This window comes from Scaptodrosophila lebanonensis, unplaced genomic scaffold (genome assembly GCF_003285725.1).
Source record: "Scaptodrosophila lebanonensis strain 11010-0011.00,11010-0021.00 unplaced genomic scaffold, SlebRS2 tig00000061-arrow-pilon, whole genome shotgun sequence".
Lineage (NCBI taxonomy): Eukaryota > Metazoa > Arthropoda > Insecta > Diptera > Drosophilidae > Scaptodrosophila > Scaptodrosophila lebanonensis.
In genome coordinates, this window is record NW_022060554.1 from 4,906,489 (window position 1) to 4,978,577 (window position 72,089).

The 72,089-nt window shown below is 40.7% G+C and overlaps 2 protein-coding genes across 5 annotated transcripts in view; both read left to right on the forward strand.

The window, feature by feature from the left end:
* Positions 1–2,609: 2,609 nt before the first annotated feature.
* Positions 2,610–46,227, forward strand: LOC115624950 (Krueppel-like factor luna). Its single transcript, XM_030519801.1, has 5 exons — positions 2,610–2,621; positions 2,955–2,990; positions 8,214–8,271; positions 43,634–44,554; positions 46,055–46,227. The coding sequence occupies exons 1-5, from the start codon at positions 2,610–2,612 to the stop codon at positions 46,225–46,227; spliced, it is 1,200 nt and encodes a 399-aa protein (XP_030375661.1).
* Positions 46,228–67,853: 21,626 nt separating this feature from the next.
* LOC115624680 overlaps positions 67,854–72,089 on the forward strand; it is a 7,059-nt gene continuing 2,823 nt past the window's right edge. Inside the window, exons 1-5 of one of the 4 annotated variants that reach the window (XM_030519483.1) lie at positions 67,854–67,947; positions 70,611–70,821; positions 71,439–71,598; positions 71,749–71,891; positions 71,958–72,089. The exon at positions 71,958–72,089 is cut by the window's right edge and continues 28 nt beyond it. In XM_030519483.1, coding sequence (XP_030375343.1) covers positions 70,746–70,821; positions 71,439–71,598; positions 71,749–71,891; positions 71,958–72,089 — 511 coding nt within the window. In that variant the 5' untranslated portion in view covers positions 67,854–67,947; positions 70,611–70,745. Of the gene's footprint in view, positions 68,001–70,117; positions 70,822–71,438; positions 71,599–71,748; positions 71,892–71,957 lie in introns of those variants that run through there. The other 3 variants (XM_030519481.1, XM_030519482.1, XM_030519479.1) reach the window with 3 other exon arrangements.

The following is a 72,089-nucleotide window of genomic DNA, read 5'->3' on the forward strand; positions in this document are numbered from 1 at the left end:
GTGCATTGACCATAAATGCCAAAATTACGCTAGTTTTTAAGTCCAGGGCTAAAAAAATACATATTTCATAAATATTATAAAACCAAATCCCAAAATAACAGGAATACATGAAACCCCTTTTTTCCAAAAATTGTTTACTGACTTCTTGGGACCAATAAAAACAAAATCAACTCTCCAATACGCTATATTAGTGTTTTCAGTTGTGCCACTTCATGGGCACGGTTTGCTCGTCTTAACAAATTCAAATGTTGGTAAATTTTTAAAGGCCGTGATGTTCTGTGTTATCATAAAATTAGTAATTGTCCAGCCTAGGACAGATCTTAAATAAAGATAAATATGAAAAGAATAAAAATTAAAATATTTTCTTTTTATAATGTTTAAAACGAAACAAGTCAATCTAAATCAAAAATATATTTCATTGTGTAGATAAGGACTATGTGCAGTAGAGTTGCGGTAGAGAATTGAATCAAAGCAGTTACAATAACCGTGGGTGCTGGTGGACTTTCCCTGAGTTAGGAGAAGCTGCATACTAAGTTTGGCGATTTAAGACTTCATGAGATCCGTGCGTTCAAGCGGGCATGGCTATATCAATTATCTTGTCGTTCTGATCAAGATTATCTTTTAAGTAGTTTTTAGTTACTTTGCTACAAATTGGATATACTTATAGTATGTATGAAGACTCACTTTAGTTATTACCCGACTTCAAAAAAAGAGGAGGTTATCAATTTGTCTGTATTTTTATTATTTTATCAGAGCTTTCGACGGGGTGAACCAATTCATTTAGTCCAAATACAAATAGCTAAAAATTCGATTCCTGAACAGAATGCCGTTACTTCAAAATCATCCCCGAAACATTAAGTCACTTTAAATGAGAAAAAAAGCATTTAAGGCACTAGACCTGACCTTTGTTAAAATTTGAGTTGTTACTTGTTATTAACCTATGTGAACCGACCCTAAAGCTCAACACACGCAAACTTCGTTGGTCTCGGTGTCTTGTGTTGACTCTCAGTGCTAGTTCGAAGCGCGGCCGACGCGGACGTGCGTTTTAACTCGCTCCTCTGGATCAGAAATCAGCTTTGTATCGTTCTGTTTACGCTATTTACGTTTTGTTGAGTCGACGCTGCCGGCTTTTTGTGCTTCGTTTGCGCGTGCGTGCGTTTTTTCTTCAATGGGTGCATTGTGTGCGTGCGTTGGCTTTGATTTAAATGGCGTTTTAAGTGAAATTAAAATGACGGATGTGCTGTAATTTGCACACACACACACACACACACATGCACATAAATACACTATATCAGATAGACAGACGCACTCACTGAACGTTCAGTTGCGAGTGTCAATAAATAACGCGCGACGGCCACCGCCGCAACCGCCATCAGTTCTCAGTTGTTGTGTCTGTTGCATGGGGCGTAACATGTGCCTAGCCTTTTGATTATATAATATAGTATATATGTACGTGTATATGTACTCTGTGTGATTACAACGCCCTAGCAGCTACATCAGCAGAAGCTGAAGCATTTTGATCAAATTAAGCATACACGTGTGTACTTTGAAGTGATTGTCTGTGTGCGTGAGCGATTTGTGCGTTGGTGCCTTGCGGGCAAGTGGCAAGTGGCCGGATATGCAGCAAAGTGTAACACCCCCGCCCAGGAAGCTGCAGCAATAAGTGCGGGCCGGATGTATGCATTTGACGCCCAAGTCCAAGTTCCAGTCCCAGTACCAGTACCAGTTTCAGGCCCAGTCAGAGCCAGCAAAAGCTGATTGCAATTAAGCGCAATTGCTGGCCGGCCACAACAATAACAATAACAACAACAACAACAGCAAGAAGAGTAAGAACAGCAACAATCAAAGTCAAAGTGCGTTGTACTTGGTCATGCCCTGCCACCTGTACCTTCTGTGCCTTCTGTGCCTGTGCTTGCACTTGCTGTGCACCCCACTTTAAGCCTAATAAAATATTTGCCTATGGGCCATTGCTGAAGTTGAAGAAGTCGAAAAGAGGAACCACTGCCTTTGACTCTGCCAGTGAGTGAGTGCAGTGCGCACGTCACGCACGGCAACTTTGCTGCCAAGTTGGCCAAAACGCAGCTGAGCGAAGTCATTTGCCGTTGCACAATGCGGCTGTCGCTGCCCTGGTGGCCAAAGCCGCTGCCTTGGCTGCGCACTTTTGGCAGACGCCACAGACGCCACTGAGCGCCCAACGGAACCAAGTCGCCGCACATGAACTGCTCCAATCTTCTCCAACTAACTGCATCTGAATTCGAGTACTTGTACTATTCGCACAAGTAGTCGTATTTGTGTTCGTATTCCGCATTCGCATTCGCATACGCCTTCGCGTTCGTATTCGTATTCAAAATCGTGTCCGTGTGCGCATGTGTTGTTGTCATTGATTCAGCGGGGAGCGGGGAGCATGCGGCTGAGGCAAAAGGTAACAGCTGTTGCGACAAAAGAGACTAACTACAATAGTTGCAGTGTTTATATCAAGCACTGCCATAGCCACCGCCGGGGCTGTCGTTGTTATTGGTGTTGTTGCTGCTCGCCTCTTCTCCCTCTTGCCGGGACGTAGCCAGAACGTTGCCGGGCAATTATTATTTTGTAAGACGTTTTACAATTTAATGGTTTTCATGGTAAGTACTCTCGCACTCAAATTCGCACTCTCCACCACCACCACCGCCAACGCTATCCAACGCTACACAACGCTACCCAACGCTGGCCAACATAGGCCATATGCTGCTCCAAGTCTATCACTGGCACTGCACTGGGCTTGGGATTGCGTTTGGGACAGCATGGCTTGACAGCAGCAGCGCCTACAACAAAGTTTGTTTTATAGTGCAACAATTTGTGGGCCTGCCAGCCAAATGGCAGACAGTTGGCACTTTTATAGCGATGCTTTGGCGTAATTAAGTAATGTTCCATCTTGGCTTATGTTTATTTATACCTGCCCCAATCTCCCATTGCAGAATGGACTTGGATCCGACCCTCTGTCAGCAAAGGAGGTGAGTTTCGTTGGCCATCAACCCACTAGCATACTCTAACTTACATTCCCCGCGGTTGTAGGAGTGTGAACTGAATACACTCAAGAGGTCTAATAGATTTATTTGAAACATTTTGTAAGATACTAACTACTAATGGACTCGCTTAATACTACTACTATACTACTACAAGTATTGTGTACAAATATGCCTCGAAACCATAGCTATAACTTTAAAATTTTATTTTTGCATTTTAATCTATTTCATCGCCTTTAAAGTAATCTGTTTCCTTTAAGAAATTCACAAAATCACTTTTTGGCCTTTAATCCCTTTGCCGATTTTGTGGAACGATAAGTGTGAAATGATCACGATGGACGAAATGCCAAGAACAATAACTCTAATTGCCAAGTGACCAATTCTTTGATTTGCTTAACGTGTTGTTCATGGGTTAACACTCTTGGCCGTCTTAGATTTGGTTCGTGTTCAACGCCTTTTTCGGCTCTCTTTGAATAGTACGTTTCTTCCTATAACTGTTTATCGGAAGACACTTGCAGCATTTTTAAATTTAACCGAACTTTCCTCTTGAATAGTTTTTGACTTTGTAGATGTCCACAAAACACAAGCTCACATAAGAAATACAGATAATAACGCCAATTTAACACTATCAGGGACAGTGTTGTCAACAAAATAATAAAATAAGGTCTTGAGAACATTTTTGGGTTCCGATTTCGGGTATAGTTAAATCCTATACATGTATTAGATAACTTCAATGTGCAGTCAACGTTATAAGCAAATCTGTTTAATGCAATAGGATCAAGTACGTATGTATGTATAACATCACAGACACGTAAGCCCGACTCTTGTATAACTTGTACTTGTCGTCTCTTCCACGTGCGTAACATTTTTGGTAGTGTTTATATAGAGCACCGATTTTGAAACCTTCAGAACATAGGAATGCATAATTTGTTATCTTTCGTAAAAATATCATAATTTACAAAAAAAATGTTAGAGTAAAATTTGTACCGATCCTTCTAAGCAGCATAAAAGATTATGTTTTGATTAAAATACAATGCATGTACAAGTAAAAATATTCTATTAAATTCTTCTTGGAATTCCTCGACAATTTTTTATTAAACTCGTATGCTGTCATAAAACAATCATCCACTTTTTATTGGACGTCTGCGGAACATTTTAAATATTTTCCCTCTTTGCATTAAACATATGTAGAAGAAATACACATTCCTTTTAAATTGCAAATTAATTGAATGTCATGAGAAAGAGTTATCGATATCAGTTATATTTTAAAGATATGGAACCGGGTCTAAATACATCTTTGTCTATGACAGCAATCAGCTGATGGAGTGATCTGATATTTTCTGAGTCCGCCTCTGTGAAAATTTTAATCGCGATATCTCCAAAGCCGTGGGACTAGTTCTGATATACTGATTATAAATACGGACTGACTAAGATATTTGAATTCGTCATGTCATGCTGTTCATATTCTATACGTACAGTGGCTTACAGCTTATTTAAAAGGCATAATTATTTTTGTAGTTGTAGTTGATTTAAATATACAGTAAATTTATTACATTTTTGAATGTTATTTTTAAATGTAAAGTAAAGACAAAAATGTTTTCATTTTATTTCTCGCTTTAACATCAACATTCATCTGTACTATACATATTGGAAAATAACGATATCCTTATATTAATAAAAAAGTTTGGAAAATGGATTTCTAATAAGTTTGTGTATACATATTTTTTATAATATGCATATTCAAAATACCCCTTGAAACAAATAATAAACACAGTTAAGATAATAAAAAAAGATGGAAAATTCTATTTATAATTAACAAAAGAAACATCAATTAAAGGCCACGTCCACACTTGTTATTAAATAACTTTTCACTTTGAATTCACTGCTTTTAGTATATTAAATCTTCGAAATTTGGGTGTGCATATTTTATTTTTATTTTAAAACACACTGTGGTGGGAAATCTTAAATTTGACCTAGTTTTGTAAAATGGGTTTGTCCTACTGATTCACAAAACATGAAATTTTCCGACTTGAAGTCGGTAGTGTTGATTTTTTAGGCCAATGACCGGCTTCTTTCCAGACCATATTTAAACTCGTGCTCTCATGTAGTTCACGGCGCATATTGTCAGATCTAATCCAATATTGAAGCGTATTATTTCAGATCATCCAAGTCCATGTTAAATTGTTTTGGGACCACCCAATATCGCGAAAATTAGGAACTAGATGAAATAAGCTCTGCCCTCCTTCTTGGGTGCAATTCCGTTTTGTTAATAGAGCAATGCTAGAAATTCCTAAAACATTTATGTACATTTAAATTAATTAATTAATAAATACTCGTATGTAACTACAATTCAATTCCAAAAATTCCGAATGCGTACCAGATCCCACAGATTATTACGGTTCATGGCAGCTTGTTTCAACAGCAGGTTTAATGCATACCATTTCTTCTTTGATCTACAAAATAAGCTACAGTAGTCGTCTTGAGTGTTTGATATTTTGTGTAAATACTGCAGATTATTTATAGATATCTCAGAATTTGGCAAAAACAAAGGTAACGCAAAATTTGTCTACTTTGTTCAGGCAATTCGCTATTAAGTTATCTGAATCAGCGTACGAGCTTACTATTTCGCTTTTTTTTCTGAAGTTTAAATACAGCAGTTGTAACGAAATTTTATAAAGCTCTAAATTATTTCATTATGAAATACGCCTAATAAAATATAAGGTTGCAAGAAGACAAGTAAGAGTAAACGAGATGTGGCAGATGCGATTGAGCAATTAGTATTGAATATTATGTTTATAGGATTACCAAAAATGAAATGATTCCAATGTGATTCTTGAATGTATTTGAAGACAGAATATGTTATTCGAATATGGCACCAAAATACTCTATATCCAAAGTTGGTTCCTGTCTATACATACAAGTCTGATCGGAAAGTATAAAAGCTGGAATGACCAAACTTGAACCCAAATGATTCAATATACTATATACACGTATATACCTGAGAGCTTTAGATATTTAAATGTGATGCTATCCAATTTATTTAGTCAAGCTCATTTTTCAGAGTAACTTTGTCTTCAGAATAATAAGAATAGCTTCAACAATCTCAAACCATAATTCGACAAAATTAAATTGAAAGCTACAGTCAGATCAGATCAGGGATTGCTTGTATGAGTAATATGAAGTTTTTGCAAGATCACCGCATCATCAAATTAACAAAGAGTGCCATTAGTCTTGCACTATTTATGCGAATAATATTTACAATATCAGAACCGATCCCGCTTGGCCAATTGCGCGCTGATAATGCTCGTTAAAAGCCACAAATGAAATCGCTGGTAACCTTGCGCGCGTCGGCAGCTCTTTGCTAACCCAAAAATTCCATAGACATGCCACCAAGAAATATCGAGGCAATCCATAAAACTTGCCAATAACTTGGCTCAGAGACGGCAGAGAAGGCAGCAGCGGCAGACAGCACCAATGTATTCGAACAAGTATGTACTATATGTGGCATCAGAGCAGCATCGGAGATCTTGTCCATCTTCTGAGTAGGCGCCGCTGGCGACTGATGTCCGTGTTGGCCGCCATGAGACACTTGCGAGCACATTGCGCAAAAATTTCCGCACGTCTCACACAAATTAGCAGCGGCGGCTGCATGTCGACCATAACAATATCATGGAAGTGCCATAAAAAACTAAGCGAGCTGACAATAAATCAGCGTGCACTTAAATGCGGCAATTAGAAATGGCCGACAAGTTGCGGCGTTAGATGGGGCGGGGTGGGCTAGGAGGGGGGGGGTGAGGGGGGGTAAGGTGGTATTGGTTCGATGCACGAGCTGGCTGTCCATTGAAATGCAATGTAAAAGTAATGAAGTTGTTGTCAACTACAGTCTTCGGTTGAAGTATGTATGTACGAGTATATAGCTGTCAGTGCCCAGTTCGAAAAGATAACCCCAGCCAAGCCAAAAGTCAAACATGCAATGCCTTTGGCCCCCACAGGCGGACAAACGGAGCGGCGAGGCGGGAGTTCCCAGACAATCGAAGACAAACTATCTAATCTAGTGTTGTTTTTAAAAGCAATAAGCATTTGTTTGTATAAATAAGCAGACAATGCCAAGAAAGACACATATCGCGTGGCTGTAAATCCGCAGATCGCCAGGCCAGCTCTAGAAGTTGGCCAAGTTGTAATTCGCCCACTCTTGCTCGCTCGCTGCTTGGCCGCTGACATTTTTTCATAATTTGCGCTACAAGCTTGACAATTGTCGTTTCTCGATGTTGCCCACTGGGCGAGTTGCAGCTGCCGTTGTTGTTGGCAGCGTGTTGTGGCCGCTGCTGCATCCGTTTAGCCAAATGTTCAAGTGTTGTCGTTATTGTTGTTGCAGTTGCTGTTGCCCCTGGTTGTCGGTTGTTGTCGGTTGTTGTTGCTTGTTGTCGCTTTCGCACCTCGCTCGCAGATCGCATGCAGCCTTTGATATGCATATGCACCACCAAATTAAAATTTATCCATTTTATTGCCGGGCCAGGGCCATAACTGTTGATTTTATGGCCGTTATTTTATTGGCTGGCCTGCAAAGATTTCGTAACCGCATAATGCGCAACAATTGCGGTATTGATATTAGCAGTAGTGGGCATTATAGATACACGTACACACATTGTTGTAGATGTTTTTTTGTTTTTTTTATTTTTTTGGCAGTCTCATCGGTGGTTATGGTGGTGATGGTGGTGCTAGTGATGGTGATGGTGATGACGGTGTCGGTGTCGGCGGCGGCGTAACGGCGGAAGTCATTTGCGGTTCCATACGACTGAATTCAATAAACTGCGGCAGGCAAAGAGCCAGAAAGCACGCATGGGCGCCGGCTGGCCGGCTTGCCGCAAGTCGATCTCATAGATAAAAGAAGATCGGCGACGACGATTTAAACATAAATTTCTTTACGGCATTCATACGAGTATATACCCGTATACCAGAATAAGTATTATAGTATACACGTACATATGTAGTATGTGTGCATATTTTTTGTATTTGTATTTGTTTTGGAATAGAAACAAAGCATCGGCTCAGGCATTTTGTCAAGCTTGATTAGTTTAAGCGTAGCTTATGGCCACTTTGGCGCTTACTTAGTTTCCATGCATAATTAATAAGAAGCAGTCGGCGCAGCAAAAGTTTCATCATCATCATCATCATTATTTACAACTCTTTTCTCTCTTTATCTTCTTGCAGGCAGAGGGCCCTCCGGTTCAAGTTGAACCAGTTGATTTGAGTTTGCGCTCGCCGCGTGGTAAGTTGCTAATTATAGTGGAAATCCAAATTCTTGCATGCGATGGTCGGTGAAAAACACTTACCGTTTAGATTTGTTGCTGTTGCTGTTGCTATCGATATTGGTTTTTGTTTTTGTTTTTGGTGTGTGTTTGTGTTTGTGTTTTCGCCAACGATTAACATAACGCGTCTCAGCTTCGCTGTAATTAATCAATGGCACCCATCCAACGTTTAGCTGGATGAGTTGGATGAGTTCAGAAACAAAAAACAACAATATTCGAACCAATTTGCATTTAGAGTGAAAAGAAATTGAGGAGCCCGAAGAATGCGCGAGGTTAAGCTCCAACTAAAAGGGTTGTAGGTGTTTGGAGAATGAGTTGGACCGATTCGATTATGCTTGACGTGCTCTAATTTCATGCTAAACCGATTTACATTCATTATTGCATAGATATGTATGTACATATACGAGTTGTAGATAGGCATGACTGTAGCTTTTAGGTCTCGGTTTTACGATTCGTTTTATGGCCAACTTAATCATTATTAACGTGGCGAAGAGCAATGGCTTTCAGCTTCTGTTTGTAAAACACCCGTATCTCGGACATTTTAGCCTCGCACAGCTCCGAATAGCTAGTGGTCTAGTTGCATAATATTTAAATATCTATCTCATGAGCTTTAATACCTGCTTTTGTAATTGAAATCCACAGTTTGTGGTTAGTTTTCGCTTAGTTAGCTCGGCTAGCAGCGCGAAAATAATAATAAGCCCCTTTGCCCATTTCAAACGATGGAAATTTATATTTTTAAAAGCCATGTATATACTAATCATTAAATTCCATAATTATAACGTGTTACTAAAACTCTTTGGAAACACACGCAAATTTTAAACCATTACCGTTGCGAGGGGATTTTCGTTTTGACTATTGAAAAATATCAGAAAAGTATATTGTCCATACAAGGGCGTAGGCATCTTTTGAACAATTTTTTTCGCAATCTAAAGTCGACCACTCATGCATTACTATGACGCACTACTTAGCGTTAAAATAGAACTGAGTTTGATTTTTATACCCTGTACCCAAAGGTAAAAGGGTATATTAGTTTTGTGCGAGTGTGACTACCAAATTTTAGTTCAAAATTCCAAGAATTTCGGGAGTTATAGAAAATCACGAATAGGGAGGAAGTGGGGGGTGCATAAAAAAAATGAACAAACTCGTCCTTTCTCGGGCTCAGGAGAATCTGGATACCAAGTTTGGTTATTCTAGCTCTTGTACCTTCTGCGATCCTTGCGTTCATACAGACAGACAAACGGACATGGCTATATCGACTCGGCTTGTCATCCTGATCAAGAATATATATACTATGAGGGGTCTGCCACGCCTCCTTCTGTGTGTTACATGTACACTCGCCCGAAACTAGCATACCCTTTGGGTACAACGTATAAAAAAGACGAGTCGATCTATGTCTGTCTGTCCGTCTCTCCGTTCGTATGAAGACCTGGATCTCAGACTCTATAAGAGCTAGGAATTTCAAACTCAAATTTTGCAAATACCCCCAGTTAGTGATGTGTCCGTATGATAGACCGATTTAACAGGAAGTTATAGCCATAAATATAATTGCTGCCCAAGCGCTGCCCACAGCTGTTGTTGATGTTGGTGCTTTGGTTGACTGCAAACATGTTCACACAGACACGAATAGACGCGCATAGACATGCATACACTCACATAGACGCAACTGCTTTGTAAATGTGCAATTATACACCATTTACGTGAGTTCGAATCCGGAGCGAAGTAACATTGATCCAAATTTTTTTTAAATTTTCTTAATATTTTTAATTTCTATAATTATTCTAAGCATATGTACAGAGTATTTCAAAGTCGGTACCCCGACTTTAGCTTCTCCACTTGTTTTATTTTTTTTTTCCCCGCCACTTCCCCCCTATATGGGATTATCCGATTTTCCATTCGTATAATCACCTACATACTTGTATGTATATCTCAGAGACTATAAGACATAAGGGCACCTAATTTTATTTCAAGATGCCTTATGTGAATATGCAGAAAATATGTATTTTGGAATTTTCCTTTCTCCACCTTTCCACCCGTATTTCTTGGAATTTTTCATTGTTGCTTTGCACAGGCACACTAGACATACACACAAACACATACACACACACACAAACACGCAAAGACACGCATAATTATTCTACACATATGTACAGAGTATTTGAAAGTCAAGACACCCGACTTTAGCTTCTCCACTTGTTTTTCGATACACTCTGGTAGTTCTTGGAACTAACTCAAATCGCCACTTACATCCGGTTAGTGCTTGTGTAGGGCACACATGTTAAGATTCTTCATTATATGTCAAATTTAAAGGAAGTTATAGCCATAAATGTTGTTGTTGCTGCAGCTTTGGCTTAAAGTAAATATCAACTGAAAAATATTCAATTGGTGGAGATATATTTTATCTATACTTATATTATAAAGAGGAAACATTTGATTGTTTGTTTGTTTGTTTGTTTGTTTGTTTGCATTGAAAAGGCTCCGAATCTACTGGACCGATTTAATGGATTCTATCATTGTTAGGAAGCTACACTATCGACGGTTAACATTGGCTATATTATATCTGCAAAAAAGAATGGAATCCTTACTAAAACGCCAATAATGTACCTTAAAATACTCCTGAATAGCATGCTGTCAGTTCATATTCATCCTCGAAACATTGTCACTTTAAATATTAAGGCAATATTATTCAAAAGCCCCCAGCCAAATAAAAAATTACAAATCGATCGACACCGTGACTAATATTGAAGACATTTAAATTCACTAAGACCTTCTGGACTGCTGCCACATGAATTGACGGTAAAAATCGGAATTGCAACGATGCTTTTGAGAATAAAGCCTTCCAAGCATGTGCAATGGGACGATGCGGCTTATTAAGGAATTGCAGGACAATTTAAGTGTAGCAACTATTATCAACGGCCCAGCAACTGATCAACTAGCTCATATAACGAGGATACCAAGGATACCGATGATCCCATTTGATCATTTATATGGCTTCAATTTCCGGTAGTCCCAAGGCCAAGCCTTCAAATTAGTAGGGAACGACATACGAAAGCAATGTTTTACGGTATGTTGACCTATCACGGGTCGGAGCTCTTGGAAATCAATTTATTTTGCTACCACAAAATAAAACATCAAATATCTTTTACAGAGAACCTCTGACCTAATAAAGAATAACAAAAAAATCTAAAAACGAACATAAAATCATTAAAATAATAATATCCAAAATAAATTTCACTCCTTCTTAGTAACTCATAGCAAAAAGAAGGCTGTATTTGTGTTAATTTGTAAAATGTTTGTAAAAATAACCGTGCGAAGCAGGGGCAGGACGCTAGTTGTTTCATAAACAAACAAATGCTCCCATTTAAAAGGAAATTCGATTTATAACAAACAAATATGTATACGAAAACAGTTATTCATTTTTTTCTTTCATAAAAAGGAATTGATGAAGCATGTCAAAATTGAGAAAAAATCTGAAAAACACAACTTCCAGCAAAATCATGCGAAAGCTCGTCGTCAGAGAATTTCTCTTGTCAATTTGCTTGTGAACAGACTAATGATATTTTCCCCTGAGACATCCAATATTGATATAAGCACATTAGAAACTGTGTTATTCTGCAGATATTCAAACGCAAGGTTGGGTCCAATTTACAAAATATGCTAAAAAGCCTATAGTTTTCTCGGGCATCCTCGTTAAGCTAATCATGAGCTGAAAACCACAGCTCTCTTGCTTTATTACAAGCCATGCACAGAACCCCACTGTCAAGTTGTGGCGTAATGCCCATAAACTTCATTCATATCATCATCAAATCACTTGTAGTTTGTTGCCTGCTGCCTGCTGCCACCACAGCGACTCGCGTCACTTACTCGTAAAACCCTGCTGGCTCCACGGCATGGCGCTTCATTTCGAACGCAACGACGACACAGTGCTCCAACTACCCACTGAGCCAGAACCTTTCCAATAGCATGATGGGTGAGGTGGCAGTATACTCGTACACTCGCATAGGCAGGGAAGCATACGAGTACTGGCGCATGTGAAGAGACAAATTCTATTTGTGGCGCAACTAACAAGGCATGGAGAACGTGTGTCGTTGTTGCTGGCTCTTGGCTTTTGCCTCTTGGCTGTTGGCTCTTAGCTGTTAGCTGCTGGCTGCTGGCTGTTGTTGTGGTTCTGTTACCCACTTGACCGACCACCAGCTGTTGGCCATTTGACCTTTTTGAGGCCTTTCTCTTCCAAATTTGTGTGAAGCAAACAGCAACGCCCAGGCCGAGCAGAGCAGAGCAGAGCAGAGCAGGGCAGTGTAGAGTGAAGCGGCGAGCTCTCATCATCAGCAGCGACATCATGGAGCTGCTCGGGTGCCGCAGGGTGCCCAGCGGTAAACATAATTTAATTAAGAAGCCGAACTTTACCTGGTATTTCAAATGGCTGTACAGTAAGATTAACAGCTAAGAGGCGAACGGTGTGTTCATTAGATGAGTCGACCGCAGCATTTAATAATAACACACCATGTCTGCAAGTATGCGAGTGTGTCGTGCCCCACACTAATGGGTGTATGTGTATGTATGTATGTGTGTGTGCGAGTTGCGCATATTAATCAATTAGGCATGATATTAGTGAGGGCATCATTAATTTTTGTCAATACTTTTACGAAAGCTTCTTGAAAGTTTTGTTTCACATTCATACTACAATTTTGTTTTTTTGTTGTTTTTTTTTTTTGCTTGTTTATGGGAAGCGCAGAGAGCTGCGATCGTTTGGCATGCTAATGGTTTATGGCTACCAGGGCGCGTGTGTGTGTGAGTGTGGCGAATGTGTTAAATAGCGTTAAAATTTTAAAAACAAACGGCACATAATGGCCGCTTTGTTGCGGCTTAATTTCAAGTTTAACGGTCATCAGTGGCCAACTACGTAAATACAAGCATATACAAGTATACTATATACACTTGTCTGCATTTTGGGGCTACACATAAATTATGGGCTTTAAATAATTATGCAATTAACCAAAACGTTGGCTATCAGCTCAGTCTTTGGAGCTGCTCATGGCGCCCAATAGCCTCAAATTACATGAAAAAGTGATGCAGCACGACGACGGCTGGTGGACGTTGAATGAAAATGCGCCATGAATGAAGGCGAGTGTGCCCAAAAGTGAGTGCGAATTCCCACCAAGTCTAATTGCAGCCAAAGAGTAAGCGCTGGGAAGCGCTGCAGCGACTCCACCAACTCCAGCTCTAACTTCAACAACAACTTGATTTATTTAAGCTACCCAAACAGCCCATAAATAAAGCTGTTCAACATAGCCTTAGCCTAGCTAGCTGCGGCTGAGGCAGAGGCTGAGGCAGAGTCTGAGGCGGAGGCTAAGGCTGGGGAAAAGTTAGGTAGAGCCTTACCCATCGCGAGGCAGCCACACCAACCAGCAATCGTCGGAGCAACTAAAGCTACACTCTAGGGGCACAGGCTTTCAGGTTAAGTAGATGCGGCGACACGCGGGTCGCCAGCGAGAGAGCGAACGACCTTAAGCGACCAGGCGAAGACAACAACGACGCTGCCACCTCGGTATGATATGCAACATTTAGCACCGCTAAGAGGCTAAGACGCGACGGTCCAGCCGTGCTGCCTTCGAAGCCAACCAACATAGCAACGTTCGATGATCAGCGATCAACCATCGATGCTCAATGCATTGACTTTAAGGATGCAACTGATTTTGTATCTGCAACATACATACAACATACAACATTCGGCAACTGGCGAGCACGTTTTGTCAAGGCACTCATAACCGCAGGCAGTTGCTTTGAATTTGGCACCACCAGCACCACAGCACCATTGCAGCACCTCACCACAGAATAGCTGAGTTGTTGAGTGGCAGTGGCCTCACCCAGTTGCCTGGTCGGGGCAACATGGCATTCAAATTGTTTTTTAATTATGCATCAACGTCTTGGGCTGCATATTTTGACACCGACTCTTATACGAGTAGTGGCCAGGACTGGGAGACTTAAAAGGTGCGTGCCACAACAACAGCTAGTAGTATAGAGGCACAACGAGAACAGCAACAACAAGATTGCAGCTGCCGTGCGTCTCGTATGAAGCTGCGCTTGTCGGCTTTGACTTGACTGAGTGACTGCCTTTTTCGGGGTTATGTGAAAGGTCAAGTTCGTGATCGCATTCAAACATTTTTGCCAACCACTCATCTTGATGCTTAGATCGTCGACGGCAACGGTGGCGGCAGAGGCAGTGGTGCAGTTAGGAACACGAGTGTGAGTGTGCCGCACAAAAAAAAAACAAAACAAAAAAAAACCCAAACCCAAATCCAAACTCAAACCCAAAGCCCAAGCCAAACCCGAGCCCAAATCGTTGTAGGAAAAATTGAAGATGAGCGTGCCACCACCACGCCACGATTCTGCCATTGCTGCGTCGCTGCTGCGGCAAAGTCGACACTGGCGTCGACGCCGACGCCAGGCGTGCGCTGCCGTTGCTGTTACTGCTGCTGCTGCGCCTGCGCTTAAGTGAGTGAATGTAAACTGTGGTTTACTTGTTTCCAGCGTTGTCATAGTAATTTTTGTGCACTATAACAACGCCAAGGCTCGCGTCTGTCCCCAGCCTCAGCCCCAGTCACAGTCCCAATCCCAGTCTCTGTCACCCACCTCCGCCTGTCCAGTTGTCCTTCTAATCTTGGTTGTGCCAAAGTACATGTGCCAGCGACACAGTCTCAGTCACAGCCCCGGCCGACGACGCGACGGTGGCAGCAGTCAGCCGAAAACACAGAAAAATGGAGATGCTGATGACACTGGAGACACGTTGTCTCTGGCAATCGTGAAACTGACACACCAAGACGACAACACAACAACAAAAATACTACTTGTAGCATATGCCACGAAAAAATTACACTAGACAACAGGGTGCGGCCACAACTATGTTCATAACTTTAGAGTAGCTCCAGGGTGGGCCGCCTCCTCCGATCAAAGGCTGTGCTCTTGTGGTAGCAAGAGGAATGCATTCATAACTGAGAGCAAGCTTACCACCTTTATTATTCTATCTTTCAGAACTGTCTGCGTCTTTGGTGTTATATTTGGACCACAGTGGTTGGTACTACTCAGTTCTAACGAGCACAAACACGTTATCTTATCAAAAACACGGTTTCTCCATGAGCGTTGTCCTCGAACTGCAACTGTGCCTGAACAGTCTAATCTGTCATTAGTAGATTTTTAAAAAGGAAACAAGAATATCATACAAAAATTAGATCATATTGTTTCTATGATAGCTATATGGTCGGCTTCGACATAATATCAATGACCAGCAAAAGCACCTTGATTCGATGATTTCTTTAATAATTTAACTAAATTTATTAATCTTTGCGTAAAAGCAGAAATTGAAAAAACTGTTTTCATGCACAATCCGAATCAGTTCCTAGCTTTAAGAAATGTTTACTTTAATTTGTTGTTTATTCCGTGACTTTGAGCCAAAGTAGTAACTATTTAGCACCATCGAGTGTCTAGAGCTAAAATATATATAAAGAATGTATGTGTCTCCATTTTCTTGATTTTTAGTCCGGCAAATAGCCGAATTGTACTTCCTGTACTTGCATGTGTCATCCACTTTGATCCTGTTTTATTGAACTTCTCAAATGTAACGTATCATTGTTATTTTCCTATTATGCAAGTGTTCTGTTCCAAAGATGTCTGCAAGCTTTTGTCGGTCGAGAAGTCTAATTTGTTTTTAACCGACTTCAAAAAAGCAGGAGGTTATCAATTCGATTTTGATAATTCTCCATTTCATTTGAAATCTGGTGCTTCCACCGAATGGTCCCATTTAAATTTGGTCCAGTTCTGACAATGGCATCAATGAGAAAACTACATTAAACATATCTCATTTAGTCCGAATAGCTGAACATTCTATTCCTGAACAGGATGCTGTTACTTCAAAATCAGCCTCGAAACATTAAGTCACTTTAAATGACAAAAAAAGAAGACAATTCACTGCATTAGAGCTGAAGTCGGTTTTTTTGTTAACATTTTTACGTTACATTTTATTATTTAATGTTTTTGAATAGTATAACGAGAAACAATAGACATTAATTTTTGATTTAATTCATTAATCCCTCTGATCAGTTCACGTAGAAAAGAAATTAAAATAACCTCCAGAGAATTTGTTTTGATAAGCAAACTTTTATATTTTAACATTTTGCTGTAAAAATACATACTTTTTACAATTAATAGACATACAAATACATATTTAATATATTAATAACTGAATAAATAAATAAATATGCAAATTAATAAATAATTAAACAAGCATACAATGGCAATGACCTGTGGGAATGTACATACAGATCCAAGTAAAAAAAGTAACTTGAAAACCAAAAGTTATTTATTCATTGCCAGCAACTATCGAGGATGTCAATATGATTTACAAGGTTTTCTATTGGTGTTCTTCTCTTTTGGCGCAACTAAGGTGAGAAGACATCATATTGCTCTCCGAAAATGTTGATTGCAAGACTCTAAGTCCACGCCTATGGCTCTGCAGATTTCCAGTTGGACTCCTTGCTGCACAGTGTTTTCCGCAAACAGGGGCGCATCTTCCTGACCAAAAAAAATAAAGAAATTGGGTAAAAAAAAAGCAAAAGCCACGCCGCGCGTTGCCTGTGTAGACGCAGCCACAGCCACAGCCGTAGTCGCAGCCGCAGCCGCAGCGACAGCAATGCAGACACACCAAAGTAGATCCACGCTTTCGTGAGCAAACAATTCGAAAGCTGAGAAAAGTGCTGTGCAATAACATGTTAACGACGATCTCCAGTTTTTCTTTCATTTTTTGTTTTTTATTTAGTTTCTGTTGGTGTTGTGCTTGTGTTTGTGTTTGTGTCTGTGTCCGTGGTTGCCAGCTATCGATCTAAGCTGAGAAGGCAGGCCGGCAACCCACACACGAACCATCATACTCGTAAGTGAAGCAGACGTTGTCTTCGGCATCATGGGATGCTTATCAGGCATCAACAGTTGAGATAACCAAATCACGTATACGTATCGTGTGCTGCTTGCTGCATCTGGATCGGAGACTAAATCTGAATAGGCAGCTCATTAGCCAGTGCACTAATTTCGCAAGTCACACAATGTTGCATATTTATTGCTCATAAGTGCAACAACAACGACAACAACAACCACCACAGCAACAACAACAACAATGAAATGAAAAAGAATTGCTCGAAAATTTGTCTCGAAGAGCAAATGTACAAAGCTGAAAAGTGCTTGCATATTAACAATTTGCATTGTTTCCAAGTTAACAAAATGCTATTCGAAGGCACATGTGCTGTAAAATTGCCTCCGGACTGGCCAACTGTCCGATTGCTTGCCTGCCTGCTGCACTGGTTTTTGGCCTTTCAAATATGTGCGCGCCTTATATAAAAGGCAGCAACAATAGCATAAGAGCACACGAGCAGCTTGTACAGAGCTGTGAAAGAATTCTCTGGCTGACTCGATCGGAGTAAAGCAGAGTAGAGCGAACCCGATCAGGTCGTGCAGACAGCACCCGCGCACATAAATGGCTTTCGTGTTTGCACTGCATAAAGCTAAGAAATTTGACTCATGACTCCCAGTCTGACTCTCTGTCCCGCTGTCCGTGTGTGTGCATCCTTTTGTGGCTCGACTTGCCTGCCTGGCTAGCTGGCTGGCTGGCGGCCTGCCTGCCTGTCTGCCTGCTACACTTTTAGTTTTGCTCAAAAATTAGTCAGCCGAATATTTGTAGCTTGTTGTTGTTTCTACAAATTAACGCCAATTTCGTATCACGTTATTAATAGTAACCATTAAATTGCGGCCCAGGCCGCCAGGCAGCAAGCAGCCAGCAGCCAACCGCTCTGATCATTATCTGGCGGCTAACAAGACAACAACAAAGCCACTGGCCAAAAGCCAAACGGCTGGTGGCCGCTCTTGGCCGCTGGTGGGTGAACGCGTCGCTTACCACTGTGATTCCTGCTGGCCAATTTGGTAGCCAGCTGCCGCTGCCGATTCCACTTCCACTGCCTCCTCACTGGCAATTGCAGTTGCAACGTCTTGCCTTAATTATCTGCCAACGGCATGAGGGGCAACATTTTAGGAACAGCTGCCGAGCTCGCCGTGGTCGCCGCGGTCGCGTCACCTTTGTTTGCCGTATAGAGCGATAAGCTTGTTAACTGTTAACCAAATCTGTAGGTTACTGAAGCAGTCGGATAGCTGCAAAAAACGGCAATATCCAGCACGTACGCCCACATGTGCAATATTTGAGCAGTCGAGCATTTGACCATTCGGACCATTCGGGCCATTCAGGCTATTCGGGCTCGCCTGCACTAATTTCCAGGCTAATCAATGCCGCTCAATTGGGCTGTTCACTAATTAAAATAACTGTTTGCGTCCATGCCGTAGCATTTACAACTACTTAGGCGATAAACAAATGCGGATAATGTCATGTAGCATGTCATATGTTAGCCATGGCCAAAAAAGCCAAACTGGAGCACTAACTCAACACAAAAATGAGAAAAAGAAGCAAGAAACAAACAACAACATCCACAGCCAGAGCCAGAGCCCCAGCAGCCAGCGCAAGAAAAAACCGATGGCAAAATCATTCTTATCGATTACACCTGAGACCTCAATCAATAAATTGATTGTTAGCGATCAGTTAAAGGCAGCCAGGCAGGCCAGGCTAGGCCAAGACAGGCCATGGAGCTGTCGGCCAGTTTGGTTGGCCAATGCCAGGCGGCGCATGTGCCATGCATACAAAAGAGCTGAGTTGCTGCTGATGTTGTTGCTGTTTTTGCTGCGCTTGTTGCGGCTCTTAAGATAAGCCGCAATGTCTACGGACTCTGACCGCAACTGCCGTGTACTCTGCCTAGTGGTCCAAAGGCACTTTGATCGAATTCAGCAATGCGATAGGCAGTGGCGTTGTTAGGAAGTCGTCGCCGGCGTCTCTTGTTGGTTGTTTGCCGCTCTTGTTGTTGCTGCTGCTGTTGTTGTTGTTTTTGTTGAGGCATAAAGCAAGATTTGTGTATATGTCAGGTGGTAATAGTGACACTGTGCGCCACTTGATTGGTTTCAAACTTTTGGCTAACAGGAAAACAACGCCGCGACTGAGTTGTGCCAATTTTTGTCGATGACGATTTTTTTCTTATTGCAAGGTTGTCGCTGCTCTTGCTCTTGCTTTTATTGTTACTGTTCTTGCTACCTGCATTTCTTTAATTGGCTCATTTTCGCAGCAAATGCTAAGAAGCAAAAACAAAAATATTGTACTCTTGACAATTGGCGAACTGAATTCGATTTAAAGTGCAAAAGAATTCGTTGCATGCATGTACAAGACAATCGCGCAGGAGCAATCAATTAGACATGTAAATAAATTTTACTAAAATATTGCATGCACCCGTAGTAAACGTATGCTTGGTAGTTGCTTAGCGGCGTATGAGTAGTGCCCCGAATTGGCAGTTTGTCAAATAAAGGCAAGAAATGTGCGGCATTTTGGCAAAGTAATGTAGCTGGAGCCCGCCGAATACAAACTTGGCTAATACCTCGATTCAATTATTTGTCTTGGTGCTTGTTCATAAATAGTTCTGGCCAAGTGTCTCAATTGTAAGGAGAACTTTGGTATTGGGAAAAGTTTGCTTATAGTCGAAAAGTCTACACTCGAAGCAAAGCATTGTCCAATACAATCTACTTAAGAAATAGAAGTAGAAGAGTATAATTTATCTACTTTCAATATCGTAAGAAGTTTTGAATTGAAGACTTAATTGGGCAAATTATTGTCCAGTGTTAGCAAAAACTTGTTTAATAACAGCTGATCCAATCATCAGTCAATCGACCATTTAAATCACGATGTGCTGATCGTAATACAAGTATGTGAATTCATAAAAAAAATTGTGCAAAAATCTAACTTGGTACAAAAATCTAGTTTTAAATTTGGTATCTACTCGTATCGGTGCTTCTTGAAAATATCAAATAGCTGCCATAGTGCCACAGTAATGTAGTACCTTCCCGTAATATGTGAGCTACATATAGTGACAACATTCGTCTGTCTGTCTGGATTAACGCAAGGATCTCAGAAAATATAAAAGCTGGAACAACCAAAGTTGGTATCCAGATTCTCCTATTTTTTGGAATATTCTCCCCTTTTCCCCGCTACAGAATTTCGTCAATACCGTCCACATTTCAAAAGCTACATTAACCAAACTTTGCACACATAATTTATACATAACAGTCTACTTTTGTTTCATCTAAATCGGTTAATTCTAAGAAAAGTTATTAGCGAAACAAATTCTCTCCAGTACAACCTCCCCAAACTGCAGCAATAAGTTCGCTCTTCTTCCTCTTTTTGCTTTTGCTATGGGCGCATATTCCTCAAGTTTACCTGGTTACAGGGTATTTCACTGTCGGGCTTGCTCTACTGTAGCGTTCTCTCTTGTTAATTGCTTGTAATGCCATATTAGACATTCTTGCACCAGATACGACAAATTCTTTGGGTCGTTGTCTTGTTAAAATTGCTAACTACGTCCATTTAACCATAGTTTGCCCACTCTGAGGAACACATTTTTGTCCATTTTCCCTACAATAAAGAATAAGTTCCCGACTCCAGATGCCGCTATGTACCCCCACACCATGAAATGTTCGCCACCGTGCCTAACAATTTTAATGGTATTCTATTCTTGAAGCTCTTTTTTAGTTTTTCGCCTAATTTTCTGTGCGGAATCATACTGGAATAGTGTGATATTCAGTTACGAATCAAAGTTTAACTTATTTGGTTCAGATGGTATATCATATATAGTATGTAGCTACAATAGGAACGGTCGTTGCAAACACCAGTTTATATTAAGTACTAAAAACTCTTCTTCTGTTTATTTCAAAATTATTACCTAAATTGGTATTTATAGAATTTTAAATTGATTAATGAGTACATACGTGAAGTTTTATGAAGGTCGAAACACTATATCATGCAGTTATTATAGGAACGATTGGTATAACAACGTTTCTTCAGTTGAATGGTTGTAGCGGTATCAAGTTATAGAAATTGCATCGTACTCTCTGCAACTAACACAGCAGATAGTACATATATACATACATGCTTCCATATATTTACATATATGTAAATACATATGCATACATATATGTAATTGCATATAATTTGGACGAATGAGAAACAACTCGAACTTTTCCTGCCTGGGGGAATAGAATACGAACGTCGGTTCTTCTACCCCTTATACTTTCGCACAGTTCACGAATATGCAATGGAGAAAATGGAGAAAAATATCTTGAAATATTGAAGTCCAATTTGATTGAAAGTGCCGAGAAACTGGGCACAAGGGACGTCTTCAGATTTTACCAAAGCATACTGCGGCCATTGTTCATACATATCTGGCTGATATGGAAAATCATCTTATGAAACCGGCAGCCCTGTCACCTGAAATAAATGTCATTGAAAATTTGTGTTCAATTTTGAATTCAAACATCCGAAAATGCAAAATTTCAAATAAATCCGATCTCAAAAATGCATTGCTTGACGAATGGGCAAAAATTACGCCCCAAGTGAACCAACAGTTGGTCGAATCCATGCCAGAAAGGCTCAAAATGGTGGTTGATCAAAAAGTTGGTATTAGTTTTAGTTGATTGATCAATAACTTAGTCATAATAATATAATACATTAAGTGGTTGAAATAAGCTGTTTAGATGTTATAGAGCCTAAAATTGTGTTTAAGGTACAGGTTGAAATAAGCTGTGAGCCATTGTATACTTTATATATTTACATACATACTTGTATGTATGTGTACATATATATATTTATATGAACCTTGTGGGGTACGCCTCCTTTGGGGTGTTATATACAACACTCGCCAGGGGGCAATACAAACATTTTCTTATCTTTATAGACCGGGGAATCCCTACCCTACGGTTTTTTTATACACATGATTGAGCTCTTTAGAGTTTTCGCTTGAGCTTATAAGATTATGTCATCACGTATCCACGAAATAGCAATCAAATTGGTGTTTATTAGAAAAGAAAACATGTTATAAATAAAAAAAAGTCCCCCAAAAACCGAATCAATGGCAATTGCTTCAGTGGAGGAAAGGCGAATAATAGCTGAAGCAATAAGATCGTTCTTGGGCTGCATATCAACAACAACAACATCAACTACAATTCAGTACCAAAAACAAGAAGAATAGCAAGAGCAGAAGCAGAAGCAAAGCAACGGCGGCAGCAAGAGCAACAGCAGTAAAGAAATAGAACGTGAGAAATATTGTTCGATGAAGCGCCAAAGTAAACGCTTGAAAAGTTGTTAGTTTTTTCTGCTTCTTCTACTTTTTGATTTTCAGCTGTAGTTGTTCATGTTGCTGTTGTTGCCTTCTCGCTACTCGAAATAAGAAAAAAAAATTAAATAGGAGAAAAACCTTTTGAAGGTTGATTGTGAAAGTCACGATTAAGTCCGATGGATGCCAAAGGCGGCTGCAAGCCGGTGTCGATCTCGCTGTCGATGTCATTTTGTTTTGATCTGGTGTGATATTTTTCAGAATCATTATAGGCGGCGTCGGTGTTGCCACATCACATACAAACGCGCACACACACATGCATACATACATAAATGCATACATTCATGTATTAGGCGGATGCATAGATCAAAGCGACAAATTGGCAATTTGTTTATGTATATGTGCGAGTCGTTTGCACATATGTATGTGTTTGTGCGCGTGCGTGTGTGAGGTGGTGCGATGATTACGTGAGCATGCTTATGCGTGTCATTAAACCAGCACCGCCGACGTTTGAAATGCACCGATTGAGTGACTGAATGACTGGCTGAACGACTGACTGACTGACTGCGCTTGTAAGATCGAGAGGAACACACCTTGGCTTGGTAACGCATTGCGAAATTGTCGCTGGTGCTGACACACCCGCCAAAAGGCAGAGACACAATCCGATGCTCAGTCGTACATACATATGTACATACAGACATACATATGTACATACATATGTATGTATACAGACAGAGGCAGGGATATCTCCACAGTCTTGTATGCTTTGGCGCTTTTATTATTATTTTTTAAAATCACTTGGAGCTTCCAATAGCAAACAGATCGACTCGTCGTCCCTCTATCACTGCCTCCCTGCCGCTCTGTCTGAAGACTATCTGTGACTTGCCGCATTCTACACCTCCACACTGCTTCAGGCTCTCCCACACATCTTGTTGTAGTTGTTTCTGTCGTTCTACAGTCGTAGCCCGGTCATATCAGTTACCAAACGCAGATCCACACCCAAAACGGCGACACGACAAGACTTCCGTAAGCGAAGAGTCGCAGTCGCAGTCACAGTCACAGTCGCAGCCCCAGTCGTAGTTTAATGACTTTGATGACGCAGCCGCAGCATTTACTTTCAATTTACAACGAAAGCGCGAAGTCTGCGCGGACTGTGCTGTTGGGCGTGAGGGTTTCGCCCCAACGATGTGTGAAGCTTTTTTGTACTTTGCGTGTTTACAGTTGCCAGTTGAAGCTAATAAAGGGAGGACAAGGAAGACCAATGGGTAAATGAGACCAAAAAAGGCAGCCTACAAAAGCTGGTTTTGATTACGTGTCAATAAAAGTGGGCTTAATTAGACAACTTTTCAGTCCACATCAATTACTCTAATTGGTGGTGCGAATACATACATACAAACATGTACATGCGTACATGTTATATTAATGAAGAAATTGTTAAAGTCAACTTATGCCCAAAAGTACTTTGTTATGACTATGGCCAGAAAGACGAAAATATTGTCAGATATGACAAGTGAATAAATTGTTGAAATGTCAATCAAATGCAAACAAATTACCCTACAAAGTTGATGATTTCGGTTAACCATTTTTGCGATTTATCCGTATTTATTTTTATCAAAATAACATAATTTAAGGAAATAAAATTTAATCTAATGTGAAAAATCCAAAAATTTTAAATTGTTATTCCGTTGTTTTCGTATGTTGTTGAAACGTCTTTAGTATTTCAATCCGGTATTCCCTGAACCAGCCATTCCTCTGCCACAGTCTCTCAACTACCGACCGTTCGATTGTGTGCTACATACTCGTAAGTAGTACATACACAAATCGAAAATCAAATCTCGGTGCCAATGAAATTGTATTTTGTTGAGTTTTCAAAAGTCGTCTGTTGCCAGGAGTTTCGATTAAAAACCCTAAAAAAGATATTTTTCCTCGTTAAAAAAATTATTATAATATAAGCCTTATAGTTTTTCTAAACAATCTGCAACAAATATATTTTGCATATACTATCCCTAGCCGAAATGTCTAGAGTTTTCTATGGCACCCCTGCATATGTGTGTAATAAAAAAAAAATAAAATAAACTCGTCCTTTCTCGGACATAGGAGAATCTTGATACCAACTTTGGTTATTCTAGCTTTTATAGTTTATGAAATCTTAGCGTTCATCCAGACAGACGGACGGACATGTCTAGATCGATTTCTCTCGTTATGCTGATTCAGAATATATATACTTTATGGGGTCGGAGATGCTTCTTTCTGCATGTTGTTTTACCCTACGGGTACAAGGTATAAAAATATATTTGGTTCAAAGACTGATTTTTACACCGATCGGTTCTATGGGGGCTACATACATATGTATGTAAAATAAAGATTATGTATATGGTTTGTAATAAACTTGTTTTGGTTTTTTTTTGTCGAGTCATAAAAAAGGACAGCTGGACTTTTCTATACCAATTCGTAGTAATTATGCCTATACAGAAATCATGAGTCAGTCTGCCTGTACATACACGTAGATAACGTACATAACGATTACCCTGTCGGGCAGAGATTACATTTATGGCAATAACTTCTTCATAATTGACCTATCATGATGAAACTTTGTATACGGACACATAAACACCAACAGGATGTAATTACCAAAAAACTATGGAAAATCATTTATAGCGGAGGAGCGGGGAGTGCATGGAACAAAAACTCAAACTAGCACTTTCTCAGATTTAGGAGAATTCGGATACCAACTTGGGTTATTCTAGCTCTTTCTGGGATCCTTGCCTTCATACGGACATGGCTATATGGACTCGTCTTGTCACCCTGATAAAGAATATATGTATATACTTTGTGGGGTCTGCCACGCCTCCTTCTGTGTGTTACATAATAGTAATACCCTTATACCCTTTGGGTTAATAAAAATAATATATGTTCATACATATTTAAAATAATAATATTCTATGACAATTGAAATCAGTTTTATTTTTTACTGCGAAGAGCAGTCAGACGCCCTAAATATTGCATATTTGCAAAAACCAATATTGAAAGTATTGGGAGTAGCCAGACGGTCGTTTTAATTATTATTCAACTGTGAGAGCTTTTCTCAAATCGCTATTAAAGAAACCTATCATCATTTGTGTGTCGGGTTGTTTGCTTTGGTGTTCCCGTGCATTCATCCATTAAGGCATCCATTTCAATTAAGCTCTAAAGCTAAATACCCAACATAACTTAAGACCAATTTGAGCGGGGAACAATGTGCGCATGCAATTGTCTTCAGCGACCAATGACCGGCCACTGGCTAAAACTAAAAGCTTTGCATGTTCAAAATCATAAAAAATGTTAAATGACAAGCGTGCGCATGTTCGCGTTAGCGTCTATCTTTTGTGTGTGTTGTTGCTGTTCCTGGCGTTGTTGTTGTTCGAATTGTCAAATTGCGATCAAAAACGCAACAAACGAAACATGCCAAACAAAGCTGAGAGAGCAGGCAGGTAGACAGATAGACAGAGAGACGGACGGATGGAGGTACAAGCAGGGAGCCCAGGCAGCTAGTCAACCAGCAGCATAATGAATCAAGCCAGCAGCAACAGCTACAACAAGCTCTGCAACAACAGCAAGAGCAACAGCATCAACAACAACAACAACAACAACAACAACAGAAACAACAACGACAACACGCTCAATGCGTTTTAACGGCTACTTGTCTTTGGCTGTTTATGCGCGCGCGCTTGGAAGGATTTTCAACACTCACACAGATTGAAACCGTCAGTCAACAAGTCTGACCATCAGCGAGTCATGCATTCAATCATTTAATTCAATTTGAAACTGTTCAACAAGTCGCACATTTGCACCTGCGTGCGCGCTCCTCGCTCTTCATTCTCCGCTCTCTGAGCCCCACACTCTGCGTTGGTGATGCCACCTCCACGTACGCTCAGTCACTCACCCGCTTTCCGCTCTCTCACTAGCATGTGAGTGCTATTTGATTATAAAAAGCAGCAATGCTGTGAAGGCAGCAGCAGCAACGTCGCGGCGTTTACGTCTGCTTTGGTTACAAGCTACAAAAAGCTAAATCGATAAAAAATAATTGGTTGACTGAGCGCCTGCGACTGTGACTGCGACTGCGAATTCGACTGCAATTGCAACTGCGACTCGCTCGAGTTCTGTTGAATTTTCAGTTTGAGTTTGACATGAATTTCTGATGATCTCCGGCGGGGGCAGAGGGGCGACCACTGCTTTTCCCACGTTCGTGAAAATAGTTTTGCCAATAATTTGAGCATAAAAAAACGAAATTGAGCGTATTTTCGCTAACATTGTGATTACTGTGTGCGCGCTTTACTCGTACATTGATCGCCGTGTTCAGCGATTATCAAATAGTCTTACAATGGACTGTGGGCTTTGTCGGTAATGTTGACTAAACTTTATGATGCTGATCAAATGCTTACAAAAATATCAAAACTTTTAGTCTGGTTTTGTCACATAAATTACTTATATTCACGCCATACACGTTATGTGAAAGGATTAAATCTTGAAGTATTCTTTCGCAATCTCACTTTTCCGTGCAAGTTTGACCTCCTTATTATTTTCAGTGCCTAAACACCTAGTAGAAATTATCTTTCAACTTATTTGAAATGTGTGTTTATTACGTAAAGCAAAAAAAGAAGGAAAACAAATCTTTGTAAATTTATTCATCTAAAGCACTTGCTGACAGTTGTCACTTTGCTCTGCACAACACTTTAAAAATTAATTGCTGAGATTTATGAGCCAGTTAGTGGCTGCATCGTTTACTCCAGCGTCTCGGCGCGTCCGACGTTTGTGAGTGCGTGCGCAGTCCGTTACGCAGGCCTTATAAGGTTGCGCAGTCGTGGCCACATTTATGCATAAACTGTGAACCACATTGCAAGCACTTCACACTTTTGCGCAAAACGAAAAAAATACATTATCAGTTTAAAATATGAAGCAGCAAACTATGGGAAAATCTTTTTATAGAGCAAGCCGCGGGCGCTGAAAGAAAAAAAAAAACGCCGACAGTCAATTGTGCGGACAACTGCGACTTCTTGCTGCCTTCTTTCGATGCGCTCGCAGATTTGTGTGCGCTGATAAAGCTCTCTGAATATGCCTAAGTGCCTGTGTGTGTGTGAGTTGCTCCCAGCATGGGTGCCACGTTGACTGCCTCTGGATCCTATGCAGGGACCGATTTGCAACTGCAATAGCTTTAAGATCGCCTCAGTTTTGACTTCAGCTCCAATAACAACTCCAACTTCACGCTATAATTAGACAATAAACAAAGCCAAACACGACGATGATGGTAATGGTGATGATGAAGACGAAGGCGAAGACGAAGACAAAGACAAAGCCTCGTGTATGGGGCGTTGCCTAGTGTGCTAACAAGTAGACCAATCCAAAAGCAAATAGCCAGTTGGCCAACGGCGAGCGAACGGCAATCAAAACTTACGACAAATTGTGCATTTTGTGGTCACAAATTGAGTTAACGCTGCCAAATTAGCGGCATAAATTTATCGCTCGCTGCAGTCCAGCCAGTAACAACAACCACAGCAGCAGCAGCAGCAACAACAACAACGAAAACGATAGTCGCGGCTGAGTCCAAAGCACTTAATTAAGTCTTTACGAGCACGGGCAGCGGCCACAACGTCGACTTCGACTAAGCTGCACACACAACTGCCCAGTCGACCGATCGCTTAAATAAATCTGCGGCAGCTCTCTCTTGCAAAAAAAAAAAAAATAAAAAACGGAAAACAACAACAACAGAATTGGCAGCGAAAACCGAAACTGAAACTGTGGCCAACAATTGGCGCTGTACGACCAATAAAAGATCGCAGCTCGCTGATTTGACAGGTGAAACAATTTGGGTTGGGCAGTCGACGACTAGCCACACAAACAACAACAGCAGCAAAAACAACAACAACTACATAAACAAACAACAGCAACCGCAACCCGTTGGCTGGCCAAAACGGTATGTGTCGCTGCCTTTGCCTTTGCGTCTGCCTCTGCTTCTGTTGCTGCTGCGGTGGCGACAGCGCCGGCATCTTGTTGCCACCCACCTCGATGGCAAGCACTTGGGCATATATTTGTTTATTTGCCTTACATTGCGAGATTTTTTCAACAATAACAGCAACAGCCACAACAATTACAACAACAACAACAACTGGGAAGTGACAACAAATTAATTTAAACGGTTTCGAGATCTGTAGTCTCGTTTTTGCATTGCAGCAGTAGAGAGGCAAAGGGGGAAGAAAGACTTTGGATCAGATAAAAAGAATTTTTTAATCATTCGCTTCGGGAATTCATTTCGCCAACAAATGGGCTGAGGCTATAAATGACTCAATAAAGCTAAGAAGAAAGTTAAGTTAGAATGGAATGGGGAATATTTAGCATACATTATATGATATCATTATGAATATAATGATTATTCGTATTTTATACAAAAGCCAGTTTCGCTTTTTTCCTCAGACCTGGTAGACAATTAGTAAAACAATCAATAAAATTTCTGCTACGTATAGGAATGGCTTCATCATGTGAAATGTGAACATCGATATCCATATTAATGAGCTCGTAAGAGCTCTCTCCTCCTCCCATTAGAATTTGATTATGTATGTATTAGTTGCAAGGTCTTTCGATAATACCACTACAGTTATGGCATTTAAAATGACAGTACTTCTGTGTCATCGGAAGAAAAAGAGTAGAAATTAAGTTTTTTTTTTTTTTTTTTTTAAGCTTGGAAGAAGGTTTTACAAAACATTTTAACGTTGCATGAGTGTATTATTTGAATTATCACGAATGTGTTGACCATCAAAGTTAACATATGCTGTGATTTTAATTGAAATTTAATTAAATTTAATTAAATATATCCGCGCATGTTGGCTGACAACAAAAAATTGGGATGATCGGTTGAAGCTCTCTTTTGACAATAAATTCCATTTTAACGATCAAGTGAAGTTGCAAGATAAGCCTGATTTGGCATCGTGCGACGATGAATGCTTGTACAGATATCCTGAAAGCCATTGCAGCCAACTATCTAAAACAGCCGTTCGATGTCCTCTTAGACTGTGCAAATCACTATATGGCGTAGGGGATTACTTTGAATAAAATAAATTCATTCAGCCAACATTATTGTTTATTTTCTTTTGTTTGTCAGGCTCTTTATCAAACTTTTTTCCATAAATGCAAAACACGTGTAACTAAAAAGTCCGTAAAAAAGTAATCGATGAATAAGTTTGTTATTCAGTATGATAGCTTTTAAACGTTATCTGCATATGATGGAAATGAAAACGTCTCTGTAACTCGTCTGAGTGTAAGGTTTATCTCTAAATGAAAAAGTTTACCCTGTTATTCCACCTCCACCTCAGTATTCTAATTTCACGAGTCAACGATTCACACTAATCTAGCTTCAATCTATTTTCATGCTATGGGCGAATCATATCAAAACTCCTAAAATCTTCAATGTTTAAATCTATTTGAAAATCTGCATCTGTACCCATTTCGGTATTCCCATTACCACATTGTGCCACACCAAACTGGTTTTAATATTTAATTGAATTAATAAACTTTAAACTTTTTCTACCACTTCCTTAACTTCTCTACCAAATTTGAATTTTGTATAATAATGAACAAATATTATATAAACGGTTTGCAAAAGCACCCATCGATTTTTAATGGGCTCCACGGAAGCTTGTGTCATTATAAGTGTAGATAATAAGTGGATTTGGAACGTGCCGGTAACTGTCCTTCCACCGATTTGTAAGACAGTAATTGAAGTTCTTGCAGTATTAGGCTGCTCGGTCGATTACAGCATAGAGAAGCGTCTGTATAATTTCTTATTAAACTATAATATTGAGTTTGGTAATCCGATTTAGCAGCATTTTCAACAAGATATTTTGAAGTGAATAAAATTGCAATGCAATTATCATTTAAAACCTGATCCTACTCACAGTGTGCTACTGCTCAGCTATTAGTCTATCATTAATTTTTTTTTAGAAAGAAACCACCACCAGCCATTTACTCCCGCAACAATCAGCGTTTGGCTGCTGTTCAGGGATCTAGTTTTTTAGTTAATCAACTTCAGGGTATTTACAGAGCTTACGTGAAAGCTCATAGATGGCGCTTAGCAAAGCGTACAAATGCAGTATTATTATCAAATTTTTCGAAACTAACCATGAACCCGAGAAAGGTCGAGTGTATGTTTATTATACCCTGTACCCAAAGGGTGAAAGAGTATACTAGTTTTGTGCGAATGTATGTAACAGGTAGAAGGAGGCGTGGCAGACCCCACAAAGTATATATTCTTGATCAGGATGAGAAGACGAGTCGATATAGCCATGTCCGTCTGTCAGTCCGTCTGTATGAACGCAAGGATCTCAGAAAGTATAAGAGCTAGAATAACCAAACTTGGTATCCAGGTTCTCCTAAGTCTGAGAAAGGACGAGTTTGTTCATTTTTTCTGATCCACCCCTCCACTCCCCCCTATTCACTGATTTTCTGTAACTCCCGTAATTCTTGGAATTTTGAACTTAATCACATTAGGTTAGTGATTATATATCCGTATACCAAGTTTCATTATGATAGAATGATCGGAAAGAAAGTTATAGCCATATAACCAGGCCCAATGCACACATACATACATATGTACAAGTACACAAACACGCATAGACACGATTTTGATGTAAATGTAAATGTATGTATGCATATATGGAATATTTTATATTTAATTTAGTTAATTAATTAAATTAAATTAATTAATTAATTAAATTAATTTATTTTTTTGTGGGGTGGTACAGGGTATTTAAGAGTTGAGCCTGCTCGACTTTAGCATTCCTTTCTTGTTATATATGTATATTATTACAATCAACTGTACCGAAGTCGCTGGGAACCGCATTTTATTTTATGCCCCAACTTTTGATAATCCGGCGAGTGTGCAAGGGTGTAGGAACAGAAGTCCCTCCAAAAAGTGAACATTTTTGGTAGACTTAAAGTCTGCATACTTTCTCCATGAAATTGCTGGTTTGTTCAATATGCATATACATACATATATGTACATATATACGTATTTATGTAGTAAAGCAGCCAAGTATGCACTTCTTAGATGGCACAGCTATAGTATGGTGGAGTGGCTTGTCAAATACTTCTCAGTGCAGTTGTACTCTCCTCCACCAGTCCGCCCTTGCATGGCACTGCATTGCGCACCACGCTTGATTACTTCATTTGCTCACCGCTCTACTCTACTCCACTCCACTCCAATACACTATACTCGAACCGACCCGGCCAGACTCAACGCGGTGCGACGCGACTCAATTCAAAGACACACAAATATGCAAATCGCGCGGCACAAAATTGATTGCACACTTCAATGGCAAAGGCGCATGACTGATGCGATCGTCGTTGCCATCAAGACAAGCACAAATAAATATCAGAACTTGGAGCCATAAATAAAAATGTGCCGAAAAAAGATTTTGCAAGGTCAAACGGAACCTATGCGCGATGTTCACTGCTGATCCCTGGTAGGCTGGTAGCCTGAATGGCTGGCTGGCTGGCTGGTTCGATAGCTCGATGGTTTGATGGCTAGATGGTTGGCTGGTTGGCTGGCCCTTAAACTTTTCAAAAGTCAACAGCAGTTTAAACTCGTTTGCAAAGCACTAACGGCCTGCCAGACCCCCATCGGGCCCCTGCTCCACAAATTTGTTTTGCCAGCGGCATTGAGAATTGGAGTGTCAAACTTTCAGCTTTCAGTGCACGCCAGGATGCCCAGCAGGCAGGCGTATACGTGTAGGAAGGCAGGCAGGGAGTCAGCAGAGCAGGGAGATGAACCAGCGTACCAAGAGCTGCTGTGCTGTGGTGCTGTGGTAGTGTCTGTGTGGTTGTTGTAGTTGTCGTTGTCGTTGCCACAGAGCCTCCTTGCTGTTTTTGTATTGACATTAAATGAAATAATCTGCGATGATTGTGCATTAGTTGCAGTCGAATGATGGTGAGCTGGGAATGAGGGGTAAGGGTACCCGGGCACGGGTACGGGTACTGGCACGGGCACGGGGAAGGGTGAATGCCACGTCCATAGCAGGCAATCGGCTGGGTAATAGTTCTAGACTGCTGTTTTTGGGCTGTGCGCGACGTCGGTTTGTCCATGGGTCCATTTGTCCATCTGTCCGCCTGTCCGATGGCTCGTCTCTCCGTTTGTCCATGGAGCGGCGTGGTTCCCATGGCATGATTTTGCATGAAATAATGTGGCGCACGAGTGGGCGGTGCGGAGCGGTGGTGCGGCGCGGCGCGACGCGACGCGGCGAGGAGGAGCACGGGCTTGCGGGGGGCCACTTGTCGTGGTGTGGAGCGGCGCGGTGCTAGTCGTAGTGGTAGTTATTGCCATAGCTATGGAAGCTTCATTCAGCTTGTCTTTCGGAGTCTTTTTTCTTCTTTATGTTGTTTCTGCTGCTGCTGCTGCTGTTGTTGTTATTGTTGTTGTGGCTCTAGCCGTTGTCTGCTCAGCCAAATTTGCGACGAAACAGGAACCGTTAACTGCGGCAATTTGTGCTGCCAACGTTGTGCTGCCATTTTGTTGTTGTTGTTGCTGTTCTTGTATTTGTTGCCTGTTGTGGTTTCCCACGTTATAATTCGTTAGATTTTTGGTGGGCCGACGACGACTGCCTTTAGTTTAGTTTATCGGCCAAGTTGACTCTCGACTCTCGATTCGGGCCACTGTTGCTACAGTTTTATGCTGATTGATTTCCTTAATTCGATATTCTGAGCGCGGTTGACAATCGTCAGGCGTTGCGTGACCACTTGGAGGTCGAAGAGGCTGCCGAGGATGTGCTCAGGATGGTGATAGTGATGGTGATGTGGATGGTGACTGGGGCTGGGCCTTTCTCTTTTCATACTCTTCCCGCCATGGTCGCATGTGTGCGTGTGTCTCTCTGTGCGTGTCTGTGTATGTGTGTGTGTGTGTGTGCGCGCATCACGTGCAAGCAATTATTTTATCAATCATTTAGGCGCGTTCGCTTGCCGCGTCTTGTAGTTGCTGCTGTTGTTGTGGTGTTGTTTCTCTTCGCTTAACTACCTGGCTCTAAACATGTATATACGTTAGTACTTATGTATGGGTGTGTGTGTGTGTGTGTGTGTGTGTGTATTGTGCTTGTGCTTAAACAGCGAAAACGCATTTAATGTCTGCTTAGTGTGATTACGACGCATTAATGCTGCTCGTCTCTAGACGCTCGATACTAAACCGCCGGTCTGTTGGTCTTCTGGACCCACCTGGTCCCACCCGTTGTCCCGCCCGGTCTTAGTCTTGAGTTGCATCTCCACCTTGTATTTTGTTTTTACTGTTTTACAGTCACTGCCGGGCCTCTGTTGTTGCTGTTGCAGTTGTTATATGTGTTTTAACTTTCAAATAAATTAAACATGAAGCTGGGATCATTTATTTCACTCGGTCCACCTAACGCGCGTTAGCGTTCGTCGCTCGCTCGACGCTCGTCGTTTGCCGTTTTGCCATGGCCAGGCAGCGACGTCATCGTCGAAGTCGGCAGAGACTGAGACTGAAACACAGAGACAGAGATTGGGGTTGGTGGCTAGGCCGGCAGCTATGCGCAATGTTTCTTCATTTTCACATTAAATGTGCAATCCCCGACATTTGTTTGAATTAACACGCTGCAATTACCGCTCACCGACCAGAAACGCCAAGGCAGACAGCCTTCCAGACCGCCAGACCTCCATTCAACCAATTGCATTCAAACGTGGGCATATTAGGCAGAAGATTGTCAGCGAGGTTCGCTCGAATGTTCAATGCACGGCTGCCAAATGGCAGATTTAGTTTTTTATTTAGAGAAGGCCAATAATTGCCATAGAATCCTATAAATAATAGGAATTAAACTTAATGCAATATAAATAATAAAGTCTATTTCTCTTCAGTAATTCGCCCACAAAAACATGTTGCTTATAAAAATGTTGAGCCAAATTAAATATTGAGGATTTTGTTGGTCGATAGTCGTCCGCGGATAACCAAACAAATTCTTGGAATACATTTTGTTGTTGTAAGGCACAGTTACGAATTTATTATCTGGCATAGATGAAGAAACCTTCAAAGCTCGTTTTTTATTAACTCCAGCAACTGTTAAATTTATTTAGAAACGCGTTATATGTATCTGTTTTGCATCTCTTTTAAGAGAAAAGTATCTGAAAGCCATTTATAATGCTCTGGAGAGCTGCTTTATTAAGTAATTCTCAAGATGTGTGCGGAGCCTGTCATCCACTTAGTCAAGAAGTCTAAAACAAGTGTTCCCAACGACACACTCAGCGCTTGAGAAGACGCACAAACGTAAACTGTTGGAACTGCTCCCTCCTGGCATTCCCATCTATCTGCACAAACAAAGAAATGCATAAATTATCTCGCACTGGCATTTTAAAACGCCTGTTTGGCAACTTTCCGCCAATGCTGCCTACTTACTGCCCATTTAGAAAGCCGAAGCCGAAGCCTTCTGCTGCTTCTTTTCCTTCTGCTTCTGCTTCTTCTTCTGCTACTTGTCGGCCAGTGTGTCCACGCTTTTGTCCATATTTGTACACAATTAGCAATGACACAAAAAACGAAAACGAATAGCCAGCGAGCGAACGGCGAGACGGAAGGAGAGGCACAAACTCTTCACACACCATAAATCGATTATCATTGTGAAAATACAAACACACATGCACGCATTAAATCAAATTGTGCATTTTACGCCTCTCTCGTTGTGCATAAATTTACGAGCGTGCTATCGACATGTCCATCGATGGTAGGCCAGCACTGCCGCAGCACCTACCGCCTCCTTATCGCACATACATCGAGCTGGCATTACGTATACGACATGTTGTGTATGCATAAAATGTATAACAAAATTGTCATTAGCGTAAAGCATTTGTTAAGCGTTCAGATCAGACCGATAAGATAGCCGTTAGCTCAGCAACGCCTGGCTATCCATCAAGGTGGCTGTCAGGTAGGCAGTGGCTCGGTGGCTCAACGGCTCCGTTGCTGCCTTAACCGCATCAATCGACGCGAAGCTGAAACACGCGCTGACAATCAAAGACGACAAGCTCGGCTGTGACCAACAGACCGGGCCAGGGCAGGCAAGACCAGACCAGGCCTGCCTCGCATTACTTTTCACACCTTCGCCATCGACTGTGGCATGTCTTTTTGGCCAGCTAAGGTAACGTGGCTAACTGGCTAACTGGCTGATGGTTGCTGGCCGCTGGCTGCTGGCCGCTAACTGCCTGTCTTGAGAGCCTGCTGGTGTAAAATGGTTGCATGATTGGCATAGCTTTTGTGCTTGCCGGCGGCTACTTATTGACAATGCGTCAGGCGTTGCGGTGGTCGCTGCCACATCAGATGCCCCTTTGATGCCACGGCTCAGTGCACAGAGAAAAAGAATGAAAAAAGCTTTTGAAAACTAGTTAGCTGTGGCCAACGCCAAACGTTGACATACCAATTAACTTGACAAATACATAATTGGTAGCAAACAATTAAATGTTTTTGCTAAAAACATGAGCATGGACAGCATCGGCTTAATGCATTTTCCCAGTAGTCAGCAGTCGGTCGAAATGAGACTGCAAGAAGTTATGAACACAAAATTAATTTAAATTTATCTAGTTGTCAATTCTGAGCTTTAGATATTTGCACAATTTGCTCGTAAAAAACAAATAACAGAAAAAAGCAGGCACACTGAAAAAATGGGAAAACGTTGGCGTTGTCAGCCACTAGAAACTCTAAGCTCCGAACTCCATTGGCGGACGCTAACGAAGCGCCGCCAACAGCCGATTGCCATAGTAGTAGTAGTTGTTGTTGCTGCTGTTGTTGTCATTGGTGTTGTCAGTGTGGGCAGGCGCTTGTTGTTTGTTGTTGCTGTTTGTTTGTGCGCACACTTGGCAGGTGCAGTTTGCATTTGCTTGCTGCTGTTCTTGTTGTTGTTGTGGTGGTGGTGGTTGAGGTGGTTGTGGTGGTTGTTGTTGCTCATTAGTTTTTTGTTGCTGCTGCCACAAAGTCTCCGACTTGCAACTGCGATTGCAACTTCGCTCGCTGGCTGTTACCATTTTGGGCTGCTTGGCCGTCTTTTATTTCTTTGGCTTTGGCTCTTGCTGTTGCCTTTGCCTTTGCCTCTGCCTCTTTCGATTTCTTTCTGGGAAGCAGCGGCAACAGCAGCTTCGTCCATTGGATTAGCCAAATTCAAACGTGTGGGAAACTTTGTTTCAAGGTTCAAAACGCCCGCAGCGCGCATTGGCCAGAGAAGCCAAGTGTGAAAAATGGCTAACTTTTGCGGCAGCCCCCACGGCGTATGCGCAATGCCATAAATTCACAATCCACAATGTACCATAAGTGTTGCCCAAAACTATGCCTGATATACCGTTTATATGCACTAATGGAAAATGGCTCAAGTATATATTTTAGCAGCACCATTCTGCAAAAGTTGTTCAATATGTATAATAAATGCTCTTTTTCATTTCTATAAATACAAAATATAAGGTAAAAGTATTTTGATCAAGGCAGTAACTATGTACATCATGGCTTCATATTTCTAATATACACTAACTTAAAATTACGAAATAAGTAAGTAAGTAAAGACAAATATTAGTTCTACAAAAATGCTTTATTAAATGAGTCTTAGCTTAAAGCCAAAAAATAACAGAGATGAAACGGTTGGAGCTAACTAGCACTACAACATTCTTATGCCCTCAAAGCATAAAGTAACTACACATCTCTAAAGCAGGCCATCCATCGAATGTGGAGGTGTACGCGACATATTGTAATATTCGACGTTTTGTTTCTATCTTGCGCGTGTTCTTGCTTGGACTAATGGAAGTGGATTGCTCGAACATCATCTATCAAAAATATTTTGCGACTAAGGACTTTTTGCTCGAATGAATTGAATGCCTCCAAATAAGTCAGCATTGAGGATGAAAAGAAAATTCGATAAAGAAAATAACAAGGAGCGAAAAGTCCAGCACATGGTATTTCGAGGTATTTCTACAAGATCAGGGATAATTCTGATGATGAGGCAAACTTGTTTTGCAATCAAGGCCACGAACTGTATTACTTTTCGCATCCGCATCCGCAGCATAAATATATTATTCATTGTAGCGTTTTTCAGGCAGTATCATCTAGCTCGAAAATTGTGCAGATCTCTTCACGAGATGGCAGCACAGTTCTCAGTCTACCGCGTATGAGTCCCGGGCCATAGGATATAGAGGGAAACTGAAAGGCCGATAAGCTGACAAGACACGGTACTATTGTCCCTATCCTTCCGGATAAGAACAGTATCGTTATACCAATGGCCAGCTGCAAACTTCAATGCCAGAACCACTTCGAAGCGGTTGCGAATCGAAATTCACGTCCATAAAATCACACGTTTAACGTGGCCTACCCGCGACAGAAAACGGTCAGCGGAGCTCTGCAAGCGTAGTAGAAGCCACTGCTCAGCAGCAATCAGACCCATCACCGGGCACTGGTAGGCGTCCACGCCGCCAGACTATGGCTCAAATACAACGACTTTGTCGCAGCGGTAAGGACGAGGAAGGGGAGGAAACAGAGACCCACCTCTTTTGCAAATGTTCGGCCTTACTAAGAACAAGGCAGCGATTCTTAGCCAATTTCCTCTTTATCGGCATTGTTCAGAAGAATGCTGTGGAAATAAAATATTATTTGCTTCAAAAAAATTACACAATTCCAAATTTGCATTTTTTCTTGGTTTGTCTTAAATTAATACGCTTGTATTGGAATTATAAATGAACATGCATTCTCTTCAGTAAAACCTCCTTTCCTACCATTGCAATGACTAGATTCTACAACAAACAATGCTAAAGGATGGTTGCCCATAGAATTTTTAAAAGAGTTAAATTAGTCTGGTCTGCAATGGCCTTCCCAGGGTCCAGACCTAAATATCATTGAAAATGTTTGGGCATTCATAAAACAGCAAAGGACTATCGCCAAGAATCGAAATCGCAATGATACCATACATGGAATAATTAAAATTTGGCTCAAAGTGACTGTTGAAATGACCAGAAACTTGGTTGAATTTATTCCAGCTAGGTTGCAGGCAGTTATTGATGTGAAGCGCGGTGTTACTAAGTAGTAGTTTTAGTAATGAAGTTTACTTAAGCAAATGAATAAACAAGAAAGGAATGCTAGAGTCGAGCGAGCTCAACTCTTAAATACCCTGCACCCACTCACGCAAAAAAAGAAAAAATTAAAAAGTAATATTTAAAAAATTAATTTTAAAAACTTAATTCATTAAATTAATGAATTAAAGTAAATAAAAAGTATTCATTACATACATACATAAGTGGAGACATATGTTTATGTACAGTTACAACAGCACACATTTACATCAGAATCGTGTCTATGCGTGTTTGTACGCATGTATCTTTGCACTCCAGAATTAATTCGGGCTAAGGAGAATCTGTATACCAAGTTTCGCTATTCTAGCTCGTATACTTTCCGAGATCCTTGCGTTCATACAGGTTAAATCTTAGGAATAATTGTGTAAAATTGCAATTAGGTATCACAAGTAGTAATAACACGTCAATAATAACACGTGTATGAATATTCACTTCGGTACTCTGCCCACAAAGTGCAGCATCAAGTTCGCTCTTCTTCTTCTTTTTGCTCCTGCTATAGGTGTATATAACACAGTGCCGCAAGTTTGTTATTGCACTGGTCGGGCTTGCTCGACTGTAGCGTTCTTTCTTGTATTATTATACCCGGTATATGAAATGTAGAAGAGTATATTAGGTTTGCGGGAGGTGAAAAATGTAAGAAGGAGAAGGAGGCGCGGTAGACCCCAAAAAGCATTCAGCATTATAAGACGAGCCGATCTATGTATGTCCGTCTGTCCGTAGCTCTACACCAGATTTTGCAAATTTTCATCCCCACAACCCCAATAATGGGGATTTTCCACGATCCCTTATATGAATACGCAGAAAATGTGTATTTCGGAATTTCCTTTCCTTCCCCTCTTTCCCTCCCCCCTCTTTCCGGCAATTAGTGATTTTCCATAAATTCCGTAATTCATAGAATTTTTGACCCAAATTCGGCAAATACCTTCAATTAGAATATGTGTATGTGAAGTTATAGCCACATACATATGTGCTCTCTGGCCAAACACTGCCCGCAGCTGTTCTTGTTGTTGCTGCTTTGTACAGGCACACGAGATACACACATACTGACACAGAAACGCAAAGACTCACATAGATACAATTCTTATGTAAATATGCAGTTATACAAGTACATCCCTTACGTGAGTTTGAATACCCAAGAAGGTATAATCGATCAAAAAAATGCACTTTGCAACGTATTTCGATAAATTTTGATTTCAGTTTCAACTTCAACCTTCCAATCTCCACTAACTATAGCAAGAGTTAGGGAATTCTTCGAATTATTAAACTTAAATTTAAAAGTAAATTACAGTGTAATTCTATACTTGAAAATTATTCAATGCATTCGGTTTTTTCGTTACTCATGATTTATGCACGAGTATTAGCTTAATTTTAATAATTAATAATACCAATTTAAAGAAATATTTTGAAAACATTTTGCTCAAATTTCTGCCTTTAAAATTTGAGTTTGTGAATAGAATTTCTCTTGCATTTTCTGACGAGATTCATAGTGAGGGGAATCCAAATACGAATAACAGACATGCACAAAAGTATGCTGATTAGAGTGCTTGTGGTGCTCTGGGGAGGAACTTAGTATTAATGGGTACGTGTAGCATGTGTGAACACTTCTCGTTGCGCATACGCCATGTTGTTTCATAATTATAAGTTAAATACGACAGTTTTATATAAAAATCTACTAGTAAATCAAAGTGCGCGCGCGCCTGGCAATTAAGTGCAAAGAAACGTAACAGCGGTGGTCGTTGGACGCTGCTCGGTGGTGCAATGTGGTGCTGGTGCTGGTGCGGTGCAGCGTTGTGTAGTGCGGTGCAGTGCGGTGGTGCAGTCAGCCAAGCACGTCGCGCCAGCCAAGCGAACTGTCAATTATAACCAATCGCACACCAAGTGCACATTAAACCCTATCAACTGTTTTTGTAATTTATTGTTTGGTTTTTCTACAAGTCGCATTTGGTGCGAGATCCGCATAGCAGCATGCTGGGCGACGTTGGCTTCAGCGTCGGCGTCAGCGTCAGCATCGACGTCGTCGTCATCGTCGGCGGCGACGGCGACGGCTACTGCGACTTCTCTGCAGTGGAGAGTGAAGCAAAGACTTTAAGCTTAACTTGGCCGCTTTGGCCTCATCATAATTATCGGCTGCACGTTCGCAGCGATGCGTTCAACGAGGCAAGCTGCAAGGCTGGCAACAAGGCAACAAGGCAACAAGGCAACTAGGCAACTAGGCAGGCACACATGCAACAGTAACTGCAACAAAAACACCAACAACTCCAACTCTGGCAGACAGAGTCAAATGAGCAGTTTATGGCCGCAACGACCATTTGAAGACGCGCTGCGTTTGTTAAGAGGAAGGAGAGAAGTTGAAGTTGGCAAGCATCGGTGTGCGTCTTTGCTGGCATCGGCATCAGCATCAGCATCGGTCGCCAGTGTGCCACTCGGGGCAACATTCACTTTTTTTATTGCACCACTTTGGCAATACCACAAGTGTGATTTCAAATCTCTGGGTCGGCCAGCCACTAAATTGGTAGAAATATGAAGTCAGCGTGCATTTCGGTAAAAGCGGTGATTATTTTTCGCAGGAGAATGGCCGTTTTAGACAAAAAAAATATCTACATACATACTCGTACGTGCATACATACATACATATGTACATATATGACAGATACCCGTGCAGACAGACAGATTGGACGCGCTCGTCTGCAGACAGAAGGACTGGCGGACCTGTCTGCAACAACAACAACGGCAGCAGCAGCAACATGAAGAAAAACAGCTGCAGACCACGTAGTGCACATTAGCATATGGCACTTGGTCCCTTCTAAGCGCAATTGCAAATGGGGCAACAGCTACAGTAACAACAACAACAACAAGAACAACACTGTGGGCTGACGTTGATGGCCAGTTCAATTAAATGCCATCAATTTTAATAACGCGCCGGTAACGGCACACGATTGAGTGCTTGGCCCGTGCCCAACCCGTCCCGCTTCGGTCCACTCTATTGCTACCTTGGGCGCTGCAAACAAAACGTCGGCTTCGAAATTACAAATGCATCAGTGGGGCAGCGACTGGAGACTGCTCATGCGCATGCGCAAGCGCATGTGTAGACAGCGACTGTCCAACGCACTTGAAGCACTTGAGGCTAAAACAAGCGAGTGAGCGAGCTGGAGACCAAGTCCAAGTCTTTTCACAGCTCAGCTGAGCAGTTGACGGTCAGTTGGGATTGTAGGTTGGTCGATATGTTGGTCGGTTAGTTGCATGCCCTCGGACATATAGTTGCGGGTTGGTTCAGACACACAGCACTTAAGCATGGGTCACTAGTACAGTTTAGGAAGCACCATAAAGGAGCTGAACAACAAATTGATTTCATAGCAAAAATGGGACAACTCGTGTTGCTTCCTCATATTTGTAGCACACACATAACAGCCCCGTCTAGTTGCTCCTCCCTAACTAAGTCCGCAGAATATACATAGTCTCTTCAAAATTTGAAGCATAAATTATTCTGATATCTAGTCGCACATATGCTATGTATTATATTATATTTCAAGATGCGAAGTCATCGGATCTTCTAGTCTGTCACTAAGGCCGAGGCTAGATGTAGAAAGAGAAATTCCTTTATTTTTATTTCAGAAAACTGAAACAGTATTCAAAAACAATTTTCTGAAACAGCAACTTTTACGTAAATGCAGTTTAGCTTATAAGTATTTTATAGGTAATCAGATGTATCTGTTCTCATATCGCTTCCATGTTTTAACCCGGAATCAAGAGGTGGACGAGTGAGCGTTTATACATATTTCTAAGAAAATAACAATAAGGATCCTTATTGAAAATTCTTACATCAAAGGAAGTGCAATAATTGATGCACTCAGTAGCTAAGTGACGAGGATACATTTTAAGAAACCAATAACCCAACCAAAGTGGGTTTCTTTAGAATAATAATGAAACAGCATTTGATTTCGCAGCCAAATTTTTTGATTTAAATTACAAATGGTTCGCATGTGTATAAGCGTGTCGAAACAATTCCACACCTCAAACATTTCGGCATTCATACTTGTATATATATAAATATTTCAGCCCAATTAAATACAGACTGAATTTCAAGGAATGCGAGAATTAGTGACTGATTGATTTAAGCAAAATTTACAAATAAATGGTTCAAATTCGAGCATATATATTGTGAGAGCATTATTTGAAGCAATGATATCTTCGAGTGGCACACAAATTTGTTCGATTGTACCTCCACCTTCTGCCTTAAAGACAAGTGGAAGGGCCTGAAGATAAAGCGCACATACTGCTTGCGCAACTTCATATGGTCTGGGTATAGTGTTTATAGAGCACCCTTAGAAATCGACTAGACTATTAACTGAACGGCAGACGCAGAGCAGTCAAGTGGGCAATCGGCAGCCGTCTGCCAGATTGCCAGCTGTCGCCAATTGATGTCGCGGGCGCCAAAATCGACACACTTGTCCCAACGTACAACTGGCAGTTGGAGTCGCAGTCGAAGAGCAAGTCGCGATCGACGCTCAAGTACAGGCTAAATGGATCACGACTGCACGGATTTAGTGTCTGTCTGGCCTGGTCGGGTCTGGTCTGGCCTGCCTTCGTTTGGTTTGGCTTGGTTTGGTCTCTCTGAGGCTATAAAATACGCGACATGCAAACGTTTTTGATGCAATGAGGCAGTTGAGCTAAGCGGGCCGAGGCTATATCTGCCTGCCAGCCTGGCCCGGCCGAAATTAGGAAATTGTGTAAAACTGTTAACTGACAAGGCAAAGTGTTCCAGACAGTTGCAAGCGTTTCTGATTTGACTGCGCGCGTCTGCGGCGGTCGTTGCTGATTTTTATGCCAATACATTTACGAGTCTCATTAGGTTTTGTGGCAGTAGCAACGACGTCGTCGCTCATAAAAACATCCAACCCATTCCCACTCCCATTCTCATTCCACCACATGCTAAACCGTTTTGCTAAATGAATTCCAATTGATTTTACAATTTCAGCCAGCACATCGCATGGGATCAGCACCAACAGCAGCAGCAGCAGCAGCAGTAAAACAAGCGCCACCAAAGCCGCCACCAGTAAAGGCACTACCACCACTACCAGCAACAACAGCTATAGCAGCAATGGAAAGCATTCGACGGCGACACGCACTTCATCCTCATCCTCGACAGCTGCCAACTATGGCCTGGGAGTGGGAGCCTTTGGAAGGCAGCAGGCCAGCCCGTCGGCTCTGTATGCGCCTCATGCGGCGGCCGCCGTTTCCAAATTGCCATTCTCGCCATTTTTTGCCGCATCGCCATTTTTTTTCACCTACCGACGCATCAGCAAGCAGGAGGACAATAACAACAGCTGCGGCTATGTTAACCACAATAGCAACAACAACAACAGCAGCAGCAGCGTCGGCGGCGGCGCCAGCTGCAACAATAATAGCAATAATGGCAGCAGCCGGGCCTCGTCCATGTCCTCGTCCGGCCTGCAACAGCAGCGCACGCTCATGCAGGACTACGATCGCAAGTTTAGCCTTCTGAGCCTATTCAAGAATCCCTACAAGTTTGCTGATAGCCAAGGTCCGAGGAAGACTCCCTCCAGCAGTGGCGGCAGCAGCAACAAGACGGCGCTGTCGGCTGCACCTGCGAGCTGCACTCCCAGCTGGAAGAGCTACGCGGCCTCCGGCTCGGCGCATGCGGCGCTTAATCCCGCCTTCGGGGGTGTGGGCGTGGGCAAGGACAGCAGCAGCTTCAGCGGCATTAACTTTGGCGCCGGCAGCAGCGCAGGCGCGCCCTTCAGTCGTGCCGAAGCATCGGCCAATGGCTACAATGATCTCTCCAAGAACCGAAAGGTACACAAGTGCGACACAGAGGGTTGCGACAAGGTCTACACCAAGAGTTCGCATCTCAAGGCGCACAAGCGTACGCACACGGGTGAGTCATCAAGCCCCAGCTAATGCCAGCTCTAAAATGTAATATCAGTAAGACCTGCAAGAAATCTAATCCAAATCAGTCTCTTTCGGGATCTCTTGCAATCATTTCTGTCGAATTCCAATTTCTACACTTAGAAAGAAAAACATACATACATCGGCAGTTGTTAGCATATGTGTAGGTTTTTATATTCTAAAACAACCACAGCTCATATCTTGCATTCGCATCGAGTTCTCAAGTTTTGTATTGCAGGGTATACACAAAGGGAAATACATACTAGTTTAGTGCGAATGTACTCGTATGTAACCCCCAGAAGGAGGCCCCATAATGTATATATATTTTTGATCAGTTCATACTCGATATGTCTATCTGTCTGACCGTCTGTCCGTATGCACACCTGGATCAAAGAGATTAGAAGAGCTAGAGACACAAAATTTTACGCACAGATGTCCTTTATGTATATGCAATACAAGTGTATTTCAAAATTCTCCTTCTTCCACTCCTTAAGCAGCTCTTTGCACCTCTTGCTACAACTGTACCCTCTGTACCCTCGGATCCTTTTGACTCCAGCATTCCTTTTCGGTTTCAATTTTTGCATGCACAGGGTTTTTATTTCATTCTAATTTGGTACAGAGAATCTTTAAAAAGCTCCATTTTCGATTAAGAACACATTAGCTAATGCCTCTCGTACCTAGAGTTACTAGAGTTACTTGACGGAATCTACAATTTCTCCATAAAGCTATAATGCTAATGGGGGTTAGCATACAATAATATTCATGCAATATTTAAAGCGGAATTTTACATATAGTATATTGAGAAACTGTAATTTACTGAGAAGTAAAGTACAAGTATTATGGCGATTCTATTATATTGCAATACAATTTGAAAAGGGGTCTAAATTTCCAGCGCCGCATAGTATAGAATTAGGTTATGCTAAACTGTACATATGATATTCTGATTATTTTTGAACACTTTCCAAAAATATCAAAACATCTCTAAATAGGAAGAACCAAACGAGAGATTATGAATGTCTAGTATTATTGTCAGCTTTATTATGGGGCCTGGCCTTGTTGAATAATGTCGAATTCGTTTCTTCTTGATCGCAAGACCTGATTGGATCTTCCTGATTGGATCTTCCTTGTTATATTTGAGAATTTTTCCTGTTACCAGTGGAACATAGCGATTGCGTAGCTGCATTTTATCTATCGGTGCTTTTTTTTTTACTAATCTCATTGTTTAAGTGTACATTTGTTGGAAATGTTATCTAAATGTGGCAGGTTTACCAATGCATTCTGATGCAAGATTTCCCTTTTGATATAATCATATCATATAATCATGCGTTAGATGTATTTCATCAAATTTGGTGCTCATTTGCATCAACTTCAGAGTCTAATTGGAGACGCTGTATTAGTGATTTAGAAAAATATAGCCAATTAACAATACACACTCTGTAGAAGAATGTGTGTATATTTTGTTTTAATCATTTTCCTTGTCTACTTGCAGGTGAGAAGCCCTATGTGTGCACCTGGGAGGGCTGCATCTGGCGCTTTGCGCGCTCCGACGAACTGACGCGCCACTATCGGAAGCATACGGGTGTAAAGCCCTTTCGTTGCCAGCTGTGCACGCGATCCTTCAGCCGTTCCGATCACCTCTCGCTCCACATGCGCCGCCACTGAGCGGGCAGCCATATATGAAGCCTATAGCCTACTTCCACACCATGTAGAGAATACTCATTGATGGAGGCCATGGAGAAGGGCCCTTCGTGCCTTTTACCTTTGTGCTTGTTTACTCGTTCTCTCGTTTACTTGATTCTCTTTTTATTTATAATTCTTTCATCGTGCATCCAATTCAATATCCATAATTCCTAAGTAGCTCAATTTAGATGTGTATGTCGGGCTCAAAGCCCAAATCTAGCCGTAAGACGTAGTTTTTAGAGGAAAATTTGTAAAATTTGTTGGGTCCAAGCCGCGTTGCCTTCAGAAGCCAAGTTACGAAAAACAACGGAAACTACGACATGATAAATCGACCTACTATCATTATACATACATACATATAGTATATACACGCATATCTGTATGTATGGAATACTACGATAACGATTTTAGATTGGTGCTAGCAACTTGTGTGTGTACATACGCGATACGTTATACATATCCATAGCCTGTAGAAAGATTTTAACTAATTTTAGCAGAAATTTTATTGGACTATAAGTAGAAAATTTTTATACGAGCCGCAACAAAAGAGGCAGGAAGACAGAAGCCAAGCAATATTTATATATAAGACTCTCTCTCATATACATACTATACAAATACGTTAACGATATGTATGGAATGTGTGCTCTGTGGTTTGTTACTGGCATTCAAATTTATTCGATCTATTCGATCTGTGCATTGAAATTAATTATGCTTGTCAAATTTTGCTGATTTTACATTACAATTTGTTGAACGCTAATTGTTGCTAATGAGATCAGTTGACTAATTTTCATTATTTCCAGTTTCTGGAAAATTACGTTAAAGGTCAGTACTTTTATGAATGTATTGATTTTTCAATGCGGACTTCATAGTTTTCCACCTGTAGACTTCTACAAAAGAACCTCAAAAATTTTAATGGAACCAGCTCTACAGAATAATTGATAATCGCTTTGAGGATCGCAACTGGAAGCGATACATAAATTGTATTTAGAACTGCTACATTTCTTTTGGAATGTCGTTAGTTTTTTCATCGTTTAATTACATTTTATTTGCATATCGAAACCTACCACCCGGATTAGACGAGAGATGTCGTTCTCGATTAACATCTCTACTTGCAATCGAATTAATATTCGCATGATAATGAATCTAAAGAATGAACTAAACGAAACTCTTATTCAGTTTTTTGATATGTTTTTTTAATTTGGGTCCACCAATATTCCAATTCGTTGTATCGAGACACTTTAAAACAATATTGTTTAGAGTGGCCCCGAAAATATGCATTTAAGCAATTCTCTAAAACCATTGCTATCCTTGAAGCGTTTCACCAACCAAATCAATATCTGCGAACTTTTTTTGACAATTTCTTATGCCAAGTAACGACCCGGGCTGTGCAACTGCCGCATAGATTTACAAATAGCAGCCAGAAAAAACTATAACTACAACTACAACAACAACAACTAAAAGAACTAAAAGAGCTAAAAAAAAAATCCGAACAAAGTGAAGTTTGAATTTTTGTACGCCAATACCTTTAACATCCATACCATTTTTTGCTGAAATAAACTTTTTGTATTATATATACGAGTACACATGTCTACATATCTACATAGCTATGCATATTTTTACAATAAAAACAACAATAGCGGCAGCAGCAGCATCAACTGAGCGAAGAAGAAAAGCAAACAAACGTGCGCTCATTAGGCCGCCGCATACCAAAAGCTGAAGCTAAAGCCCCGTCGCACAGGCCAGATCCGTAGTGGATTTAAATGAAAAATCAATTGAGGCGCACAATAGCTGACCAGTGGCTGTTGCTTGCTGTGGTTGTTGGAAGGAGTACGGAGTACGGAGTGCGGTGTTTGGCAAGTAGACAGTGGTTGCCGCACAGAGCTGCAGCCCAGGCGCGGGTCCAACATAATATGTGTGGCAAGTTGTCAGCGCAGTCGCTTTGTGTGTGCGTGCGACGCGCCCACTGTGGACGCAGGAGGGGCGAGCTCTGAGAGTGAGTCCACTACCAAGACTAAGACTTAGACTCGGACTCTGGGCACGCATGCGCCAATTGTCCAGGGGAGTATTGTCGATGGCGATGGTCGTTTGTCGTCGGTTGCTGTTGCCGCTGCCGCTGCTGTCGTTTGTCGTGCACGTTGTTTGCAATAATAAAGATGACAAATTTCTCGTCATTTGTAATTTCAATGCAATGCCGATTCCGATTCCGATGTCGACGCTGCAGTAGCGGCTTTGGCTTTTTGCTAATACGCCTAACCAGTTCATTGTGGGAGCAGGAGCCGGAGTTGTGGTGGTGGAAGGAACAGCAGAGTGGTGGGTTGACGGAAATGCGGCACAATGCGATCCTGCTCACACCTGCAACGGAAATTGTTAGCGCAATGCCACAAAATGGGCGACGATGCGCTGCATTAGTGAAATATTACGTATACGCTCAGTAATTTATGAGCAGATTAGCAAGCAGTAGAAGAGATGTGGTGGACCCGGGATGGGAGGAGGGCAGAGAGCAGTAGCACATGAGGCATGAGGTATGAGGCATGACGACAGACAGTAGCAGATTGTCGATTGCCACTGCTGTACATATAATACATATTCATGGCTAAAGGTTAGACAAATATAACAGACCGGTTTCATTCGGCCATTAATTAATGTGCCTTGGGTCAGGTCAACATTTGAGGCGACGATAATGATGATGCTGCTGTTGTCGTTCGGTCAGGTTTTAGTTTAATGACCTGAAAAGCTGGCACAGCTCAAGTAAAATGCAAATGAGTAAAAGTAAGGCAACACCAACAACATATACGAGCATAGAGTCTTGAAAACGGACTCCGAATTGGACTGCGGCATAAATCACAGCTCGCACAACTCATTAAAAACTAATAAAGTCGAAGTTATGTACACAGACAGACGCCATATGGACGCCAATACAAAACGTGTACAATGTCCATCAGTTCACTAAACGAGAAAACCAAAGACATCGCGAAGAAAAGAAAAAAGAGGTACAACGAATATAATCAATGAGCAGCAACTACAACTGCATCTGCAACTGCAACTTGAACTGCTGCCAGTTGCAATGTGTTGCACTGCCTCTGTCGGCAAATGTCTGTCGCCGAAAAAAACCGAAAAGCGACTTTGGCTTTCGCTCTAATAACCAAATTGGCCAGTCAGCAACGACGGCTCGACGAATCAGCCAGGCTGGCAGGCCACTCGTCTCAGGCATTGAGGCACTGAGGCACTTGGTCTTCGACGATGTTGGCCCCTTGTTGATGTTGTTGTTGTTGCTGTTGTTGCACTCGTACTCGTCCATTTTTAATTTATTGTTATGCCTTTTTGCTGCTTTTTGCTGCCGCTTTGGCTGCTGCTGGTCGGCAGGTCATGCGGAATTTATGAAACGGCTGCCGGCCGGCCGGCTGTCTGGCTGGCCGACTGGCTGGCCGGCCAACCTTAAAGCGACGGCATTCAATTTTTGAGACACATTTGGACTGTCGCAACTGCGGGCGCTGAAGTCGATGTCGGCGCTGCCTTCGCCGCTGCCTCCTGCCTGTCCAGTATTTGATTTGTGATCGATTGTGTGTCGTTACTTTTCGACATGGCATGAAATCTTTGACACCTAACGGTACCAGGCAAGCGTCACAGTCGCACAGCAGTGGGTGCCTTTGCCTTTTAGCTTCTGATTCAGCGTCAGCGTCAGCGGCAGCTTCGGCTTCAGCTTCTCCATTAAATTGGACCAGTGGCCGACGACATTCACGTCTCCGAGATGTCAGCGCTCACTGGCTAAAGTGTTGGCAGTTTTGCCATTTATTTTACAGGTGAGTGAGTATAATAGACAGTCCAAATGGGCCTTGGAAGCAACAGCAGCAGCACCAGCAGCACCAACAGCACGTCCATGTCCACATCCACATCCACGTCCACAAGCCATAGCCACATCCATAGCCATAGCCATGTGTACATCGACGACCATGTCAGTTGCGGCATGCTGCGCGCTTTGGCTCAATTAAAACGGCCTGAGCCGCTGCCTCATTTGACAATTGGCAGAGTCAGAGCCAGAGTAAGAGCCAAAGCCAAATAAAGGTAATGGCAGCGCTCAGAATCGAGCTCGGACGATGAAACCACCTTCTGTACCGTTTTGTTTGCTAGTGTGTTTAATTTTGTAAGCAAAAATGTTTAAATTAAAATTCCCATCACACCGTAAAACCCATAAATCATCTTTTATCTAACCGAGTCTATCGGCGCATGCGCGCGCGCCAATTTGGTCTGCGCAGCTTTTCTGGCAGCAGGAAAAAGTCGCAGTCGTCTGCTTCACCGCTCGTACGCTCCGTCCTCTTGCATCCGTATGTTTCCATGAGTCTGTGTCTGTGTGTGTGGATGCCGCCTGAAATTGCTTGGCTGCCTTAATGAGAATTTAATATTTTTCAATAAAAATTTGTAAAAGGCGCGTTAGCTTGTTCGCCCCACTGCCTGCCTAGTTGGAGTTGATGCCGATAGTCGGACCTGATGCTGATGCTGAAGCTGAAGCCGAAGTTGGAGCAGCAGCCGTAGTCGCAGCTCTGGGGCCGCCTGATCGTGTGTGTGCCTCGTTTTGTGTGTTTGGCTATTAACGCACTTTGTTTGCCGCCATTTAGCTGCCCATCGAACGAGGCAGTGGCGTGGCAACGAAGGCTGATACTTCTTATGATGCAAGTGCCACGGCATGTTGCAACTGTCTGACATGATTGTCATAATAAAATTTCTGACATGACATTTTTACTGCTCCAATTCACTTTTAATGTAAACAAGTACTCGGATTATTAAAGCGTTTAATATCGCTACTTAAGATTGCCTCTAAATGGTTTTAATTAGTTGATGATCACAGGAGCTGGATAGAAAATTGAATAGAAAAGAATACAAATAGAAAATATTAAGCATTTCAGTAATTTGGTGGTAAGTCATCGGCAGGTAAGGTTTTCTCTATAAAATCTACAATAAATGTAATATATTTTTGTAAATAATTTCATCATATTCTTATTGGGTGTGCAAAATTAGGATTATAGAGTTCTTAATATATCAATTAAAGTCAAACGCACAATTGTACAGATTGCGAATCGAAACGAATTTTCATGCCGCATTATAGAGGCTCTAGTGGAACTCCCTAAGCACTAATCTGCAACCTATACTTATGTTAATCTATCGATCAGAATTATGCTCGAATGTAAGCTTATTATTTGGATAAAACTCCACGCGCTTTTAGCTGTTAAACTGATTTACCGAAATCAGACTCGAAGTTCTTCGCCCCAAACATAAAACGCCTCCCAGGCTTTAAAGAGGTTTTGGTGTAATATTAAACAATTAAATATTTTTGCTTTAATTAGGTATTGGGGCTAGCTAACGTAAAACCTACTCATTATTAGTAAGGCCTCGCAGAAAACAGACCATATACCATTATATTGTTTTAAAAGCTTCAATAACTTGCCCTTCTTTCAAGCGATTGACGCCACCTTTGCAGGCTGTCCCAGTCCCAGTGCAGTTTGTTGTTTGCAATTGTTTTTGTTGTTGTTGTTGCTGCTGTTGCTGTTGCGGAGTCTTCCTCTGTTTATTGGCAAACAAAGCTCTGCCTAATGCGTTGTATATTGCATACAAAATTGACAGAAGTTCATCGGCGTAAAAACCGGGAGTTGGGCCAGCGTTATCGACGCCAGGCAGACCAGCGGCTAGACAATCAGGCTGACGGGCTGTCGCCCAGGCAAACAGACAACAGGAGAGACAGATGGACAGATGGACAGGTGGGGGGACAGGCCATGTAAGTGACCAAGCAGGCCATCGTTGGCGGCGCGTGCAGACTACTGAGCCCGTTTTAATATGCCAACCCAATGACAATCAAATGTCACCTCGGCGTCGGTCGCCGTGTCTAGACCAAGCGGCCAAAAGAAATTGCATGCAAGTGCGTGCAAGCGAGTGATGATGGCAGCCACAGCAACAACAATATTCGTGTGGCAACTACAACAACTACATAAGTATAATCGCAGCAGAGCAAGCACAACAAATAAATATGTCATTTGGCTCATTATAAAGATAGCAGCACGGCCTAGAATTGTGCTCGGGACCGTGCCTGAGCCTGCGCCTGCGCCTGCTCCCATGCCTGTGCCCGTGCCCGTGCCCAGTGAAGTGGCAGTTGCGCCCCCGGAGCAGTGCCAGCGTCACATTTAAACGTTTAATGATAATTTATTAATGTTGTTGTTTTTTATTGCAACAATACTGTAAACCAATAAATCTTAAGGATCACATAAATCTTGGCGCTAACTGCGCAGCGGCGGCAACAACAACAGCAACAAGAGCGAGTCTCTCGAACGTGCAACAAAACGCAGCTAGTCAGCAGCCAGCAGCTAGCAGTCAGCAGCAACAGCAGCAGTCACATCTAGCAGCAACAACTAGATAGCTGCAACAAACATATTTTGGTTTTGCTCACTTGATCAAACGACGGGAGTTATTGACAGGTCGCAGTTGCGTCGGTCAGAAGGGAACCTTGAGCTGATTTCTGCTCTTGTTGATTTTGTTATTATTGTTGCTGCTGCTGCTGCTGCTGTTTTTGTTATTGTTGTTGTTGTGTGAGTCGAGCGCTCCTGTGGCGCAAACGTTTTGGCGTTTAATGGGTTAATAACGTTGCGGCTTTTCACGCATGAGCAAAAACGGGGATTCTGAATCCGAGCTAGACTCGTTCGCTGGATTGCGCAATGTGGCCAATTGGAGCTCTTTTAGAAAGGCCGCCAGCGTAGGCTAATTTTTTGCTCCTGCTGTTGTTATTGTTGTTGTTGGTGCTGCTGCAATTGTTCGACTGCTAGTTTGTTTGTTGCTATTTAATTTTGCTTTTCATGCTTCGTTAACATATTTTGCTTATAAGGATTTCCCGTAGCAAAAAGAAATCACAACTGATCAGTGAGCATGCCGCCACCACCGTTGCCACTGAACTGCGTGGCAGCAGCGGCTTCATTGTTGCAGGTGCATGTTGCCACAACAATGCCATAAATTGTGACATTGGTTTTTGCCCCCAGATTGCCGACTTGCCTGCCTACCTGACTGCTGGCCTGCCTGCCGGTCTGCTAGCCTGCCAGCAAAAAGTCTGCTGCTAATTCTTTTTTGTAGTGCAAGTCGCGGTGCCTCGAACTGCCCGCTACAAAAAAGTGCTTAGAACGAGTTTTGGCGTTTACGACTCACTCATTGGATGCAGCAGCGACCAGAGCTATAGCTTTAGCTATAGTCATACCGTTGATCGGATCCCAGTAGCCACTACCACCACCACCACTACCACTGCTGCTGATACTTTTTTGTTGTTGTGCGCTGTCCGCTGGTCGCACTGAAAATGCCGCATTATGTTGCTGCTTAATTGGTTATAAATTAATTAAACGTCGATTAATAATCCGGCTTCTTGTCAGTTAAACGGCGCCGCCGACGCTACCTTGTGCAGGTCTCGTACTTGCGCTTGCTCTGTCATACCCCCGTCCCCCCACCCCATGCCACAGCTTGCCCCTTTTGGGCTTGGGAACAAGAACAGCAGCAACAGCAACAGCAGCAGCAACAGCAACAACAACAATACAAACAAGAACGCTGGCAACCAACTACACGTGATGAGTTGGCAATAATGAACTTGTTGTCGCTGCTACTGATGCTGAAGTTGATGCTGAACTTTGTCTAACAGTAGCCCTACATTGTTAATGAGCCCCAGTCGACTGGTGAGAGTATCGTTGACCGTTTGGGCGGGCCGCTAGACCAACAGTTGTTTGTCAACTTGGAGTTTGTCGAGCTGCAAAGGTTATGGGAATATTTTCGAAATATGATATTATTAATTAATTTCGCTGTGTCCGTCAATGGTTCGGCAGCAGATGGAAGATATTGGAATCAGAAGTGAAGCTAAGACTGGCAAACTTACCACACATGCAAATTATTTCCACACAAGTTTTCCAGTAGGCTTTTCGTAAAAAATTCCAAGCCAAATAAATGTAGCTGATTATTCTATAAGCAGAGGAATTTTTCGTTGGTGCCGTTATGTTCATGAGATACTTTTACAATTTAATAAGTTGTTGTCCACCCAGAGCTAAGCTTTCTAAAATCGGAGCTGAATAAAATAAACAATTAAAATACCCAAACGGAATGTACTGTATGCATGCATTGTATGAATGGAATCTGCGTGGATTATATTTTCAGACAAAAATAAAACTTAATACTGCTTTCTTTTCATGGATGGAGTGTTAAAAAATTAAATCGCACTTACCATTCATTTCCTTTGGAACGCCGCAGCTTGTACTCAGTAAGTATATCCTCTGCTTGCATACCGAAAATGGTTGCCTTATCTCAGTATTTATAATTTATACGAGTAGTTTGAGCTTACACGAACACGCAATAAATCTGTTTATAAAGAATTCCGAAAAGATTCTCTGTTTTCTAATTCTCAGGTCCCATACCAACTCGTATTAGTACCAAGAACTAAGCAGCTGTATCCTCACAATCTGTACAATCTGTAATTTTCATTGCATTCTCTTTCCTTGAAGGGTACTAAAAAATGTATATTGAAATATCAATATATCTTCCGTAATTCTTGGAATTTTTCATTAAAATCCAGTTCATGATTATGTGTCGCTGATTTACAAGGAAGATATAGCCATGATTGTACTCTCTGCCCGCAGCTGTTATTGTTGTTGCCGCTTTGCAGAGACACACTAGACACACACAGACATGCATAAACACGCATAGACTCACACAGACACAATTCCTATGTAATTGTGCAATTATACACCCTTTACGTGTGTTCGAATACCAAGGGAAGTAAAATCGATCAAACATTTTTTAAATTTAGTTTTTCAAATTTCTATATTTCAAATTGCTATATAATAATTATAGACATTACGAACACATATGTACAGAGTATTTCAAAGTGGTGACACCCGAATTTAGCTTCTCCACTTATCTAGGTTGCGTTTTGAAGACATTTGTTTGCCGCATAATCTTAGTTTCTTGAATACAATGTATCCATCCCTTTCCCCGCTATAGCTATTCAACTGTAAAATTGTTTATTGTATTTAATATGCTTATAGACATTTCTTACCATAATAAAAGTTCATGAATATTCATTTTGGTTAATGTTGTTGGTTAAAAGATTGATTTTACCGATTTCGAGTATTATAAAATACTATAAAAACTAATGAATAGCAAAGTTTTTAAAATATCTCCATAAACGTAAAAGTTACTGTTTTCATGGATTGGTATTAAGCTTGCGTTGCGTATCGGCAACACAAGTCTATATAGTAAGTTTTAAGCCATAAGCTGTTATGGTTCAAAAGCTCTACATAGGCGCTAAGCTAACATTTCTAGGCGATCTGCTGGGACCAATACATTCATTAAATTATAACGTGGAGGACTAATAAAACAACTACTTTTAAAACATCTTTCTACTCAGAGGAGAATCTTGTGCAGATTGAATATGTACAGTATCTCTTCTTTAGTACCAGAATAAATAAAATTGTAAAATTACTCAATTTTAACTTTGTGTTTAGCCCGCTGATTAAATAAAAGAAAAATTGTTATTTAAAAAAAAAAAAAACAGCTTCAGATGACAAAGTCGAACGATTAATGAAATGTGAAGATTTAAAAGGAATTATATGAATCTCAAAAAAAAGAATAAACCCGTGTTGCCGTGGGACTAGGAGAGTTCACACACTAAGATTAGTCAGTTTGGGATCAGCCGTTTCCGAAATCCAGACGTCTATCCTGAGGGACGGTCATGGCTATATCGACTCGTCTTTTCCCTTTCTGTTTTACATACGATTGCACTAAACTCGTATACCCTTGTTTTCATGTGCACGGTATAATAACTTTTTGAGTATATGTATCTTTTATTTTCTCCACGTTCTACTCAATATATACTTGTACATACGTATAATAGTCCAAATCTTATGAAATTCAATCAAAGTTAAATATAGTTGCTTGCTGCAGTTTTAAAGCTTGCCAGCTAGTTTTTAGAACCTTTTACTTCTGCAATAGTAAGTACATCATTCGTCAAATTTCTCAATAGAGCTCATTTACCTCCAACCTGCTGCGATGTCTAGTGATTGCCTAAGCGCTAGAATTGGATGTGCACGCTCTCATGACTGAAGCACAATTGCTGCAAATTTTGCAAAAAGTCGGACTATGTCCTACTCAGATGTACTCAAAAGAAATGAGTTGTGGGAGAATTTTGCGATATCAGACTTCAGAATTAACTCTTATTGAAATTATAATTGATATTCCGTGTTTTATTTGAAATACTTACTTATTTTATATTATTTGGTTATCGTGCATAAAAAATGTTTCGGCCATAATTATAATGGCCAAAGCGAAGCACATATTTAAGAATGCAGTTTTGCAGCATATTCGCACAATGGTATACAAAATCTTATAACCCCTAAATGAAATCCTGGTTAACCCACAATACCTTACCTCCACAAACCTACAATCTACCAAACTATTTTATATGAATGACAACAACATCAAAATTGATACATTTGCCTATAACTTTTCGTTGAGGAATTCAAAGATGTTAGCGCCTACTACAAAGATTCTACAGGATTCTTCCCAGTATGAAAAGAAACGATCTTTAAAAAAGTCATTCAAATGAGCTGAATGGTGTATGGTGTACTTATATGAAATCTGAATACAAATTCTGAAATCGGCTACCTCGGCAGGCGAATAAACTGAAAAGCATATATTAAGCTGAATTATGTGAAGGGTTCCTAAATCGTCAACTGTCTAGCTATGATAGTATTTTTGCAGTCCTGTAAGTAAGTTGAAGACAACTCTGATAACACTTATAAGGTATTTGTAATCACTTGTTGGCATTCTTTTCTCCAGCTCGGCTCTAATAATTTGGAAATATACTACACATACTATAATATTCAGATACATACATAGATATACTAAACATATATACATGCATGATAAGTAGGAAAGTACGAATGCTACACTTTTCAAATCGATTCCACAACCGCTGCCAATTTACAACAATTATAACACTTCAGTGGCTGCCCACTCTGAAGCCAACAAGCCGTGGCGAAAATGCTTAAGCGAAAGACTTTACGCACATTATTTCAGGAAGTACGTGTATAGTAAATAGCGAGCTCTCTCTCTCTCTTTCTCTTTCTGCGTTACGTGCGCCAACACACTTGTCCAGCCCGTCCCTAGAAACTGGAGAGCAGAGGCCAAAGCCGAGAGTACACACTCTAATCTGACAGCTTTTTGAATTGATTGCTGCTGCGAGCGGATGCGAGAATGGGAGAGTGAACAGTTAGATGGGTAGTTGGGTGTGCGAATGAGAGGCAGATGGATATGGAGATGGGAATGCAGATGGAGATGGAGATGGACAGTGTTCGCTTTGTGGCTGAGACTGTAGCTGTAGTTTTATTTCAACACTTTGGACCGCATATCCACTTGAGGCGACACCCAAGTGATGCCTTTTGTTGATCGAGTGCTTGCTACGCACTCCACGCACTTCACTTGCGCTTCGCACACAACAGCTACAGCAAAAACAACAGAAACAACAACAACAACAACTACAGCAGCAGCTATAAGGCAACAACAACAATGGTAAAGACAAGCTGGCTGCTACATATTCCACGCTACTTTAACGCTCACGAAACAAACGAAAAAAGTCTTTTGGGCAGTGGCGATTAAATCACACACACTCACACACAAACGCAAGTGCGCACAACCATACACACGAGTACTTGTATGTGAATACACCTTCACACATACACACACACACACACATACTTGCAGACAGACTGACATGTGGAGCAGGGGCTAGCCAGCTACTTCGCTTCTCGTGACGAACAAGGCCAGCGCTGCCGATGATGCTCCGATTTTTTGTGTAGGCAGATCTCGATGGTACTTCAAATGATTGTTAACTCATACAAACGCACACACGACACACACACGTAGACATACGTGCATGTACATATACACCTCACAAGGTTTTGGAAATGTCGCTCACTGACCGCACTGCCTCGCACTTTCTCACGTTTGCGCCTGGGCCTAGGCAACAAGTGCGAGTGGCCACTGTGCACACTACACGTATAGTATATTTATTGAAATCGTTTATAGCATTGCCACATGCAACACTCACATACACACACACACACTCACACACACATGCACGTAAATTAAACTAAAAGCTGTAAAACGTCAAAATATACGAGCGCACAGCGATTTAAACTGTCAACGCTGCCGTAAACATTGTCAGGCATTGCCACAGTCGGGCACTGGCAGCCCCAGCTCCAGCAACCTGAGTGGGGCAACCTGGGCAACGTGCCCAAAACTGGAACTACAGCGAATACGTGTATGTGTCGTGTATGCAGATATAGTCGAGTTGACCGGCATGCCGCACTCTGTGCTCTGTGCTTTGTGCCTTGCTCTTGGCCAAATTTTGCTTACGAGCTGCAGGCAGCTCTAATGTGGCTCGTAAATCCTTGCCAGCCAGTTGGACTCTTCGGTTGATTGTGCTGAGGAGCTCTCTGGGCGCTTGATCAATGTGGCATGGCGCGTGGCAGGCAAACAAACTGTTACTTAGATATACTGATCCCCATCAATATTATAATCGCACGAATTTGCAAAACCACAGCCCCTGCTATTTCGCATTATTGAAACGTTTCAGGAAGCCTGTCTTCTATTCAGAAGAAAACATATTATAATAATAATGTTATGTGGTTGATGTCAGATATACATATTCCGGTACTGAATACACTATCTCAGTACCATCATGTAGATTTGAAAGCACATCCCTTTGGACATTCATTTCTCATTATACTCTGTACATAAAATGTACAAGAGTTATTAGGTTTGCGCAAGCTGAAAAATGTAAGAGGCAGAAGGAGGCGTGGCAAACCCCTCACAGTATATATATTCGTGACCAGCATGACGAGACGAGTCGATCTAGCCCTATTTGTCTGTCAGTCTGTCTGTCTGTCCATATGAACACCTGAATCTCAGAGACTATAAGAGGTAGAGACACCAAACTTTGCACAAAGATGGCTTATGTGTGTACGTATAATCGCCTATATCTCGGAGACTATAAGACCTAGATGCCTACAATTATTTTTACCTTGTAGGTTATAAGTCAAGCAGCTGTTTCTTCCCTTTTTTATTCTTTTCTGTATTAATTTTGCTGTTATTACAATAAAAAAACTATCAACATAAAAAAATGGTGAGGTTATTGAAAATTAAATACTAGAGATGTCTGTTGGGGAGATCAATAGGGTGCGATCTTCTCAGCCTCCTCGCCTCCCTGACGCCCCTTATTTATTTGTTCCCTAAATTGAGAAAGCTTTTAAAGTTGTTCTTCTTCCGAAACAGAACAACACGTTTCTACATGATGTGTTTTGTTCTGCCAAGGGTGAAACTCAAACATACGTTCCACAAAACAAAGGTTGCCTCTATTGCTTGGATTGAGATCGTACTTTGTGGAAAATTCTCCTTCTTCCTTGTCTAATTCCATATCGGTTGGTATTGTACATCCCCTTATACGATTAGCTGAAATTGCAAAATATATATTTTTTAAATTACCAAAAACTCTATAAGAACTGTGACCTTCCTCAAGCCCGGAAATATACTAACTGTTCTAAAATTGAACTGAACTTTTCTGCAAGGCACAGTGATAAATCGTTTTTATAATCAAATCAATTATTTCTACAGTGAACAAATAATTGAAAAATTTCATTGGAGTTTTTAATTCCTTTACTTCTGATGAAATGATGACTCTCCGTGAAATACCACCTCGGGTACATGTAAACACGTTGAGCCCTTGCGGCAATATATGTTTTTAAGTCTTTTGTTATTTCACTTTGAGCTGTTCAAATGCTTTCAAAATTTAGACTTAGGTATTTAGGAATACATATGTACATATATATACACCATATCTAATAACTGTACATGTGGCAGTAAAGATAATTGAATTTTGTTTCATAGTGACGATTTGAATTTTCCATCTAAAAGTTATACATTATTTTACCAACAAAGACTGCCTTTAAATTTCATTTAAAAACTGCACGTTTTTTCAACCTTTCTATCTAGTTTATACTAGATAGCTATAGCTTAAATATAGCTTAAATAAAAAAGCTAAAAAACACGCGTTTATGAATTTAACAAAACAATTTTCTTTGGCGACAATTTTGACGTATCTTTTATTGGAGTTTTTGCATTCAACTGAGAATTGTACTTGAACAAGTGATCGTTGAGTTTTCATACATAAGTATATTTAAATAAAGAGCATACAATACTTAGAAAAAGCCCTCTTGATTTCGACGAAAAAATATAACGGTTTCTTCTGTGCAAGTTAAAACATGAAGTCCGTCTATGTTCAAGGGTTTATTTATAAGTAATATTGAATACTTAAAGAATATTTGCAAAATTAAAGCCAAACAAATTTATAATTAGTTGGTGAACATTTTTTTCAGCGCTCCGAATACAGATACTCTACTTGAACCTATTTAAATTTATTTGTCTATAAGAACAACACATAGTCTATATGTATATGTATATATATATCCATATATATTATAAATACATACGTTTGCTTTGAAGTTTTTATACCATTTCAAGCGCACTTCTTGGCTTTAAAATAACGAAAAACATTGGTTCAAACTCAAGTATATATATAAAATCACCTCATGTGCAATTTGACAGGAATTGTATGAAACCCCAGGAAGATTCTGCGCAATCGATGGGTCATTGTTATTTCAACTAAGGGATTTATATATTTAAATGTGAAAGACAGACAGACGGGCACACCTATACCGATTCGTCTTGTCTTCATAAATCCCAATCCTAGAAAATACTTTGAGTATTTGAGTACATATGTTAAGGTGACAGTTTGGTTTAAAAATTTCGTAGGTAGATCCTTCATGCATGGGACTGGCGAAATGCAACTCTGACATACACCATGCCACAAGCTTTTATTTAAGAAAAGACCAGCATTGAGATAGCTTCATAAATGAATAATCCCGAACACGAATTTATGTGTGTATTTTTCCGAATTTTGCTTCACTTTAAATTTGATTCAGTAACTTAGACAGTAGAATATCTGGTGTAGATTGTAGAAAAAATTAAAAGCTTTACCATTTCATTCGGCTGTGAAAGCAAGGCTCATACAAGTATAATAATCTCAAAATGATTTTCAAGCATACCTCTACGAAATCTATATCGAAAAAGAAATAGACTTGGAAATAACGAAAAAATGTAATTTACAAGTTGATGCCATTGCTGCCCGTCTTTCAACCATCACCTAGGCCCATGAACGGCACATGCATTTGATGCAGAACCTTCCAAAGAAATAATGAATGCCGAAAATAAACAAATCAATTTGGGAATTAGACTTAGATAAACTTAATGATTCGCAAGTCCACTCATTATTCAGAAATTAAAAGCTTAAAAGCTTAGCACAGACCACAACCGCTTCAAAGTTCATGTTAACCATTTGGTGGCAGAATCCTACCATATGGTAGAAGAAACTTACCATATTTTGGCCGTAGTTCTCTTGCGTGTATTTTCATGGTGAATTTAATTTTCAAATTCGTATAAAGCTTTTTGAAAGTTTCGCATTCAAGTCAGCACATTCACTCCTTCATGCGCATTCTGCTGTTTAAATTGGGCTCCATCAGTAAAAAGGACGTTCTTTCGTTTAATTTTTAGGTTACATAACATATGCAGGTTTATTTATTGTCCCTCCGTGTATCTCAAAAGGTGTAAAAGCTAGTTTAGACTTGGCTTGCAGTTTTTCCTAAGCACGGAAAAGAGATTCCTTTCTTTCCTCTGATAGAGGTGCTTTATAATAAGTACCCGTAATTCTTGAAATTTTGTTCATTTGGAAGTTTGTTACTTACCTGTATCTTAACAGCACAACTTTTAATTGATTTATAGCCGGAAAAGTAATCTCTGTCTATTGTGATTCAAGCAAGCCTGTTGTAAAATGAACGTAATAATGCATACTACAGTGAAAACACCATTAATGGACACTCTCTTCGGCAGATACTTTTCCTAAAGCATTCGATATGAAGTTTTTGAGTATCCCCTTAAGCGGACGCTCCCCTTGGGCTGACAAAAATTTGCCCAGCGTGAGTGTCCGGCCAAGAGAGTTTTCACTGTGTACCTAAGTATGTACGCTTGTATGTACGTAGTGTTCTATACCATTGTATTATTTTGTAATTACAACTCTTACACATTTTCTGAGCCGCGTACAAGATATATGTATATAGTAAGAGCATGTGTGTTATTCATGCGCGAAGCTTCTTTACAAACCTTACGTGTATATGACATTATTATTTTATAGGTGAAGAGCGATCGGTGCAAAAATCCTTATTAGTGCCAGACATGTTTTGGGTGTTTCGTATTAAGATACAAGATTATATAATAGGTAGACGGAGCCGTGGAAGACCCCACAAAGTTTAAGTATTCTTGATCAGATTGTCAAATTGATTTAGCCATGTCTGTCCGTCTGTCCATCGTAGATCTCAGAGATTGTAAGTGCTAGAGACACTCATTGCCAAATATGTGCGCGCAGTACATGTTATAATAACATTCGTTTATTGTGATAAGCCAATTGTCAAGGAAGTTATGGCCATCAATTTAATCTTTGCACAAACTCTGCCAGCAGCTATTGCTGTTGTTGCTGCTTTGGTTCAACTCTGTAATGTCCACATAATCACAAACAGCCACACACAGCCATGCATAGACACAATGCCGATGTAAATATGCAGTTATTTACCATTTATCGTTCGATCGAGTCCCTAAGAAGATAACATCGGCCAAAAGTTTGTTTTGTGCTTTTATTACAATTTGGTTCAATTTTCAAATGTGTTTTTTTTAAGTTTATATACATTTACTATGTACAGGGTATTTCAAAGACTAGTTTATCCGCGTGTTTATCATGCACCTAATAGTGAGACCTCAGTGTATGGGTGATTAATCAATACTCTTATTTCCAATGTCAACAAACATCATCTTACATTTGCACGAGTAGGAAATTACAACTTTGCGAGAGTTTACATGATATGCTGATTTCGACATTGCACAAAGTTTTGGCAGTGAGTTGCATGCAACTTATGAGAAATCTAAGATACCTTTGTTGGTCGAGGGTATAGTCTTATTGAGCAATGGATCCGACTGCTGAACCACTGTGCAACTAGCGTCTATTAGCTTGGTCATTAATTTTTAAACTTTTGCCGTTCGCATTGTTGTTTTTTGTTGCGTCAATAAAAGAAAACTGAGCGTAAATACATACATGTACGTAAGTATACCCACACTTACACACACACTCACAGACATACACCCACGAATGCAAGCGCACATAAAACATACATATAATATAACTAAATGGCATACAAAAACATTTTGTCGTCTATTACTTGGCGCTCAATTGTCCCTTTTAGCTGTCGGCGCTGCGTAACACATATTCGTATACGGAATATAGTATGTGAGCGAGTGAGTGTGTGTGTGTGTGTGTGCTAAACTTTAAATTATCCAACGCTACGTGCCTGGCATGCGGAGTTCATAAATCCAAGCGCTAAATGTAAACATCAACAGTTGCGCACTTGGACGAAGAGTCAACCAGGAGCCACGTGTCCAGAGAAGGGCCCGCCCCACGGCCGACGAACAAAAACTTTCAAAGTTCAAACACAAACTAAAGCTGAGCAGAACAATATCTAGACGAGTGGCCCAACCGAGCTCAGTACAGACGGGGTGGGGGGTTGGGGTGGTGGTTAAGCCTGCAACGACCCCATTCTCTATTCACGGCCCCATTCAGCCAAGTCGCCAACCACTTTCACCGTTCTTGTGGGTGCAGGGAATGTGTTTGTTGTGTTTGTTGTGTTTGTTGTGTTCGTTACTGCGCTTAATGCACAATAGCCAACTTGTTCTGAGTGAGTGTGCATATTTGGGCATGTTTGTGTTTGCGTCTGTGTGTGTGTGTATTTGCGTGTGTGTGTGGCTGTGGCTGTAAAGGTGTTACTGGCTCTTGACCGCCCTACCAGACAAATAAAATAAACCTCATTTGCTTTTCGTTTCTCGTAAGCATTGGCTTTAAGCGTCGCGTATGAATAGGCATACACACATACACACACACATACACATGATCCTAGAACATGAACACACACACAAGCATATTCTGACCTTAACACACATAAGAGTATGTACATGCATATAAATAATTGCAAATAAATAACTTAACTTCTATTGCTGCTATGCCTTGTCAGTTGAATGGCTAACACTAGGAATATAGATTCACGAGCTGTTCGTTTCGATTCATTATAAACAAACAAAAGAAAAGACTCTATCTCATACATACATACTTACGTTCTAGTGAAAACATATATTGTAGAAAACCTATTCAGGGGCGAGCAGGACTTTTATTTGCGCAAATGTAATTCACTGTCAAAGATATTGAAATTAAAAATGTTTTTAAAGTCTAAATTCTGTTTCTTTAATACTAAGCTAAAACTTATTAACTGATTATATTTGGGATCTCACAAAATACGCGCCCAAGACTTTCGTAACCAGCTGCTCAAGAAGGTTATGGCTAACGCGTGGGGCGACAGCACAAAAAAATCACAAAAATTGCCTTGTAAATAATCTGAATCTTTGGTTATAAATTGAACACTCAAGGGGCTGCTAATTCCATTATTGAATTTATTACCTGGCATAGCTAAACGACCAGGACTGCCCTATAATAAAGAATAGTTCTTAGATACGGAATAGTTCATTCAATTGCAGCTACATGTCATCCGTTTCTATCGTTTTGTATAGAACTGCCTGTCCTCGTCTATCGCTTGTCTTTTTCCTCGATCCTTATCCTTAACTTGCACTTCCTAAAATGATATCAGTTCCACGAATAAAAACAAACGAGACATGTGTAATACTCAGATCTCTACGATTATTTGTAAAGGTCCTTTGTTGTTTACTGTCAAGACTACAGATTAGTACTTCGATCAGATGGTTATTTATTTATTATTGAGATGAGATGAGACAGAAAGGCCAAGCTAAGAGATGACACACATATGTATTATGAGCTTGATAGAAAATTTCTTATCCTTCCAATTTCTCAATTTCAACGAAAATTCTCTCTTCTAAATACACGAATAAATTACTGCGGGTACTCATCTAATGGTGGCATAATAAACCGTCTGCGGCCAATCAGAAAGAAGATAGCAGAACGCTTACTAATAACATTAACTAATAAAATAATTAATTATTTTTCAAATATTTGACGATTTGTGCAATTTCAAAAAAACAAAATTTAATATTTAAATGCATTATTTGATAGCGCAAATCATTTAAATACCTATTTAAAGTAAATAACACGGCGTAGAAACAAACCCTCATAATTTGTGCGGAAACAAACTCGCGTGCGACGTCATCTTAACAACCCCCCGCATTAGATAAAATCATAAAGTTATTTGGTTATTTTATTTACAACAAATACGCAAACAGTGCGCGACAAATTGTCGCAGAGAAAGCAAACAAGTCGCATTGCATAATAAAACAAAAAGCTAAAAATTATATTCCTTGATATGCGAATGATAAAATACCCTTGAAAATCGAAGGCTGAGCATTTAAAAAATAGGTGGATTTCTTAGGGAGTGCCAGGTGGTCAAAGCTTTAAAAATTGGATGGATGTCTTTTTGGAAGTGAAACTGATTTCTTTATTATGCTTACTACCAAATAATTGTTATTGTAGCTTAAAAACTTTAAAATATTAGATATGCATCTTCGTCTGCCCGGAATATAATAAGATAACCATCTTAAACTGTGCTTTGATATTTGTTTTTGTCTTGGCTCCATATTTAGAGCTGATCACACATACTATATTCGTCTACGTGTGATACCCTTCCGTATAGGGCCATAAAAATAAAAGCGGAAATGTGACGGCAGACAAGGCAGCCCGCCAGCGCACTCGAAATATACACAAGAGTGGTAGGGCTGAGGTGTTTGAAAACGAAGGCGTGTGAAGGTGAGGGAAGGGAAATAAGGAGGAGACGCATGAAAAGGACACACGTGTAAATTTCGGCACTTGAACGTGAGTGGCCCATTGTTGGGTGTCTGCTTGCGTGTGCTGCTGTTCTTGTTGTTGTGTTATTGTGTGCATTGCGCAAATATCAACAATAAATATTTTACAAAGCAAATGAAATTATAACAACAATTGCTTAACGCTTATTGGCATTAGCGAGGGCATTGAGGTTGACGTTGCCGTTGACGTTGTCTTAGACAGAGAAAAGCCCACGTGAGCGTTTTATTGGCTAATCTTATCGCCCATAGGAAATTCAATTAATTAAATAGTAAATAAAACTCAATTGGAAACGCTTTAATAAATCAAGTGCAGTTCTATGTAAATGATAATAAAATATAACGTCTAATCGTATAAGGCGGCACAGTGGTATCTCAAAAAGTGGCTACACGAAATTATCCGAAAAATCGACGAGCATAGTTTTCCTGACAATACATTTTTAACTAACTCTTAAAATATTTGACAGTTTCAAACATCTCATACTACTGAGTTACTGAATTACAATAAAATTGCCAACAAAAACTATAAAACAGTGGGGATAACTAGTTTTTAAGGTACAACATTTACAATGCCCATTTACAAATAAGTCTCAAAATGGGTATGTGACCCTTTATATTGGTTTTCCTTTTTCAATTGACTTCTAACTGGCTCACAAATTGTTCCACCGCTAATGATGTTAATTTTTAAACGATTTTATTAATAATACAATTGAATGCTGGATTTAAATATACATACATTTATTAAATGCAAAAATATAGATAATTAAACAAATAAATATTCAAATTATTTTTCACTTGCATACTTGTACATTCGCATCTGTTGAGGAATATATACCCTTTCACCAATTTGGTACAGGATACAAAAATAACTGTAAAAAGTGCAGTTAGCGCTTTATATATTTTAAATAGTTTATGATAATGCATGTGGACAATGGCAATGTCTAAGAAGTCCCTTTTCTGCAAATATCGCACTCAAAACATTGCAAACAGGGGTTTCGTTTTTCCTACTGGAATAACCTTAACTCAGGTAAGACATCAGTGAGTAAATTTATATTATTATTTATTTATAATTAATTACGTTTCTCTTCCCATGCTACGTATTATTGTCAGTGTTGTCCATAGCCTCAAATATACATAAATCAATATAAAATATATTGGAGAGTTATTTGTACGCACACACACAAATACTATGTGGGTCGCGCACCGCGGGTGCGTTCCTTTTCTTTTGGGTATGGAGCATTACACCGCATACGTTTGAAAGACCGAAAAATGGTCTCTTCTGTAATTCATCCCACTGTCTGATGGGCAGTTGGAAAGCCTCGAGTGTGTCTTGCTTATCAATGGACTGGCAAATCGTAAAATAACAACAACTACGTATTACCTGTTGTTGCAGCGCGCGCAACATGTGCCCAAGTTGGCAGCATGTTGCTAGCAACAAAAGCACGACAAGTGGGTGTTGATGGTGCTGCTCGTCTCGTTGGCCGTCGGTTGATTGCCGAAGACCCGAGCCGTTTTCAACGAGCCACAAGTCAGTACGTATTTGTAACTGGCGAGGTTAGCGTCGTGCTGCGCGTCGTAAACCGTTTTCAAAAGTTTTGTCGAAAGTACTCGGCAAGCGTTTAATTGTTGTTGGTGCGATCACTAAAGCAATCTGCTTGAAAAGTATTAAATTCAATGAAATAATGAAATAAAAAAGTCAATCTTTAAACTAAGCAGTGCGTAACTACAATTTCAACTATAAAAAAAAACAAGAAAACCTGCTTTGATTTTACGTGTTTTAGCTGTGCCAACAGGCGTCGTATGCGTCTGTAAATAATACGAACCAAACGTATGATCACGCTATATGTAGCCACACCAACAAAAACAGCAGCAATACAAAGAGGCTCGTCCAACTGCATTCTTGGCGGTCGCGGCTTTTTCATCACGTGTTGTTTGCCCCGTGTTGACAGGCGTCCGTCCGCCTGTCAACAGAAGCAACAACAATAACAATATATACACAATTGAAATCTTGGCCACCATGTAAATTATATGCATTGCTCAAAATGAAGAAAGAAATATTCACTTGTTGCTGTTCTTTATTAATTCAGTTTTTAGTGAACCAAAAATCTCTTTGTCATGCGTTAAGTGTTTTGTTTTCGCTTCGTCTCAATTGACTAGTAAAGCCTCATTGAGCATTGAACAGCTGTCGCAATTAAGACTGACACAAACATACAAACCCCTCACATGCATTAGTGCATACACGTATGTATGCATACATACATATTACTTACTTATGACTGATCAATGCAAACGATCAATTAAAATTGAATTGAGTTTCTGGTGGTTGCTGTAAGAGATGCAAGGGCTGTGAAGTGCGCACGTCTTTAGCATGTTATTAATGTAGAAAGTTAATTGCTTGGTTGATGTAAATCAAAGACTTGTTAATGCTATGCCAGTGTGTGCACATAAATATGCAAATTCAAGCAATGCAAAACGATTGTTTTGATGTGACCTAATCACAAACGGCTAGTTGCAGTGGTTTCGCAAATGAGAATGTTTGTGGAAATACTAGAATTCCGGCTCAAATTAAGATATTTGTCCTTTGAAAATGCATGTAGAGGATAGTAAAGCTAACAAGCCTAAAGTATGTTTATATTTATATTTAATTTTATTTCTCATTAATATTGCAAATATATACAAATTGGATTTATATAACACGGAATTGAGGATCGTTATTGCCAATATTTGTGCATAAGACGGTGCCCATGCAATAAAAATATTTTCAAAAAAAAAAAGTATATATTTGTCATGAAGTTTTAGAACAGCTCAAATACAAATGTTAAATAAGCTGATCATTTCTGAAAACAATTGATGAATTGTTGAATGGAATTTGTTGAGTTTTTTTAAATAAATTTGTAATGAAAAATAACGAGACCAGCTAACTAGATAATGACGCATGTAACTTTATGGGATCTATGGCTCCGCCTTTGCTCGTTTCAAGATAAAAAAATTTGCAGTAAACTGTTTTGAAATTGAATTATTAATAGACAAATACATAGGATAGAAAAAATTTAAAAATATTTCTTTTAATCTATCAAAAGTAAACACGGGACGGACAACTACCTTTCGAAGTCTATTAAAAACATATTAAAACAAAAAGGCTCGCATGTTGAATTGGAAATATCTGCGGCCTGAGAAAAAATATAAATAAATAACGTAGCAGTGAAAATAAGAACTGCAGTAAAAAATATAGTACATAAAATAAATTAAAACCAGCATTTTTTCGTCTTGCCAATTCACACACCGCCCACGCCACAAGAAGATGAATCGCCACAAAAAGCGGACAACGACAAACAGACAACTAGACAATTTAGTTTTGAATGGATAGGTTGTAGCAAACGACAAACAGTGATATGAGTAGTAACTGATTTGTTTTCCAATCAGCCAATCAAATTGATGATGAAGATGATGATCTTAAAACTTCAAAATCAGTAATTTTACTCATTTAATTTTATTTATTGGTCCCGGTTTAGTTGTTACAAGTAAAAGGGGACATACAAATAATTGTTACTTTGAGGTTTAGCGAAACGAATAATACATAGAAATTATTAGGTACCCATAAAGCCTATATTTGCCAGCTTCTGTGGAAACAATAATATAAATTTGGAAGTATAGTTCTCCGCATGTCAAAGCTTATAGTATAGTGTTAGGGAAAAATACGCAGCACAAATATTTCGTGAGCGCTTAGCGCTCTACATAGTATGTTTGAATAATATACTTGGAATTAGCTGGTTTCTTAAACTTAATAAAGGGGCGGCTTCCAAAAAATATCAGCTTAAAGCTCAGCAGAGTTGTTCCGAATTCAGATTCATGGTCAGAATGAGTATGGGGCCAATTTTTGGCAAAATGAACAAGTAACGGGTAAAACTGCAACAGCAACAACAATAACAGCAATAGAGAGCCAAGCAGGCCAACAACATTGAAGCTTTTGCTTTTGATTTTGCTCTCGCTTTTCATTCAACGACATTATTTATTTATAGAATATTTCGCTTTTTGTATTTTTGTTGCGAATTTTCTTTCGGCGACTCTTTGGACAGACGCTGTGCTTGATCATTAATTTAATTTTATGTACGTTAAGGCTATTAAACACAAATTTTAAAATTCATAAAATAAATGCAAAAGTGCACCGACTGTCGCACTCGCAGTAGCAGTCGCACTCTCAGTTACAGTGACTGTCGGTGCCACAGCCTGTAATTAAGCGACACAGCAAACTCTCGAGGCCAGCGACGTCGTCCCGAATGCAGTTGGGCGTGCTAATAAGTTTTGCAATGACTTGTGCAAACCAGTTTGGGTTTGGCCACATCACATTTGCGAACGCGAGCTCACTGTCTGAATAATAATAATTGCAAAAAACAAGAGCAACGTGCAACAAACACACAAGCAAACAAACAAGTTTGCAAAAATCAAACTAAACAAACAGAATGCCGCCTGTTCAGAAAGTGCGAAGTGGGGCAGGCAAAGGTCGCAGCTGTTGGATGACTTCGGTGACTTTAGCGGGTAAGTACCTACGACCTTATCTCTCTCAATCTGAATGCAATCGCCTGGACTGGACTCAACTAGTCGCCCCTTATCTCAACTCGACTCGACTCGAGTCTACTCGACTAGACGCTGTTGTCCGTTCAGCCGATGCTGTCAAGCTGTCAGTCAGTCATTTGTAAAAATGTGCACTGCACAATGTGGCACCTAATTGCCAGCGTCATGACTTCCGCTCTTACGTGTCTCACGTGCATTCGAGTGCAAACAACAGGCCACATCGATGGCAAGACGTAAAAGTTGGGCAAAAAATGAACAAGTAAACAAACAAACAAACAAAAGTTAAAATTTATGGAATGCCAATTTCACTTACGCCCAACTTTATTACCCCCGACGCACATTTGCAACTTTGTTGCAGGCAAGCAGGCGAGTAGCCGAGTAACAGAGTAACCAAGCAGGAGAGAGCTAGCGGGCTTAGGGCAAGTCGCCGCCTCAGATTGCCTTTTAGCCTTTACTTGAGCAGCACTATTTTGCCACTATCCCGCTATCTCAGACCCCATCCCCATCTACTATGCAGTGCTTGCGAGTACGAGTATTTGTCTCTACACATTTCGCTACATTCTGCACTCATATTTCCTCAGTGTGCGTCGTTCTGGCCAGCTGCCTTATAGCTGGCGCCGTAGCCGAGGAATGCGGCCAGGAAGAGTTCACCAAGTGCGCCGAACCACTTGAAATGCTGCATTTAACGTCGGAATTCTCGATTGGAGCTGCCAAAAAGGACGAATTGGATAAACTTTGTCAGTAAGTTGTTGCAAATTGAAAATAAGCGCCAGCAACAACACTACTAGACAGCTTATATTGTTTTGCTATTGGTATTGTTATTGTTATTGCTTGAAGCGCATCAATTCTTCTATCTGTCTAAGTCGACTTTTCCCCATTGCCCCTGCACAGTGAGCTGCGCAAAGGTGTGCGCTGCATCCAAAGCTATACGCGTCGCTGCATGGACCTGCAACAGCGAAATCAGTTCAATAAACTCTACCACGGCACTAATCAGTTCATCAGGGACCTCTGTAACAAGGGCGAGTTCCAAGAGGGTAAGCACCATCAACGACGACACTTTCATTGAATGCGACAAAACCATTTACTTGCTCCGCCCACAGAGTACCTGAAGCATGCGCCCTGCTCCGAAATGGCCAAGCGTGACTTTGAGGTGTGCGCGAATCGTTATAAGGAGACCATGGTCTTCCTTAAGCCCAACAAGAACCAGCAGGAGACTCAGGAGAATGTGACGC

Bases quoted from the DNA above. Each gene is read 5' to 3' on its own strand.
- LOC115624950 (XM_030519801.1), top strand. The intron at 2,991-8,213 runs GTGAGTTTCGTT...ATCTTCTTGCAG, and splicing joins ACCCTCTGTCAGCAAAGGAG to GCAGAGGGCCCTCCGGTTCA. The intron at 8,272-43,633 runs GTAAGTTGCTAA...TTACAATTTCAG, and splicing joins GAGTTTGCGCTCGCCGCGTG to CCAGCACATCGCATGGGATC.